This window comes from Pavona decussata, unplaced genomic scaffold (genome assembly GCF_977016875.1).
Source record: "Pavona decussata unplaced genomic scaffold, jaPavDecu1.1 SCAFFOLD_21, whole genome shotgun sequence".
Classification (NCBI taxonomy): domain Eukaryota; kingdom Metazoa; phylum Cnidaria; class Anthozoa; order Scleractinia; family Agariciidae; genus Pavona; species Pavona decussata.
The window spans coordinates 6,275,261-6,329,078 of NW_028145444.1; the positions used below are offsets into that span (position 1 = coordinate 6,275,261).

The window sequence follows — 53,818 nt, forward strand, 5'->3', positions numbered from 1 at the left end:
ATAATCACTTCGTCTATATTGAGGATCAAATAAAACTTAGGCGAAGATGTTACTGTCTTGGTGTGCCCATGTCAAATTCTTCTCATTTGACTTCGTTTGTCGCCTTTTCTTCGCGAATGTTTTTGTAGTACGTAATTTGGACGCCATCTTGAAACAGGCATACGAAAAAACAAATGCCACCAAATTGAAATCAGTCTCCCTCATAGCAAAACTAAGTCAAAAACCATCTGTGTTAGACGAGTTATCCGTCTGTCAGCACGACTTCAAGACGCATCACCTAAAAGGACTCTGCAGAGGATCAGAAGATATCTTTCTCAAGAATAACCAGAAAAAGAAAAAGAAAAACTCAACTTCGATGGCTTTAGCGAATCCTAGAATTGTAATTTTGTCAGTCCTTGAAAAGAAGACGAAGAGTTGGGGAAAAAGTCCTCCAATGATCGGACTGATCACTGTGAAAAGTTGACGTACGCATTTGTCAGTCTTTTAGAAACAACATTGCCAAAAATTCTAAGAATGTAGAGCTTGAGGGCAAGTGACGTCCTTAGACATTGCGGTTCAGTTATCTCGTGGTAACCATTTTGAACTTTGTAGCTCGCGAGATTTCGTTTCGCTCTTCTTGTCGCCGTTGTGTATCGTGTGGTAATTACTAGAGACGGATAATCCGTCCCCATATTTATACCAGAGACGAATTATCCGTCTGGGGCGAATTATTCGTCTAAGACGGATAATTCGTCTCAGATATAAATTCGCTGTTTAGACGGACTATGGTGCAAAATTCGTCTTTCACTGATTCGTCTGCCAGCACGTCTTCAAGACGAGCTAACAGATGAATCAGCCACAGACGAATTTTGCCCCATAATTCGTCCAAACACCGATTGGAATTTACATCGAGATGAACTGTCCACGGAAATTCGTCTCAGACGGATAATTCGTCTCTAGTATATTGGGCCATTGAGTTTTGTGATTCTGTTTTTAGTACTACGGTTTGTGCTGCGCGTTGTGTGTTTCTGTTTCCAGTTTCGTGTTTGTTGTGGGTTTTGTGATCTTTTTTGTTATTACAGGATTTTGATCAAGGATTTGGAATTATGTCACTATGATTCAGCTGCAGCTGGTGTAATAATTCTTCATGCTAAATACACTGATTTAAACTGTAGGTGAACGGTGTCCTATCGCAGAGGCAACAACCAGAAGTGAAATTAGACCAACAAAAAACGAAGTACAACAAATGCGTTTTAGAAATGTAGAACAGAAGTCACAGAAGATCCTGTATTGTCTGTATTTGCATGGAGTTAATTGAAGATCGATTTCTAACATTTTTGGTTGTAAACCAAATCGCTGTTATCGAGTTTTTATTGAGTTCTAATTGGTATCATATACTGTGCTCGATGGCATCTTGAAAACATAGTTTGTATAGCTAAATGCTATTCATTTCATGCCCCGAGGATCGATAAATTAAACTATACCAGTCTCAAAAAAGTGAAAGTAGAATTAGTCCTCCAAATCCAAATGAACCAGATACCTAAGCCGCCCCAGCCTGACGTCATAAAAAGACTACACCGTTTTGATATGAATTTAGGGAAGAGAATAGAAAGTCTACGTTTTTGTTAAGAATAGTCTCAGTACTGAGATTCATCGCTCCACCAATGTACCCTGCAGTTAAATGTTGAACTCGGCGATTGTGCACTTACGGCAAAGCTTCAACTGGTTGATATCGATATTACACTGGCTGGCAAATTTTCGGCTGCATGCGGTGGGTCAACTTTGTTGTTACGCGATCTTCCCCGCATGTTCGCGAGCCTTCTACCCAGTCTGAAAAAATGAACCAACATTTCCATATCCGAATTCAATTTAAACGAAAATAGGACGTGCATGAAAACTAGATGTGGGCAATTTAATTACCTGACAAAGTCATATTTTTTTTTCGTCTGAAAGAAAGCAAAGGTTTATGGCTTTTTGCCCATCATATACCGAATTCTGGAACTTCAAAGAATCTTCCATGACCAGTTTGCTTTATGTACATCTTGAGCGCCATACAATCTTAAATTCAAATTTACGAACATAAATACCTCAGGATGCACGATGCTTGAATTACTTTCTCCTTCGCAGCACTAGGTATTTCCAAATTCAGTATCCAGATCGTCCACCATTACGGGTATTATGAATACATCACGGCGCCAAGTGACTCAAGTTTACTGTCAGCACACTTCCAAGTCGTCCAAGTTGAGCGACCTGAAGCTGTTGTCTGCATGCCATGCCCAATATGTTTGCGTAGGCTGCTTGGATTCTTTTGATCTATAATCATACGGCCGTAAATAGCACTGTAGATGACTAGATGATCGCTTTTATTGTTTCTGAGAAATCTTATCTAAGGTCAGTTGAAAGTAACAGTGTTGAACGTGATATCGGATTAGTTCTCTGTGGGATATATTACTAATGTAATTTACTGATTCAGCTCCTGGATTCAGCTGTCTTGGAAGAATGCAGTTTAATTTTTCCTTATGTCCCACACACAGTCCCCAAAAGGCTTAAGCTGCGCGACAAATAGGTTAGATGAACCGTTAGTAATAAAAACCAACAACAACATATCTAGCCCAAAAGGACAAACAGGGGCGAGACATTACCACAGTGAAAGTGTTTCCGGCTTGAATGCCGGCATAAAAAAGAATAATTAACAGAAGGTACGTAAAGTATTATTCTCGCTGAAAGGCCATGAATTCACTCTTTCGTTGCTACGAGGACGTACTCACTACGTCCTGTATGAGATCACGCATATGCTACGACTGATGACGTACCACACCCGTGAAATCAATTACTGAACGCATATATTTAAAATTTGGTTGAATCCAAAGAGACTGGTACAGAGTTAATTGGTGACTACTACATAACCACAGAACTAAATTTACGCTACACGTGACAGACGGTATTTTGAATTTGTCGATGTCAGAGCTTTGACACTCCAAATATGTAATGATATTTGTATTTGTTTTCGTTTGAAACTGGTGAAACATGAGAACTGGACTGATTCTAGCGACGAAAAACAACTTTCCGACTCAGAATTCAAGACAGCTACTCATTGGCAAGAGTGTGAAGAAGAAGAAGAAGAAGAAGAAGAAGAAGAAGAAGAAGAAGAAGAAGAAGAAGAAGAAGAAGAAGAAGAAGAAGAAGAAGAAGAAGAAGAAGAAGAAGAAGAAGAAGAAGAAGAAGAAGAAGAGGAGGAAGAAGAAGAAGAAAGAGGAGGAGGAGGAGGAGGAGGAGGAGGAGGAGAAGAAGAAGAAGTAGTAGTAGGCGGAGGATGAGGAGGTAATGGTTTCACAGCAAAGTTTGGTTATAATGTTCTCCCTCATTTTTACCAACAGGAATCTTCTTTCTCACTACATTTTGCATTATTTGAGGAAGCTACATGTATAACACGCACTAGACCTAAAGCGAGCCCAAGACAAACACGATCTAGAGCTAAGCAGACAAAAAACACATGCTTGAAACGATTTAGGTGATTCTTTGACGCTTGCCTTCAGTTTGAAAGTCCCGCAGGTAAATTACATCCACCCCTAGCGTACCAAAAATCTATTTGGACTGTGATTTAAAATTGGCTACAGCAAAAGCATTCTTCAGTAGCAATAAAATAATATATTTGTATAGTGTTCCATTTCCTGTACAAAAAGTGTTTCAAGTGTTACAAATGGTAATCAAACAACCTTAAATCGTCAAAGGGTCTCAGACAATATAGCTATAAAGTCCCATAAGCGATAAAGGAAGGCATGTCACGTTCAGAAATTAACGGCCCTTCTTTTAGTGCCTGGAGATTTATGCATTTCACGAATTGTTCGAATTTAGGGTTTGCTTTAAGCTGCGTGCTACAGAGCGGAACATTCCACTAGAGAAACCCTGCACAATTACATGGAGAAGGTTACATGTTGTTTCCGGTTCATTGAGAAGAACATATCTTCCTCTTGAGATGCTCTTCAATCTCTGTTTCTTTGTTCAAGTGAGCAAGGTCAGCTGCAACCCGTCCATCTGTTGTGGCTCGGCTGATGTCAGCTCTAAGATCCAAAAGCTTTCTCACAGCATACATGTTACCATGGATCGCTGCTATGTGTAGAGGAGTATAACCTTCTGAATCACGGCTGTTGACATCCGACGAGCCGTTCTTAACCAACAGTTCAATTATCTCACAGTCGTTATTTCTGCTTGCGACATGAAGCAGGGTCTCGCTTGATATTTCTGTAAACAAAGCATCTGCTTTTTTGTTTACTTTCTCCAAGGTGTTCTCTGGAGGATTCTTTCCCCATCCTGATTCAAGGAGGATTCCAAAGTCTGCTACGTTAAAGCCACCCCTAAATGACCGCTTCAGGAAGAGGCCAACCAAATACTTCTCTACCACGACATAATGCCAGGCTGATCTTCCTTTCTCTTTCGCTTGAACAAGATAAACTCTATCTTGTTTGCATTCCATATTTACATCAGCATTACATTCAAGCAAAAGTTGAACAAGTTTTTCATCATGTTTTTTGACTGCAAGAAAGAGAGGAGTTCTGCCTTGTTTGTTTCGCAAGTTGATGTTACATCCTGCCTCAATCAGAAGCTGCGAAATCTTGAAAAATCCCTCTTGAATTGAAGAGTGTAGTGGTGTATCTCCTCTAATATCTTGAATATTTGGATCAGCGCCATGTTCCAACAGCATGCGAGTAGCCATGTAGTTGTTCCAATCGGCCGCTAACTTCAAAGGTGCTACATTGCCATCGGTGCTTTGGGCATTCATGTCCGCGCCAAGATCAATGAGGGTCTGGATCAACAAACTTGAGGATGATATGCTTGCCAACAACAAAGGCGTACGATTGAATGATGCTGGAATATTAACATCCACGCCATCATTAACAACAAGTTCTACAGCCTCTTCCGCATCATTGGTGCAGGAGCACCAGTGCAGCTTTGTGAATGAATCGACTTTCGCGCAAATTGCCTGGTATAGTTTTTCACTATCAGCATGACCACGGCTCTTGTTAGCGAAACTAAAGAAAACATCTACTGCAGACTTTCGGAAGAAAACATTAGCGTCGTGTCCTGTTGTTTCAGAATTCATCTCCTTTACCAAGTTACCGAGAAAGGGAAGGACTTTGAGAACAATTCTAAAGTCCTTATCCGCCTGCAAGAGATTCAAACCTGACCGTCTATCCACTCTCAAGAGAGCGTCCCGTGAAAGTGCCTTGAGACTGAGCTGTAACGAAAAAGGAAAGAGCCATTGAGTAGAATTTACCAGTAATGGTAAATCAATGGTGAAAGTTCTGATGTAAAGAAACTGAAAAAAAAAAAAAGAAAAAAAAATTTAAAGTAAAGTGCGTGACAATTTGCAAAGGATATAGACTTGATTATGAACAACAATGACTAGACTTGTTTGAAGATTGGGAGCCAACAAAGTCGCCTTTTGTTTTATCCTGAATGGTCTGGAAGGACAGAGGGGAAAAGGATGCTATATTTTACCGGTTGCTGATAACTTGGACTTGCATTATTCTTCAGCAGCAACTGTACTATGGAGCCATGATTCTGACGTTCAGCTTTCTGCAGAGGTGTACGTTCAAACTAAAAGCACAAGAAGAATGTCAACCAAAATACTTTTTAATAAGTAAGGATTTGGTAAAACATTTGACAATAAAAATCTGCGATAAAATATTGCAAAACATAGCACGACGTTTCGACGTTTCCAGAACGTCATTATCAAGTGAAGGTAAAATAATGAAATCCAGTATATATAGGGAAAAGATGAATAAGTTGAAAGTTAAACAAAGAGTTTTGCTCTAATGGAGTCGCTCTGGGTGTTTAAATTGGGTCTTATTGTTCTTATGTACAACATTTCATAAACAGGACAATCCCATTTCGTGATACACTTTTTGAGCACTCTAAATTGGCTCTCATTGAGTACTGAGCCAATGTTCCCATGGGCATCCCTCAGGTGGCCCGGACCAATGGCAGAGTATCGATGATTAGCAATGCGTTGAAACAAATGGCGCGTCGTATATCCGACGTAATTTGAATCACACAAATCACATTTAAAACAGTAAACAACGCTATGCTGATTTACGATGCGTGGCTTGATCTCTTTAAGCTTTAGGTCTTGCTCAATTTTTACTGGTGTAGATTGGTTGTACATCAATGCCGATTTTTGAACAAGTAAACAAGTATAAATGCACTTATAAAAGTGCCAGTTGGTGTTGTCAATTGACAATGATATGGAGTTTTTTTTTGGGGGGGGGGGGGGGGCACTATCAACTTGACAAGGGAAAAACACTTTCAAGACGTATTCTTAATGAATACGAAGCATTGTTTATTGAACATTATCGCTAGGAAATGACCGGTATACGAACTAAGTTGTTAATGCATTAAGTGTGTCTAACAAACTTACCCTGTCTACGGCATTGACGTTCGCATTATGCTCTAACAGCAGTCTGACAACAGATTCTTGTCCATACCAACAAGCAAGGTGAAGGGGCGTCAAAGAAAACTGAAAAGCAAAGAGAAAGCAAAGCAATAAAATGACGCTTTAACCATGGACAACCAACAGCGTGCTTTTCTGGACGTAAGAAAAATCATTCTCTAAGGAAAAATAGTCTGCCGGTCAGTATCTTAACACGGTATAGGTAAAGCAGTTTGAGTCTATCCTTCAAAAACTTTGGCCTATTAGACATTGTATAAAATAACACGATTTACCCATTTTTACATTAAACGAAAGAGGGTCTTATCCGGTAGAAAAACAACAGGAAAAATAGTAACAGCTGTTTAGGAAAATGGAAGAAAAATAACCTGATCCCTTTGGTCCACATCTTCGCCATCGCCAAGGAGGATTTTGAGAGTTTCATGTTCACCTCTGATCGAAGCTTCATGAAGATGACTTCTCGATGCCTGTTAGAAAATTTGTGCATTAATGTTATATACTTAAAAAAAATTGAAATCCCCTTACCAAATTCTGCGTTCCTACAGTTATACCATACTCCACTTTCTTAAAGAAAAACGCGTCATTAATCGGTTGTCAGACCCCAAGCAAGAAGTCAAAGACGAACAACGTGTCTTAGTGTGAAACAAACAAACAAACAAAAACAAAAGCAATCGACCAAGAACAGAAAATAGTCTTACCTTCCGGATTTGCAAACGTGTGCCTGTCCGTCCTACACCTGCTCCTTGAGCTGGTTTAGCGCGTTGAATTGGTGAGGTGGTACTTCTTTCTACCAATATGTCAGTGCATCTTGCACCTGCTGCCTGATGTGGCTCACGTGCTTGAGATGTACAGCTCGTGCTAAATGGTGCAATTGTATAGGCACATCTTGCCCTTGCTCCTCCTTGAACTAGCTCGCTTTGTTGAGGTGGACAGTCTATGTCCCCTGACGTAACAAACAAATTAATAATAAAAAAGTCAACAAATTGGTAAGAACAGAGGAGACGATCGGTCGGTCGGTCGGTCGGTCAGTCAGTCAGCCAGTCAGTCCGTCAGACAGTTAATCAGTCAATGATTCAGTGAGTCAGTCAGTCAGCCAGTGTCATATGAATCTACCATACAGAAGGGTACGCTAACTGGGGACACCAAGTCAAAACAGTTCTGTTACAGACGATTCCAAGATTGATGGAACGATTTAAAATGATTTTCCTTCAGATACTTTCAACTTCAAACTGAAAGAAATAATTCATTTGTTTGAGTCCTGCTAGTTTAAATAGATGATTAAATCGATGGCACTAACTCTGTAATCAGTGGCATTGATTAACAAAGGCGGCCAAGGCTGCCAATACTGATGACGCGACAACCCCAGTCAAAAGACTCCCAAAGTAAGAGATAATTATTTAGAGAAAGTAAATACACAAATTTCTCATTAACTTAGTTAGATTAAAACTGTCAAATGTTTAGTCTGTATACCGGGAATCTTATTCATTGAATGTTTGTCTGGCATCAGTATCCTTTTTCAAATGATAGCACTTTACAGCTTCAGTTTTTCCTTAAAATCTCTTTTCCATGTTCACTGGCTGACACGAAATGCAATGCTAACATTGATTGTTTGATCGAAGAAAGCTGATCCATTAATAGACAAAGAATACTCTCTAGTAGTCACAAGTTGTTTGTATGAAGTTTTTAAGACGTGGCATTTATTTTCCAGTTCCATTGATTTTATTACTCCCCGGGATGTTCTTGGGTGAGGGATGAGGGACTGGCTGAGTTTCTGTACGCAAGGTTCTCACTTTTAGCTTTTTGTTAAGATTCATTTCTCTTTCCTAATGGTCAACTCCCAGTCCCAGTTACTCGAACAACTGAACGCCACACTTTCAACTGGTGCAAAACCAGCAAACTTATCCAGCCAGTTCCAAACCCTTCAGAGCTCTCTTTTTACAATAAAATTCCACCTGAAACCGGAGCTGACAATACAAGCCAAACAAGCAAACAAATAAAAAACTTAAACTTACCATGAAGGATTCTCCACATCTTTTCAACGAGGACTTCACATTGATTCTTCCAACTGTACTTCTTTTCATAGGAAGATTTCAGCAATTTGATCTCTTCAAGCCGCAATCCATGTCTGGCACGGACACCTTCAATTTCTTCAGCCCACTTTGCAGGATCATCCGAATCAACTACACATGAATTGCCAAAGAGCACATTCTCAAGAGCTTTGGCAAATCCTGACTTACTTCCCACGAGGATGGGTAAGCCAGCAGATAAGGCTTCCAGGGAAATCAGACCAAATCCCTCGGATTTGGATGGCATGATAGCCAGATTAACTTCACAGAACAGGTCTTTCATCCTTTCCCTACTCTGTATAAAGCTTCTAATAGTGAGCTGATCGTCACCAATACCATATTGGAGAAACTTTGTTCTCACTTCTTCCTGTTTTCCATCAGCAGCACCCACAAAGATAAGATGATAAGGTTTTCTTTTTAGTCGGTGATCAGTGAATGCTTTAGCAGCGATATCGTATCCCTTTAGCCCAAAGTCTTCATCATCACCACGACCACAGAGCAACACTTTGAATTCACCATTCTCGTTGGGGGCTTGTTCTAAATCCCCAAATTCCCTAAGAAACAGTCCTGGAACGATCGAAAAAATATCCTGATCTGTCTTTTGCCGTCGTAAATATGACGAATAAGCCTCTTTCAGTTTGGATCCAACAGGTACAACAAGATCAGCGAGTTTGCAGAGACCGACTTCATCCTGATGTTTTCTTTCACCTTTTGAAATGGGAGCAGCATACCTTTTGTGCTTGCTTAGGTCTTCTGGAGCGGTGTGCACCATTTGAACCCATTTACAATCGTGAAATCGGGTAGACTCTTTAATTATTTGAATTTGCCGGCCAAGCTTCACACCATGGCCAACAACAACATCCATTTTGTGATCTTTAGGTGGGACACTTAACCAATCCAGAGGATCATAGCCCAGGCGTTTCTCTGCATCAACAACAGTGATGCCATGACTCCGAGCCTCTGTTTTGTCTTCCTCTTCACAAGCACCCTTAGGAACTAAGAAAGCCACTTCCACTTTCGACTGTTGTGACAAGCGAATTGCAAGTTCTCTGTTTAGTGTGGACAAACCACCTTCTGATGAGCTCCATTCGCTTCCCAGAAGTGTAACTTTCAATGTTTCACTGGAGGAAAAGGTACCTGTTTTTTCCTTAGGCCTTTCTTGTGACATCCCTCCAAACTGATATCAGAACCCTAAAAAGAATACATAACATGAAGCCTAAGCAGGCAGCAGTTACCGCTTAATAAACCTACTGAGGAAATCAAATGTACTCAGAACTTGAACTGTTCGTTGCTGAACTAAGAAAACCTTGAAGAATGTGATTGTCATGACTGCATGCAGCCAAAAAAAGATCTGCAGGCTGCAGGCAACGTTTACTCAAAAAGGAGATAGTGTGAATTATATTAATTGAATGGTGGGTGACAGTGAATGTGATACATGATTGATAATGATTTAATAAGACAAAAAAAAAAAATAATAAAAAGGAGTGAGTACTTTTAAGTACTCATGCGATCATTCCTTCTTTTTTTATTTATTAAAATTTAAGCATGTTATTAAAAAGCTACCTCCAAAATGGGGGGGGGGGGAGCATCTTTATTTGAAACTTCTGATACTTTGATTACTTGGAAAAACATATCTAACTCAAAGGATTAATAATTATTGTGCAGTCCAATCCCAGGCGGGGGGGGGGGGGGGTACTCGGGTATAAACGTGAAGGCGGGTCCGACGGAGCCTAATATTTTGCACCCAAAAAAATACATGGACGTTATATTGTGCACCCAAAAAAATACAAGACTGGAAATTTTAGAAATTTTACATGCAGATTATTCGAATCATGCTTTTGGATCTTGCAGGAACTTTGGCTTGAATTGCGTAAGAACTATTAGCCTGGCGGAAATTCGAACCCAAAAAAATACGAGCAGATTTTTTAGACACAAAAAAAAAAATACATGGTTAAATTTTCAACCCCCCAAAAATACAGGAGTTGAAAATTCTTGACCCAAAAAAATACGCCCCCCCCCCCCGTCACTTTTATACCCGAGTATACCCCCTGGGAGTCCAATACCCTCCAGAATTTCCAATCCCCTTGGGGGGGGGGGAGGGGGTGTTTGGATATCAATATTTCATGGAACTAATATATTTACCTTTTCCATTTCCTTTTTAAGGCCGTTACTGACATAGCTCATTCTTAGGAATTTAAATTTAAGCACATCTAAAGTAATTTCGGCTGTGGTAAAGTGGGTTTTGATAAACAGCCAAGCATATTATAATCGCATTGATATTTGATAGTTCAGTCATAAATGGAACTCAATTGAAACTCATAAAATGAATAGCCGCTAACATTTAGATTTGCCATGAGTTATAGACATTAATCAATAACTGTAACAAAATTCTTGAACCTGATTGGCCATCGGCAGCCATGATTTGAGCATTAACAGGACACTGTACACCTCATGCCTGGTCTAATTGGATGGTACGCACCATTTGGGCGTGCTGTAATTAAATCAATCTTGAAACTGTTGTCCTCCATTTATTCACCAAAAAGTTAATAAAACTGTTAAGCTTTTTTTCTCAAAATTTGGTAGAGTTATGATTAACTGGTTACAGGACTTTGCGTCCTCCAATTTGGTCTGTAATCATACTCATGATTATAAACAAATTGGACTCCCGCTGTGTGGTTGTCTGATTTTGTTAATCACTCGTATGATTACAGACTGAATTGGACTCCACTCTTGCCAAGCTGATTTATTAATTATGCAAGGTAAAAAAACAACAGCTAACATAATTTCACCACCAGTGTAATTAATTGGTGATATTAGGTATTCCCCGGCCCCCTGGTTTCTTAATTTTCTTGGCTTGCAAATCTAATTTAATGTGACTAGAAAAACACTCCTGAATTTAGGCAAATGTTTGCAATAATTATTCTTATCTGAATGTGCAAATTAGCAGACACATGCAGCTAAAGTGACCAAAATACTGTCCAGGCAAATTATAGTTGGCCTCCATTAACCCTTTAACCCATAATATCAAAGAACAAATTCTCCTATCTTGTCCCAATACTTTTCTTATAAAAGTACTAGGAAGAAGTTATCAAAATATTAAGAAAATTCACCTTGGGTGATCATATCCTTAATTCTCATGATCTCAGGGGTTGAATATAAGCATTGACATTACAAGGAGAAATTTGATGCTGATCACTGTTAGAGCTTAAAGGGTTAAGAATCAAAATATGTGTCACAAAGGTTAAGATGTGAATGTGTTTCAAATGCTCCAATTAATAAGCCTTAAATTGAAAATAAAAAAAAAACTGTTTGAGAAAGTAACTTAATTAAGGGTGCCCTAATTATATCAATGACATACACTGTTTATATGCAAACAGAATATTGTGCAGTTCCAGAAAATATCCATACTCCCCCCATGGAAGGACTTTTTGTTTTGCACCCCCATCCCACCAGCAAATTCCAGTTTAGCTTCATACTTTGCTTCTAAAGACTTTTAAGACCCCCCCCCCCCCCCTAAGAATTTCTGATGACCTCTGCTTCCATGGGGTGGGTATGGATTTTTTCTGGAACTGCACAATATTTGGATGATTTCAGTTTAACTTTTATTGGGATCGAAACAGTTGAACAGGACACAAGGTCTCATGCGAGGTGCCCACCCAGAAAAACAATTAAAATAAAATACACAACAATTTAGTAAGTTAAGGTGCTAATATGTAATGTGCACCCAATGGAAGTGACTTTCCCTGTTAAAGGTTTTGGCCCTTATGAACCCCACCCCCCTTGTGGCAGCGGTGTGGGTATACATGGACGTTTACTGTAGCAATTACATTTTATCCAACTTTGTGTATATGGGCTAGTGTCTTCTCAACCTACAATCAATTTTAACTCCTCAAATAGAGACTATATATAAAATTGTCACTACATTTTAATATATCTTAGCATGGAACAGTCTAATTATACATTTGCACACATTTTACAGTTTATAAGGGACCATTCATTATTTATCCACGGGATGTGGAGGATGGGTGAGAAAATGGGGGGTCTTGAAATGTGCGGTCCCAGAAAATATCCATACTCCCCCCATGGAAGGTTTTTTTGTTTTGCACCCCCTCCCCTCCCCCCAGGAAATTCCAGTTTAGCTTCATACGTTGCTTCTAAAATTTTGACTTATAAGAACCCCTCCCCCTAGGAAACTCCGATGACTTTCCATGGAGTGGGTATGGATTTTGTCTGGAACTGTACAATTTTTGCCAATGCTAAAAGGGGGTCCTGGAGTACTTACAGAGTTGTGGAGTGGAACCTTGGAATTTTCAAAGGTGGAATCATGTCTCAAACAAAGATACATACATGCAATTAAGTGTATATAACTCCAGTTTTTGGATGAAATCAAGAAGTGTTATTTGTAATTACAATGTATTTATTTAATAAAGTTTGTCATTTCTTGAATAGAGGATTATTTAAAATAGACATTTAGATCCTAAAATAATTGCACTACAGCAATATGCATAATATTGGTAACTGGTCGAGCAATGTTGGAACTCTAAGTTAGAATGCAAATACAAAATACAGTGTGTTGGCAGCAACTGGATCTTAGACTTAATTGCTTGACAGGTCACTGTCAACTAATCACCACCAACCAGTTAGCTGACAGTTCAAAGAGCACTGGACTACTGTACAGGAGGTCAAAGGTTCAAACCCTCAGGCCTGCAGACCAACACTCAGGGTCTTTAAATAACTGAGGAGAACTTGTGCTGCCTTTGTAATGACATTCATTGTCTTTCACATTCATGAAAGATAATGCCAGTGGTATCTAATTTACATGCTGACATCTGAGCAGGAAATAGCAGAGGAGTCATGACAGACCTGCACGACTTCTAACAATGGAAACATTTTTGAAATGTAACCTGGATAGGAAGAAACCATATGGAGCAAAGTTTCTTGTGAAAGAAAATAATACCATGGCAGGGACCAGACCTCAACCCGCCAACCTTCAGATTTGAAGTCCAATGCGCTTATAACCACTACACCACTGAGCCCCCTAAAAACAGTGTGCGTCCATACTAGAATAGTTCATAGAAATATGATAGTGCTGGGGTGGGGCATTGAAATAATCCCCTACTAAAATTGGGAGGTCTTAACAAAAATCAATTCTATTAAGGGGGATATAGGGGGGGGGGGGGGGGTGAAAAAAATAAGCAAGTGTTAGAAATTTCAAACCCATCCCCCATCCCATAAATATAAATGAACAGTCCCTAACGGGCTATGATCAGGATTAGCAGGTCTGCAAATGACCAGCTGAAGCACTTAAAGAAGAGTTTCCATCAAGAAAGCCATAGGATTAACTTACCACTTTTCATGATGATGTGGCAAAATTTCAATATGTATTTAATAACGTACTGTGCAAAGCGAGAAATGTGGCAATTCTCAGCCTTGGCCAAAGTGGGTTTAAGACCGGTAGAGCAATAATCCTCTGAAGACGGAACGGAGCTTGAGTTGGTGGTTTATACCTTTCCTGTATGGTGGTGAAGTGGAAAAAATGCGTGATGGAAATGCTGGTTTTTTTGCTTTAAATTCTTTCTCATACTTAAATGAAAATACTGCATCATCAGTAATTAAACCCGGAAGTGAATCGTATGTAGTGAAATGAAAAGTTAATTCACTATTCAAGTTATTTTCTCTCTGAAATGAAAAACAGCCTTTCAGGACAAAATCCTCGTCGAGAACAACATCATCAGTTGTTTAATACCAGTCGAGAGTTCTGACAGTTGTCCTCATAAACAAATTTATATAAACTTTATAGCTTCAGTCGTGTCAATCCTGAGGATGAAGTTATGACGCATTGACCAGCGTTGTCATCGACAACTTTGTCACCTTCCTGTTTCGATCAATTTTCTTAAAACAACAAGCTTCAGTACGGCCTCACTTTTCTCCCGTTTGACTTAAGCTTACCTTATGTATTCTCCTGCTCGGCCGCTCTTTATATCATGCTGGATCCAGCGAACACCACGTGATCTTAATCCGAACTATTTTGCCGGAAGCCGCGTGACGTAACGCTACGCTTCTGCTGCGGATGGCCAGTCTTCGTGTAAGATTATGTATATTGTCCCGAGCTACTGGCTCATCGATCATCTCGGTTCAATCGATCGGAAAAAAAAAACAAAACAACGTATTCTTCATAAGATTTTTAATTTTGACCCCTTTGACCATACTTTCGTTATAGTGTAATCTTTCTTCGTCACCGTGTGATTTTCTATGAGAGACACGCAAGTTTTAAACTTGCGATTTTTTTCCTTATATGTACCACGGTATGCATGCAGTGTAAAAGTTGAATTTAACATTAGAATGTGAATGGGCATTGTCAACTTGAAACTTTTTTTGGCTTTCACTTTCGGCTTTCCAACTAACTAGCTTTCTTTTGTACTCACACGGTCAACTCATCATTTTTTTCTCATTACAAACCCGCAGCTATTAACTTCTTTGCTTAATCTTTCTTCATCCTTTTGTGATTCTCTTTAAGAGACACGCAAGTTTTTAACTTGCGAATTTTTTTCGTTATGTACCTCGGTATTCATGTGTGAATAGCCTCTGCGTGAAGTTTTTGCGACTGACTGGGTTCGAGGATGTTTGTCGTTTTGGATTTTGGATAGTTTGTATAACTAGCTTTCAGCTAGTGTAGCGAATCGATTTGTCGGGAAACGATCGGGCACCCACGTCATGTAAGCCAACGGCAAGTGAGAAATCAAAGAACTCAAACACAAGGATCAGATTCACGAAGCCCTCCTAATTTAAAATGTATCCTAAGTATTGCTTCTTGACAAAAGTCTATTACTGATATTGTTCAACTAACAATTGCCTATTGCAGTAAGAAAAAAATAGTGAATGACCATCGTACTTATGTATGCAAGTTAAGTAGTTGCGAAAAGAGAGCGGCGGAAAAAAAAATCAGGCTTGACTGGATTCCGAACCCATGACCTCTGCGATTCCGGTGCAGTGCTCTACCAACTGAGCTATCAGGCCAACTGGGAGCGGGTCATACTGTGAGTTCATAATGTACCCGTAGAGGTGAAGTTTAATTTTTGTTTTTACTCTTTCCGATTTAAAACTTCAGCTAAAGAATCCGCGAACAGATCAAACTGTGTTGACGTAAACAAATCACTTTACAGCGATCCGCCTTTGGAAACAGAAAACGAGATTGTTAGGTGCCCACAATATTTTAACATTTCTTTCATTCCCAGTTGTTCCACTCCCATATCTACAGCCAAGTGATTGCACCAAAAGACTTTCACTGAACAATTTACCGTGTTTATATCTAAAAATCTATTACACGAAATACATTAACACTGACATGCATTTGCTACTAAACTAGCTTTGTGCATAAATATCAATTTACAATCTTTGACCTCTGCACTTAGAAACAAAATAAGTCATTGCTTTTTTTGCAACGATACAGTTTTGCCAACAAACATCTTAAAAATTAGACCGTTGAATCAATTTCATAATCCTTGTAAAATTTCATTAATCCTCTTCTCCTTCCGGAATGCAAGCCATGAGACGCAACCAACGAACGAAACGAGACGACTTGCTGACCTGTGGAAAGGCAAGCAAAGAATCCGTGTAAATGTTAAGCGGGAAGATGTAGATAAATTATCAAGTTATCTCAATCGCACTCTCACTGAACCTTTTTCTTAAATAAATCCTTTAGCGCACCCTTTGCGAAGGCGAGTAGTCTACAGCTGTTTCAACAAAGGTTGTCCAAAAAAAAAGCGTAAAAGCGTACGCGACAATGTTGAAAGGTAGTCTGGGAAATACCCAATAAATTTCAATGAAAGCTCAGAATCCATAATGCCTCGACCGTACAACGAAGACTTGGGATGGCGGGCAATATGGATTCTGAGCTTTTATTAAAATTTATTGGGTATTTCCGCTGCTCACTTAGGTCCGGTTTCTCTTCACTGGACCGCGGGCTCATTTTCCGAAAAGCGGCTGGTCATCGAGCCTAGCCTGAATCATGTGAATGAAAGCTAAGGAGCAGCACTCCCCAATGGTGCTGTTTGTTATACTAGTTGTACTCAGGCTGGTTTGTAATCGTGAACGTTGCACCCATAGTTTCACCGTTATGCAAAACGATCATTTTATATTCTCATTGTATGCGATTTTCATTTTATACAAAAAAGAACAAAAAGTGGTGAATAGGCTTCGTTTGAGTACCACACACGCACTAAGGTAATCATAGATAACTGGACATCATCACAGCATATTTGAAATAAATATTACTGTAGCCATAAATCTATAATTGAAGTATGAGAGCCATGCCTTAACATGCTTGAAAAAGAAGCCGTATCCAGGTACAGCAGTCATCGAACATGAAGCCCCTGCATATAACCCTGGACATTAGTGACATAGGTAATTTGTAAATTTACGTACCTTCTTCGGTTGCTTCTTCTGCCGGCTGGCGTTTCTTCTAAATGGCACATTTGCGATTAGCTTGCCAAACTTTCCTTTAGGTTTCACCTTTGTCGTGCTCACTGCTGATTGGCAGGTGTCATTTTCCGGAGTTTTTGCTGTTGGTGGGCAGCACTCCTCCTTAGAGGTTTTCTCTGCTTTGTCAACGTTTCCTTGGACGTCCGGTGTGGACTGAAAAAAAAAACTATAGCTGTTTTACGATTGTAAGTCAAACCTTACTTGTTTCAGGTATTTTACTGTTTGCAACTTCAGGAAGGTTCCCGTTCGAAATGGTTAATCAAAGACCCAGAACTGAGACATATCATGATAGAGAATTTTCATTACTTTTCACGAAAAAGCGTGCATGAAACTTGACAGCTTCTAGGGAGCTTAAAAAACAGCAACGCCGATCGGCGACGGCAATAAAAACGTCTTAACAGCAATAGCCTCAATAACCGAATCAATAACTCTGCACGTGCATTACACATTACACTTTGTGTACATTTCTTTGCCGTCACTGCACGACTAGGACGTGTTATGATGATTTTTTTTCTTTTTCTTTTCAAACTTGGATGCAATCTCTAATAATTCAATTCCAGGAAATTTCACCTACATTTGTCTTTTAAAGCAGTTGGAATAATCACGACGAAGTTTAAGAAAACGCGAATTCATTTTAATACTGACGTATTCGCTGCCGTCGCCGTCGTCGTTGCTAAAGCTCCCTAATTATTAGGCATTGTGTGAAACGGAAACGTTCGGAAAGAGTTATCAAAAACATAGTCAGAAAAGCTATCAAAACTGATAACTTTAGCAAGAGCTTTCTAAAGTGTCAAAGGCTAGGTACGGCGAATATCAGGGAAAAACCAAGAATTTCAAGAATTGCTAGTTCTGGGCTCATTGATGCACCCTCCACCACAGATAACATGGCAGGTTGCAAACACCCTTATTTGTATGTGCGCATGTATAGAGCGTTTTCATTCACGTGAGTACCGGCCATATTGGTTTACTGAGACAAGAGGAAGTATTTGCATAAAAATAGAGTTCAATTCCCAGAGGTTTAGTTTGGGACACCAACATGGCCGCCATTTCTTTGTTTTGGGACACCAACATGGCCGTTGTGACGTCACGTGAAAACATTCTATAAAGGAATAGCAAAAATTGGGCGGATTATATGTACTGTAAATGTTGCATCCATTCGAACACGTGTACACAACGAGAAATGGATCTTATGTTTTAAGCCTGGCGAATAAATGATATGATAGATGAATTTTTCAGTCAGTTCCCACGAGTCACCTGTAGCTCAGTGGTAGATCATCCGAACTTGTAATCGAAGTTATAGGTTCGACTCCTGATAGAAGCACTCGGATTTTCTTTTTCTGAGTATGCCTGTGTCACTGACTAAAAAAATACATCTATTAAGAAATGGATGACTGTTAATTTGACCTCTAAGAACACAACTAACATATCAACAGAAAACTCCCAACTATAGACTAACCTCTTCTTTATTCTCACAATTAACTGCTTCTTCATATAATTTAAAGAAGTCATGATCCTCATAATCGTATCCATCTCCTTCATATTCTTTTGGCTCGGGTGGTCCTGGTTCATCAAATTTCGTTGGATCTTCTCCGTTAAGAGCTCTTTCTATGTCCTCTTCGAGTTTCCAGAAAGGAAAAATCACCATCTTTTCTAACTCCTTCTTAAACGTATAATCTATCCAGTAAATGTTTAAATCGATTTCCTCGACATCTTCTCGAAGCTCTTGAAGCTCTTCATCCATGTTGTCTTTCTCTTCTCTCAGAGTGTTGACCATTTCAGCGTCGTGTTTAATCTCCGAGATATCTCGCCTTTTCTTTGCAATAACTTTTGTTAGCTGCCGGGTTTCTTGATCAAGCTTGAGCTCCACCTCTCTATGTTTCTTCTCCATGGACTGGAATTCGTCTTGCAGGTTTGCAGCTTGTGATTTCATTTTGCTGAGTTGTTCCTTGGCATCTGCAATCCGCTTTACAATGGAGGCGTTTCGACTTTCCTGTTCCTCTATTTCTTCATCCAACGCAAAGCTCGTCGATTCCAAACTCTGTATTTTATTAAGAACTGTACTCTTGCTCTGCAAAGAAGGGAAAATATTTTTTCAGCTGATTTTGGCCAAGCTTAGGTGGCTAACGACAGTATGTTTGTGAGAACGCACTTTTCAAAAAAGTGTGCGAGTTCAAAATAAAGGCCAGGCTGTACTTTTATAATCGTACTGCACCATTTTCCAATACTTATTAAACCTATATATTGTTTTGCGGCGTTGCCGTCGCCGTTGTTGCCCTAGTGTTAGCCCTGACCTGACCCCTCAAGGTCTGGTCTAGTCTGGTCTGATTTGGTCTTTGTGTGTATATTCTCATGGTTAGATAGGAAAATGCTCAGAGATATTAGCTGCATTAAGCTACTCAAAAATCCGAGGGTAAATAAAGATATGATTATGATGATAAATTTATCAATCGTGTTTCAATAAAGAATGATTGATTGATTGATTGATTGATTGATTGATTGATTGATTGATTGATTGCATTGATCCATCCTCAGTTATCTTCTGTACCTCTTTAATAATTGTTGCAACAGTAGGGGGGGGGGGGGTGGAGGTATTGCAATGGATATATCGGACATATCTGTACCTCTTAATTATTAGCGCCAATTATTTACGCACTGATATATCCATTGCAATATCCCCCCCCCCCCCCCCCCTATACTATTGCACCAATTATTTACACATTTGCCCAGGGCTTCTCCATACCTTAACATTATGTGAGTGGTTCTCAGCTGTTACTTTTTCCCATTCTTCAGATAAATCTATATGGGATGGCTGCGCAAACCAATCACCTTCTGCAAAGTCACAGCTGGGAGATTCCTGTGTGTTTGAGCAGAACACATCAGGCCAAGGCTCTGATTGAAATTGAGGCGCATTGAAGTCTGTTGTTTGTTGCCAGAATTGATCCGGAAAATCATCAAAGTCATCTTGTGACATCTTTTCGCTGAGGGTCCCAAACAACTGGTAGGAACCTGTTTCGTTGTCTTGCCATAGGTTAGATGGTTCACCGTTGTCAAATGAGTCGTACCACATGACTAGAAAGATAAATGAAGAGAATTTGTTAGCAGATTATCCCGTCTTATTGAGAGATTAATCGGAAGGAAAATGTTGCGCAACCGGAACGTTTTTCTAACGTACAATTTGGAACAAACTTCAGATCGAAGAAGCCTTGGATCCGTTCAGTCAACTCCCGAAGAGTTTCCGTGCTCGAAGGGTATTAGGTAGGTGGTAGATATAGAATATATAGAGGATTCGTCATTTCAATACTGCTGTCACACGTAATATATATACATATTGTGCTTTTGTAATTATTGTAATGCGCGATTGATCATCTTGTCATGGAAAAGGCGCAATATAAGCGAATAAATTATTATTATTATTATTATTATTATTATTATTATTATCATTATCATTATTATTATTATTATTATTATTATTATTATTATTATTATTAGTTTTTCGCGCAAGATCTCCCAATGTGTTTCTTAATTTCGTTAAGGTTTAAAACTAAAGGGGTTTAAAATTAGTTTTCAAAATAATTCAAAACCGAATTTCTGGTAATGAACATTGTGAGCATAAATAGCATATTGAGGTTCGAAGTTTTTTTCGAAAGTTTTAAAAACGAACGCGAACAGGTTGCAAAATGTTGCACGCGCGCACAAAATACGTAGGCGACAACGGCAAAAAAAATTGGTTTGAAAATTTAAACTTAAGCTTATAACCTTATTCGCTAATTTTTAATTTAGATGAATTTGAAAATGCATCACTTAAGCTATTTGCTAAAGTTTTTTTAATGTTTGTAATTTCTTTTTTCAACCATGTTCAAATAACTTTAAATTTACTCCGTCACGGAGTTTTTAAAAAAAAAGTTAAGGGATAAATACCACGCTAAAGTAAATATGCAAAGAGAAGAACGACAAAGAAACCATGAACAACAACAACAACAACAACAACAAATAACAACAACCAACAGAAAATGTTGTCACTGACCTGGCTTGAACCTTACGACGGCGAAAAAGTGTTTTTTTTTGCCCTTAGTCGATCTTTTTTCAACCACTGAAATCAAAATTTACAACTTCTTTCTCACTTGTAATATATGCGAGGGTAAATCTTCATAAAGGTTTAATCCTCACGTGAATTTTCTCTTCGCTTTCGGAGTAAAATCTTTCTGTGCGGAAAGCTTCACCGAATGGTTTGTTTATCTGTTGTTCTCTTCGTTTCCATGGTTGTGTAGTTTGTGGTGTCACAGCGCGCGCTCAGTCCAATGCGCGCGCTCGCCTAAACGATCCGTAAACAATAAACTTGAAACTTTGAAACCTACAGTATCGGTATTTGTGAGCTCTGCTGTGTGAGGTACTGAGGTACTTAACAACTTTAGATCAAAATTTCAACGAATGAAACTCTACTGGATTTCTTGTTAACTGTAAAAAGCAACTATAATCAAGTTTAGGGCCTAACCGTGCATGGCCGTTAAAATTTTCAAATAGCGCTAGTTTAAATTTTGGGGGAGGGAAGGACATAAGGTTCTCAAGACACAAAAGTTTGGAATAAATAACATGAGACAAATAAAAACAGGTAAAGCTTTACGCCAATGTCTCGTCCATTTTTTGTCTGATCCATTTTTTAAGTCAAGCATGTGAACACAAGAATCTTGTACGTCACATATAAATTGATATGTGGAAGGATAGAGTGCAAAATCCCCTTCTCTGTTTTCCTCCCCGCCATTTACTCATTTTTTATAGTAAACGCGTTTCTAGTTTCAACAACTTAGGTATAAAACAAGATATCACCACGGGAGAGAAAAGAATCCAACGTACGGGAAAAAGATGGCGGCTAAACATTTTCCTACAAAACTTTGGGAATGTAACAAGCCTATGGCATATGGAAAACCGAATTGCATTTTTTTTTCGGTACGGTGGATTCCCACACATTCCCCAATTGCAATGTAATTGCCCCCCCGCCCCCTCCTCCCCAGTTAATTTAGAACATACCAGTCCTCCCTAGTTGATGGGGCCACACAATGTGCGCATGCTTGAATGTTTTCGTGGATAATCGGTTGGATGATCGTCGACTGACTTGTAATATTCACGTCACGTGATTGACTATTGTCCTATTAACTCTCTTGGGATTCCCGAAAATGGATGGTGATCAATAAAATAATTTGAGACAGATTTCCAAACGATTAGGGCGTGATTACCAGGAGGTAGAATAACGCTAGATAGCTAGGGTTACTCTGGTAGGAGGGTACTCTGCCGCTTTCACGTTCATCCTTTTCTTTATTCCGTCGTGGTTACAAGGCAGCTAAGGTTACTCTTGATAAAGGATTTAACACCTTCGGAGACGAAATCAAACTTGCACTTTTTGTTTCGGATTCACCCATTTGCGTTTTGAAGCCAAACCGAATCCGAAATCAAAATGTTCTGGATTCACATCACGAATCTAGAAAAATCTCCTCTAGCGTAAACGCCTGTTGCCGAGGCAACGCTTTACTCGTTCCATAAAGTCAAACTATGAACTTACGTCCAGCAAAAGTTTGTATGGATGAGAAATCTAGAAAATACAACAACTACGAATGAAAGAATGAATAAATGAATAAACGAGAGACCATCGCAATTGTGTACGCAACTAAACAGTTCAAATATATGTATTTCATGTTTTACTTCTATCATCCGACTCCTACAGGTATATAACAAATTCGGAAAAACGACCAGTCCCAAGTACGCTTGATAGCTCAATTTGGTAGAGCACTGCACCGGTATCGCAGTCCTGGGCTTGAAAAGGCCATTTCCTAGTTGCTTTGAACATCGTTATGAAAGCGAGGCTAAGTTCAAGGTTCTTATTATGAAAATTAGTTTTCATTCATATGCAAACAAAACTAATTTTCATATGAAAAGCTTTGCACTTAGTCTCGGTTTCATAATGAGGTTCACAGCAACTCGGAAATGTCCCATTCCATTGAAACCTCGATTTTTTTTCACGCTTTCTTCCCTGTACAAAACTGCAATCTCTCTCATTTATTGGTTAGCTATTTCTGTAAATGAAACTGCTTCTGCGGAAATATATTTCCTCTGAATTACAGGCGACCTTATTTCAGTAAAATGTTTGTTTTAATGTTCACTGCCGGAAGAACGTACAGAGAACAGATGTTTCCTAATTGAGCCACTTAAAGCTTTTGAAACTTGTTAAAAAGTCTGCGCACAAACGGTACGTCGTTTGTTAATTAAACCCAAAAAGTACTGTTGGTCAATAAAATTTGAATTTTTTTGAAAAAAAAAAATTATTTTTGGCACTAACACAAATTTATATTTGGAGTTTTATTTAGCGGGTTAACTACAGTCGCGCCGTCTACGAGGGTAGACTTACCTGAAAACTTGTTTGCAAACCCAGAAGAACTTGGACTGGGCTGCTAGTGAAACCCTAGTACTAAGGTTACACCACCCCATTGTAAATAGGCACTAAGGAAAAGTATGGCGGATCTAGCCTTTAATAACTCTAGATCTCTTCCCGTGATGTTCTATGGATTCAGTTGTGTACACGTATCCACCTCAATACTTGAAATACACGATAAGGCAGCTCTATGGGATACACATATGATATACGTACGTAGAAGCTGGCGAAGACATCGCCGATACGACGTACGGTATAAACGGAAGCACGAAACATTGTCAAGCTAACGTAACTTGTTAGTTTGTCTCCTCGGCGACCGCAAACTTGGATTTAAAATTTTGGTGCCAAAATTCACTGCGCCTGCAGTGCTTGTGCTTATCGCGCGTGTAAACCAGCTTCATTAGCTTATACCTATGCGCATGCTTGTGGCAGTTAGTGAAAACCAACGTATATAGTTACATGTAACGATTTTTCCGACCGCTCTTTTCTGAAAGCATTAGAATTATAAATCAGCCCCCACCCCTCACCATACCCCCCATGAAAAAACAATTATATATATACGGCTATGGTTTGTCGTAAAAAATAACTTTTCTACGATGTTTTAAAAGGGAGGTGGGGGAGAGATAAACTAATGTCTCCCCCACCTCCCTTGAAATGGTCGTTTCAACGTAATAAAAATTTTGCACTTTGGGCGTAACTTTAGCCTCTTTAAAGCGAGGCTTGGTGTAAAGCTTCTGATATGAAAATTTAATAACAGCAAAAGCTTGCCAGTGACAAGAAGTAAATGAGTACTTTTGTGTAGTCGCAAACGTAACGATTACAGTCATTTAATAGATATGTGGAATTCCCGCGAAAATGAGCCAACATTTTTTCCTCTTGTTTTGGATTTTTTGTTTCAGTTTTCTCTTCTCCACGATAGCCAACTCGTTCAAATGACATGCATGAAAACGATTGACGATGACCAGTCTTTTTTTTTTTAACTCGCGAAGAAAATTTAGCGGCTTATGATGTTACTTATGCGAGGGTAGAACCTTATGCGAGGTTCTGTTATTATCATCTTTTCTCTTTCACTTCATCCTCACAACTTTTTTTTGAAAAGCAGAAACAGCAGCTACTAATGATCGCCAGCCTAAACGTTCTTAAAATATCTTTCAAAGTATCCTGGTATTCCGTATGCTTAAACGCATAAATAAACGGATCGCACGCGCTGTGCAGATAAATTGCCCAGAAAGACAGCTGCCCTAGAAAATCGGAAAAATGTCCCAAATCATAGGTTGTGAGTACTAAAAATACGAAAAATGGAGTCCGGCAAACTAAAAATGTCAAAAACACAACTGACATAGTCATAAACAGCTTTGTTTCCAAGGTAACGGGGGCGCCCTCCACGGGCGCTGGTGATATTGATGACGTAACTGCACTGCAGGAGTGGTGTTTGTGTAGTGCGCGCAAAATACTGACATAACTGAAGAGCATGAAAAAACAGGGAAATAAATATCCACAGAACATTAAAGTAATGTTGTATGAGATTTCCGCGTGTTTTGTCGTGTGATAATATTCACAGTTGAAAATGGTTGAGGTGAATTCGTAGCGACCCCAATACACTATGGGACCCGTCGCAAGGAATACGGAAATTGCCCATGCGCAAAGCACCATTACGAGGCAACGGAAGTTTGTAAGGGATTTGTTCATTGGGAGCACTACGGAGACGTACTGATACACACAGAGGGAACAGATGATAAGGACGCTGGCCATGGAGAAGAGGATGTTGATGAAGCCATTGAAATAGCAGAATGGTTTGCCAATAGTCTGAAATAGAGGTGAAAAATACTTGTCAATAAGTGATATCTTTTTGAGGAGCAGATGTCAATCATTGCTCACATCCTCCACCGCCCACTCGATTATCATGCAACAGAGTGACCACTACCTCGTTCCCTTAACCTGCAACCAAAATCAAGTTTTGAACACAGGAGCCCTTAGATAGGACGACTAGCACTAAAATGTACACTAACGCGATGCCGCATTTGTCATTAAGAAAGAAAAGCTACTGAATTGCAAAGGAAGGTGAGGTTTTAAGGCGAGGGGCTAAACTTGTTACTTGCTGCCAGGTGCACTTTGTCTCTTATCAGTACAGTCAACTTCTCAAAAGTTATCGAATAAACTATTAGCCAAACGCCGATTTATCGACGATTTTGGTCATTCTCCCATAAATTCGATTAGTTCGAAACGGAGTATCGTTTATAACGAACTCCCCGATACAACGAACACGTTTTCCCAGGCCTTTTGCACTTTGTTATATCGGGATTCCACTGCATTATTTTATGCAATACGGACCCTAAACATCGCCTTCACGGACAAATTTGATAACCAACTGTTACAGCCGTGAAAAACTTAAAGTTTGCCAAACACAAGGATGGCAATATCTGGCCTAAAGGGCCCTTAACCAGAGACGACGACGACGCCAACGAAAACGAAACTTTACATTCGCGTTTTCGGAAAAAAATTCGTGACGATTTTGACTCTTTAGTTTGTTAATGTGGTCGAAATTTCCAGCAAGAAAGAGAAAGGAAAATTAGTCATCACACATTCACGTTCACCATAAAACCTTGAATGTGGTGATTTCCCACACCCACGTTGTTTGGTAGACGGGACGGGAAAGAAATGTACCAAAGTGTATAACGCACGTGAAGGGCCAGTGTTCTGCTAATTAAAACCATTGTTTTCTGACGGTCTCGTTGCCGTCGTCGTTGTAAGGGGTCCCTAATATCCGTGATATACCAGCGTTAATATCATGGGTGACCATATACTTCTTAATTTTGGCGCGAAATATCATTTTACATGCGAAATTACAAAATTGCTATGGCAACGTTTCAAAAACACGATTGTGAGCGTAATTTGTCAACCATAATATTAAAAGGTAATCAAATGGTATACTTGTGAAATTGGGAAATAATTTCATTTGGGTTTTGTCAAATTAAAAGTCTATTAATTTCCCCAAGCCTGACAAAACGTACGTGAAATTATTCCTAATCTCACTTGTGACCATTTGATTACTCATCCAAACACAACAGAGGATCAGTAAGAAAGCATTACCTGTTCATGAAAGAGAACCGTCGCCACTGCAAACGGCATACAGGACGCAGACATACCGACATCAGCAATGGCTAAGTTCACTAGCAACAGGTGCAGCTGACTCCTCATGGAACGATTCCAAAATACTACGAGACAAACGGCGATGTTACCAAGGATACCGACCAGTGTGGTGATACCCAGTAATATACCTATGATAAGAACGATGCCGGATATGGCCATTTTGGCTCATGAAGTTAAATTCAGCTTCGTGTGTCCTCTGGGTCAAATCGATGTCTTGGATCTTTAGAATTGTTCCAGTTTAAACGGTGACTTCCGCTCAGGAAAACGAATATCGAGGTGAAATCGTGATAAAACTGCTGGTCATCGGAGTGCAAGAACACTTTCAAGTTTCTCTTTTTAAGACAAGCCACGACTTTTCTGAAGTGCTTCAAACTGTTGATTTAGTTTGTTTATGAAATCCTGAAACTTTATCTTTCAAATGAAATGGTTCAAAGCCGCAAGTTTTGATGAGTGTACGTTTATCGATTTCTCCGTGCGGTCCAAGTATGGCGCATATGACGCACGAATAGATGATTTTCAGTTACAATTTAGCAACTAAAGGCAGATTTAATTTTCACAGCCTCTTGTTGCTCAGTGAGAAGTTCTTAGCTGTAGAAATTCTCCTCCCCTTTAGTCAATAACAAAGCCGGTTTATCATCTCAGCGATGTCAAAGTCAAATTAGAGGCACACTGTTTGCCGTTCAAATTCCAGCCGATGTTTCGTTGTCAAACGTTCTGCAGTTAAATCCAACTTTAGGCGGATAATAAATCACTTGAAATTGATCGCGAATAATTGAACTCCGTGTCCTGTAAAATTAACGCGCGACAGTGTTGAAGTTGGTGCTGTGAAGCGATCAAGAAACGTTTATGATCTTGTCAAGTTACACGCCACAACGACGCTTTTCAGGCCTTTATCTTTGCTTACTCTTGCATCTCCGTGGAATCCAAGTAGAATTGTACAAGCGCCAACATTATTTAACTTGTTGTGCATTTTCTCTTGGCTTGATTGTATTCGTTTTGCTCGAACAGTGTCTTGAACTAGGTTACCGATGGTGGAATTGTTTTTAACTGAGGTGGGGACCTACCTGTGCCACCTGCCATCACTAATTGTCATTTAAACTGGTCGTTGGCCTTTATCAACAAAAGACCAAATAAAAAACTGTTGTTTTTCTTTGTCAGTCAAACCTGCGCAGTCAAACGGCAAATCCAAGTTAGGCTGTGTAAACTTAATTAAAGGGCTCCACAGACGAAGCAAATTGTTATCGACATCTATTAGTGTTCGGAAATTCATTTTCACACACGAACAGTGTTAATTGGTTGTCGATAACCTTTGTTTTGAGGGAGCCTGGAAATTTCATTGTAATACGCATGTGTACATTCATATAGTCCGTGCTGGTTTTTGGACATAAAATTCAATGAGTATTCAGGGAGTATTAAAGCACTAAACATTGATTTTTATTAAGGAGTATTCAAAGCAAGTTTACTATTGTCTTGCACTAGGTTTCGAAATGGTTTCATTGGTCAATAGCAATTTTAAAAAAGGTTCTCCCGGATATAATCTGTTTCTGATTTTGAAATCTGCGCTCAATCCCTAAATTAGTTTGATACAATCCTACATTATTTCCCATCCAAACAATAATTCAAGGAGTTTTCATTATTTTCAAGCACTTTCAGCAAAAATTCTTCTTTTCCAGGGCTTTTCAAGCGCCCTTGAAATCTAAAATTAAATTCCAGGGCTTTTTAAGGACTTTAAGGAGTAGCACGAACCCTGACATTGCACAGAAAATGGCTAAAGAGAGTTTAGTAACCGATGGGAGAGTTACAGACGGGAGAAAGTGAGATGCCGATAACAAAACTGCTGTGTTTGTTATCGACAACTACAGCAGTTTTCCTTTTGATAGGAAAACTACCTTCGCCATCTCGAGAACCGGAGGTCTGTTACACAGGCGCTACTTTACTTGGGGGATCTTTCGGGGGCGCAAGGATTCACTTGGGAGCCTTGTGATCACTGTGTCTTCTGTTTTCCTGCCAAAACTGAAGCCGAAAGCGCCTGAGAAAGAGATGCACCGGAAGTGGACACCATTGAGTACAGTACCCTAATAAAACTGCCGCATAAATACCTCCGGGGTCTCCAGTTAATTGGGAAGTGCGAACGGAATCCAAAACAACAACAACAAAAAAAAACAAAAAAAAAAAAACAAAAAAAAAAAACTCGACACGGGAAGCCATAGTATTTGTAAACGTCTCATTTACTGTTCACTTTATCAATGCCTATCTACAATGGAAGAATTATTTCATTCGCCATCCCAGTAACCATTTAACAGTGTTAGAGCAGGTTCAAAGTAAAGAGTGGTTGTAATAAGACAAGCTGCATTGGTATATCCTAAACTGCCGCTTATAAGCCCTGGGCTTATACAACTTCGTAAGGGGTTTTAGATGGGCTTATAAATCTGAGCTGATTTTCCAAAAGGTGGCTTCAAGTTATAACCTGATACACCAGCACACTGGCCAGGGACTGGCTTTTATGACCGATGACGTTAGCGGGGTCAGGAGTCTAAAATGGGAGAGGGGTGGGGATAAAATGGCTATTATGTTGTCCCGACCGTATTTTTTCACCCTTTCTCCAATCAAAGAGACTGCTGCCAGATATGGGTCCTTTCACTTTGGGGCCACCTTTTTTGAAAACCAGCTCAGAAATAGAGGGGCTTATATCCGAGGGGGTTAAAACCGGAATAAAAAAAACCGTTTCGAAACGAGCTATAGCAGTGTTGATCGAAATACGTTTTTCGTTTACTGGTTTTTAATTACAAGCTTTAAAACGTCAATATTTGCAACAAAATTAAAACTTACAACACGAACGAAACTAGAGGGGGCTTATAATCGGATGTATCTTTTGGTTTATAAGCGGGGGGGGGGGGGGGGGAGGGCTTATAAGCGGCAGTTTACGGTATGCTAAGTCAGTACATAGTGGTTTCCGAGCTCTCTGATCGGCTACTCAACTCGCCAAATTCATCTTTCGGAATTGACCAAGATTTCGAGCTCGAGTAAGGAATCAGCAGAAAACTCATGGCATTTACAACAATTTACAGAAATATTTACAAAAGAAATTTCTGTTCTCAACGTCGCGTCGCGTGCAATCGCTGACTATCCCGAATAGCCAAGAATGACTGAGCCAATCAGATCCGCGTATTTGAAATAGCTCACAAAAACGCGAGTTTTGTAAAACCACTTGATCAGTAACACATCCAAGAAAAGCCTACAACACCAACATGTACTTACAATATTTACAAAGCTACAGGAAACACTCGAAATAATTACTTTGAAACGTCGAATGAAGCAGAAAACACAAAGTACGGCATCACTTGTTTGGGACAAGTGGCATAAAACTTAATGCCGCGTGGAACTGCTGACATCAAATGTTGGATCCAATCAGAATCACCATTTGAGTACGATATTTATAGTAGTTACCTCAGACATTAAGTGTTATGCAACACGCTTCTCGGGTCTTGGACCGTTATTTTTCATTTTGTCTATGGTTTGCATTTGCAAATATCAACTCTAACTTATTCAGCCACTACGTCACCGAGGTACAAGCTAATAAAAGAACATTGCTCCAAATATTGTATATCGTAACAAAATCATAAAGATTTTAGCTCTGGCGTGACCAACACCCTCGTTCGTTCACGGGATGCTACACCTGCGCCTCCTTCATTGGTTTGCAGCTTAATCACAGGTTTATTGGCCCGAAGTGCTGCAGAAAGGAAACAAAACGACAACATTGATTGATTAACTCATTATTTACACTCCTTCTAATTTTTATCACCCCTCCCCCCCGAACTCCCGTTCAAATCAGTCAAAGTGTGGTAAATGTATGAAGATTTGAACTGTGAATGAAAACTTTAAAGAGATGGAAGGCCACTGATGTTGTATATTGATGTTCATTACAAACTGAAAGTATCCCTCAAAAACTGCGGCTTACGTTTTTAGGGCAGTTTCTCACTATACAGAAACACGAAAAATGTTTTAATGATAATAATAATAATAATGACGATGATGATGATGATGATGATGATGATGATCCTGGATTTATTTTCAGACGTTTACTATAAACTCACCATTGAATCCCCCTCAATAAACACTTGTGCTAGCGGGTTTCTCGGCCTTTGCCTACAATCTACTGGCGTGACTACACGTTTGTGACCAGCCAACATGTAGGTGGCCACTTCCATGTCGAGAAGCGCTTCCTGGGCTAAAGTCGTCGGTACTCCTCGGGAAGCGGACGAGGACGATCGAAATACACTCGTTGATTCGTCGGCAATGTTCGGCCCCCAACAAAAGCGTGAACTCGCCCCAGCATTGAGTGTCATTTTTCTCTGGATAAGACTGGCTGTGTTTGGAGACGATACTGCTGACCTGAGAGAAAGGCTGTTTGCAGATACATTTCTTGCACTAACTGAACCTTTTTCTTCACGCAATGAAGAGCAGTTGTGCAGCGCACTGGTAACTCTGGTCACGGCTCTAGACCCTCTAACTGGAGTAGGATTGGTAAGTCGCACCAATGGAGAAAAGCTCGAATTTTTTACGGGACACGACGAAGTAACATTACATGACGAACTCGGCTGTTCAAAGGCGGTCACTTCTGGCTCATTGGGACTACAGGTAGGTACCGGTCGCGAGCTTGGTTTCCTGCGTTGTGTTATAGTTCTTTGAAAATCAGAATCACACTGATCAATTGAAGCATTGGCCATTACCGAAGGCTGTGAGCTGTTGTCGACGTTACCATGACTCGTACATGAAGTAGCAGTAGTCTCTTCGACTGACAGTTCGCTTATATGAAGTAGACCCAGGTCTTCCAATGCTTGGCGCTCAAGTCGCGCATTGTCCTCTTTTTCCTGGGAAAAAGAAAAATCGATCCATTACTGGGGTGAATTTATGTCGCTTCACTTCACTCTCTATATGACCTAAATGAAAGGCGGGAATTTAAATCCAACAAAACCTAATGCACCTACAGCCATTAAGTTTACGATAATTCTTGTTAGTAATTGCCTAGGTTAACATGGGTTTTACAGACGAAAGACACCACCTTCCTCTTCCAAGAAAATTTAACCTTACTTCGAAAGTAATTAAAAGGACTGAGTATTCGGACTGAGCATAACTTTGAAACTGTACTAGTCGTTACTATCTGTTGAATTTTTCACCTTTCTCTACAGGCCTTCCGTTAGCATTGAACAATTACCTAATCATAACCGGTGTTACTGCGGATTTCTTCAGCGGCTTTCAAGTGCTTTTGTTTATTTTTAAATGACCTGGCGTTGTTTGCGTGTTTCACTTTTTGGCAAATTTCTTTTCAATAATCTAAGAAAAATTCCCGCCAAAATTGAAACCCTTAAGAGTTCACCATATGAACACCATATTTTGGCCAGGAGCCAACTCCATAAAACCCTTTATGAAAAATTGCGCAAATAAGCCAAAATAACCAAGTTGCAAACTAAATATCTCGGGAAAATTTCACGCAAAACCATTATTCACCGTGGTTGCTGGGGGAATACGTGCTTAAGAATTGCATTACAAATACCTTTCCTGTAGTGGATGAGCACTCTTCGCTGTGGACCTGAGCTGTTTGCTGGGGCAGCCTGGCCTCGGCCAATGACCCAGAAACTTCCATTTCGGCAGAGGGCTGAAAACTAGTGATTTGAACAGTGGAACATTGTAGTCTGGAACCGCAGTCTTGGATTGCATCACCAGACTTCGGAGTGAAGCTTAATGCAGAGACTGGAGGCTGTTGCTTGGTACAAGAAGTCTGGGAAACGGACACACTCTGGTGTACAGGAGTCATTATAGAATCATTAGGCATCGCTTGGATGGATGGACAGTAGCTTGTGTCTAGGTATTGTAATAAGGGGCCTTGCTGGGGAGTAAAAATATGCGACCAAGGCTGCCGTTGAACGGAGTTAACCGACTGAGAAACAAGGGGACCTCGTCGCGCTGGTGTGCACAGAGTGTCAGTAGAGGACTGGTGACTAGTCTGCTGATGAGAATAGTTTGACGATAACTCTCTAAGAGGCTGGGAACTAACCTGAGGCCGCCATGTTTGTGTAGCTGGAGGAGCATGTAGGGACTGGACTGAGTGAGTAGCTGAAGACTGGCTGGTACTGCATAACGGACCATGTGGAGTCGAAGTACATGTTCTATGCGGCTGCTGATTCGAATCCATTAAAGGCTGCTGTACAGAAGCCGTTGAAGAACTTGCGAAAGTTGAATTTAGGGATACTTCCGAAATTTGAATTCCTTTTAGCACCCTCTGAGGTGTAAACATATCCGTTTCATTGAAAGGCTGCTTTAGAGAAGACGTCTGCAACAGGTTGAGAGAAGACTGAGAACGACTTGCTTGCACTGCAGATTCCTGGAAATTAGTGATTCGCTGCGGTGTAAAAATATCTGCCCAACTTGGCTGATCTCTGGCACAGGAAGGCTTGGAGCTTGACACAAGTTTTCGTGCGGGCGTCAGCAGAGGATTGCTATTGAGTGATTGGGTGTCTGGCACGACTGTTCTTTTAGGGAACTGACTGGTAGCTAAGCAGGCGATTGGATCGTTCTCATCTGAAGAAAACAGAAACAAAAACGATGAATATGATTAGTTATACATAAGTATGTGACCATATTTGTTTCTTGAATCTGAATCTGAATGAAGTTGGCAAAAGTGATGATCAAGCCACTGCTAACTAATAGTTTAGATACCATACAGACGTTCGCGCTAATTGTTTATGAGCATCCTTACTGCGCACATAATTCATGCCGTAATGTCAAGTTCATTCTCGACTTTATGAGCAAAAAGGAAGAGCTCTGGGATCGAGAATGTGTCAAGCTACGTCACGTACAAGCGCGCGCGCATACTTAGAAATCTAACCACATGTAGGACTGGTTGCCGTTGCGTCAACTTTGCGGTTTTCTCTCTCAAATGGTCGGTGACCCCTTCTTTTTTGAATAGATAACCTTCTTTTACAATTCTCCAGAGATTGTCAAAAAATGAACAAACGTTTTATAAAAAAAAAAAAAAAAAAAAAATTCGCGCGAACGTCTATAAGCCCAAAGGTGTGCAATAAAGTAGATGCTTGCCCTTTTAATGCTGAATTTCCTTTTAAAGTCCTATCCAGCATTCCGGAAAACCTAGTTTAGAAAGCTCCAGATTTCGTCCGGCCGATTGGCTGTTTTTTTTTTTCTTTATTATTATTTTTCATTAGAACTCTCGTCGAAAAATAAGGCAGACGCATAAATGCTCCATCACGTGAAGTTCGAAACTTAGGAACCTGGTTTGACTCGAAAATGAATATGCTGTCATATTAACAGAACTTCCTCATCCGCTTTCTATTATCTTTATAATATACGTAGAATTGGGAAACATTTAAGTCGTCCAGTCACTGAATCATTAGTTCATGCCTTAATAGATTACTGTAACAGCCTGGTATATGGCCTCCCAAATTTACATATCATGAAACTTCAACGGATACGGATACGGTTTCTGTCTGGACATATGTTTGTTGACACAAGATTACGCCGAGTTGTCACGTTTCATCAATGGAAATAGAAAAACAGACAAACAGCTTTCCTAAACAAAAAAATTATTCAGATAGGTCTTTTTACAGGCCTAAGAAGCAAAAGCGACTTGCAAGCGATTTGGAGTCAATTTTGAAGCGATATTATCGGAGCACGTTTTTCAAACATTTTGCAAGAACTGTTCGGAAAACGAAAAATCGGTCTGTTGGAATAGTATTTTCAGTACAAATTCCAATCAAACTTCTAATTATTTGTGTGTTATATTCCTAGAAGCACTCAAACTTTATAAAGAAAGTCCGCGGATTAAAAGTTGATTTGAGATCCGCCCGCTCACCGGGTTGATGAAACCACAAATCGAAGAACAATTTCTTCGCCGTTAATGCTTGATTTCCGCTGTTGAAACTGTCGAGCATTCCTTAGAAGTTCCTCTTTCGATTTACCGTTTGAGGGAAACACGAAATTGGAGAATTTACCACATTTACCGCAAAAGACTGAACTAAAATGGCACCGATAGGCTTTACGCCCTTCACATCTCATGAAATTTGCTCGCTTGTTTGCTTTTGATTACATGTATTTTTGTTTTGGATTTCAACCGATTCTGTTTCTTGCATCTACGTATATTTGTAGCGGGTGCACTGTCTTGGAGGAGTGACCTAATAACGATGTTTGAACAAATCCTCAAAACTGGTCTCCTTTTCAAAATGTAATAAAGTCATTTCACCTATCTTCCACTTCTCTGTGAACAAAACCTTTAAGCTGTCATGGTTAAACTTGGATTTGAGCTAATCATGCTTCGATAACCCGGCCCAGATTTTTCAAAATGCGCCGTCTGGAAGTTTAAAACGCCTCCACGTAATTATTAATCTATGTCCATGAGAGTCGATACAAATCTTACCTTGCTCCAGATTACCTTGTCTTCCAACCACTGTTGATAAAGGATTGTAAGTGGTCATATTTTTCTCAGTGCTAACAACCGAGCCCTCAGTGTTGGGCCTGGTACTGAACGTGGATGTCCGTCCAATTCTAGGAGCCCTGGGACTTGGCCGCGTGCGCCTGGGACCCGTATAATAAATGGAAGTCCTTTTGGTTGGCTCCTGGCGTTAACAGAATTGAAATGACGTTATGAAATGACATGATTGTGGGGAACTAAATCCTAATAAATTGCAGTTCAGAAAAAAGCGAACACTGCAAAAGCAAAACTCACGCACTTTTTTGCGTATAAACGCGTTGCAAAATACGTGTTGACACGCGCATTCGCTTTACTTTATACTCAGTCAAAGAGCTTTGCTTCGTGTGAGTGTTTTATAAACAAGACAGGTCATACTCCCAAAACGCTACTTACCGTAAAGGTGGATTTCCACTCGAAAATTTTACGTGCGTACAGACGTGAATTTAGCTGGCTTTACGTACGTAAATATAATAAGAGGCGATGTATGAGCCGCGTGCGTAAACGTAAAAAGTTGAGTGCTGTTCAACTTTTTACGTTTACGCACGCGACTCATACATCGCTTCTTATTATATTTACGTACGTAAAGCCAGCTAAATTCACGTCTGTACGCACGTAAAATTTACGCGACAGTGGAAATCCACCTTAAATGACCGAGTTAGAGCCGCGGCGCTTATTTCAAACCTGTGCTTGGGGGTGCGGCGGTAATTTGGGCAGGGCGCTTAATTCTAGACTGCTAAAAAAAAAAAAAAAAATACAGAGAAAAATCACGTTGCGAATGTATTAAGTATTGATTATTCCTCACTTTATTACACAAAAAATAAAAACGACAAGATAAAAGCAACTTGAAAGTTGATTTACAAATGCTCTGCAGCTTCATTCATTTATCAATGTTTTAATGTTCATGATGCAGTAAAAAAAAGTACAAACAACAAAATAAACTCAACTTAAAAGTCAATTCATAAAATTTAATGTTCTGTTCTATTGTCAAACGTTTCCATGCAATTGTACCTCTTTATACTACAGTACTGAAACCAGGATATGATGTTTTTATATGTACTCGAATTCCCGCCGCGGCGCTTATTAAATTTTTCAGGGTGTAAATGCGGCGCTTAATCAGGCAGCGGCGCTAACTCGGTCATTTACGGTAATCTATATTCCGGTGTTGTTGTTGATCTCCGTTATATTCCGGTCATTAAAGAAAATAACTGAATCACGCTTTCCAAAATCGGAACATTGTAGTTCAATTCTTGATATGAACACCGTAAGTGAAATATAAGTTTGACCTGAAAATATGGCTTTGTTTTGTTCTTGGCAATAAAATCGGCCGAGAAATATCGAATTGAGCGGGGTATAGGTGGTTTGCATCGCCGCCATGTTGGTGGACAAAACAAAAGAAAATTTCTTCACAAAGTTTCCATAAAAATGGCAGGTAACTCCCTTATTGTTCTTATTGTTCCTATCCACCAACATGTCCGCCATGACGTCACATGCACACCACCTATAGAATAGAATAATTGGATATTGATTTCTACCATGTGATGTATTTTAGTTCCTACTTAGGCCGCTAGAGGCGTTGGCGCCGTAAGGCAGCGCAAAAATGAATCGAAAATCCCTTCAAAACGACAGCGTGTCAACCTTTTATTAGGTAATAGTAAACTGCGTGCTATTAAGTCTAGCCTGCGCAGCAAGCGTTTCCTTTTCTGCGTGTTTCGTTATTTGACCGCGCGGAGTATGGAAATCGGCTTTTTGGTGCAGAAAACTCTTCCTTTGCAGGCTAGATCAAGTCAGAACTATCCACGCGTAGGATCAACTTAAAGTTTCAAAACGATTTAACAAACCTCCCTGAACGCCTGGCGACCTCTGCGGTAAGGTGTCAGCCTCCCGCCCGCTAGAGTTACTCTGCTGGTGTTTGGAATACGCATCTGGTTATCAGCTATCCCAGTGTTGCTCAAAATGCTCTGTAATGCATTAAAGTCCGGCTGGAAGTCGAATCCATCGCTTTCAGGAGCTGAAACCAAAGTTAAACACAATACAGTCGAACTTCCCGTAAGCGGACACCCTTGACCTTGAATTGGTACCAGGAAAACTGTCCGCTTATGCGAGGTTAAAAATGCAGTGTTTGTATGTAGCTGAAAATTTGACCAAGTGTCCGCTTACGAGAGGTGTCCGTTAGCGGAGGTTTGACTGTACTGTTGGATTGCAGTCACTGTTACAGAAAGAGTACCACTGTAATCGCAGGAGGACAAAAAGGACATGTAAAGAAAAACAATCTTTATGCATCTTTCAGGCAGGTGAGAGAAACAGTGATTTCAGTGTGCTTGGCTGAGAAAAATCTAAACGTGAGATCTACTGGAAAGACAAGTGTTTCTTTCTCAGCTGGCTCACAGAAGGAAGAACGCTTCTGTTCAGTTTCCAAGCATTTTCGACTTGGCACGGAAGACTTTTGACTATTACTCAGATTCCAAAGATCGCTCGAAGATCAATTGATCTGAACCTTTCCCATTACTTTTCAAATATTGTGAAAGGATAAATACCTCTTACTAACCTCAAAGCGCGAAACGCGCGGCCCATAAATCAACGGAGGAAAAAACGAGGATCCGTAGTTATCTTACAGTACGGACTCGGAAAACGAGGTTAGTAAAATATTTATCACATCACTGAGGTTAATCGGACACGCAGGAAAGGAACAACTTTCAAATTTAGCGGGCCATACAGTGAAATACGGCCCGCAAAATTGACCAATCACACCGCGCGTACTAACTGAGAGATAATTAAAGTAAATATCTAACTAAAGACTACATAGCTGGCTGAGAAAATATCATTGTGAGACAATGGTGACAAAAAAAAAAAACAGCTAGTAAATTTGACTGCCAACCTCACAAGGAATTTAGAACAGAATAATAACTTTTCTTTAACCAAAATGGGCGTGTTGATTGATTTGGATAGATCTTTCCCTCCTTCAGCTTCCAGTGACTGAACTTCAAATGCAACGAACGAACAAACCAACTATACCTTTAACTAACGAACAAACCTACTAACCATACTTACTAAAATTAGCGAAAAATCTGCCTGTTTTTTTTTTAACGATGCTAAGTATCAAATAACGAAAACTTTGGTGAGGAAAACAGCAAAGAGCCAAGGTTAGCACTTATTGACAGCAACGAGTTACCTTAACAACACTATGGTTTGACAAACTAGTACCTTGGTCTGCCCAGGCTACCTGTTTCCTCTCACAAGAGCGAGCCTGGGGCCCGCTTGTGTCAACATTACGTGGTTTCAATGGAGACACAGTGAGCTGAGAAGAGTTGGTAAAGGAGTGTGGTTGTCCTGTGGCAGCTGGCTGGGTCTTGGGTTTGCTGTAGTAAATTGAGGTCCGTTTTAGGATCCCTGTGGTTGGCTGACTATACAAGTCTGACTTGCTGTGAGAAAAAACAATACAAGACATATACATGTACTACATGATTTACTGTCATATGATACCTATTATTTTGTATGAGTTTTAATTAATTTTTTTTTCTCATGCACAGCAAAATGTTTGCAAGACTTCAACCAAGAGAAATCGATTCACACAAGAAAAATAAAATGATGCATGTATTTCTTGTGCTCTGAGAAGAAACTTGCTTGCCACATAATCAGATATTGATAATATTACAGTACTGCAAAGGTTGGGATGTGATGTACCCCAAAGTGAATGGTTGGTAAAGATTTGTGCTACTTCCTTTATATGTACATGTAACTATATTACTAAAAATACTTTTATTATATAAACACTAGTGTTTTATTAGGATTTCTGGCACTAAGAAAATCCACATATTTTCACGTGTAAAAATACGATATTTTTACATGTAAAAATATCAGCCAATCAGAAATCAGGAAATCTTTTTTTGTTGCCATAGCAACTTGCACTTTCGTTTACGTTTTCATTTTCGTTTATTTTTACTGTACTTTGTAGAGCTCTGAGTTTTCACTGGAGTATTTTAAAAAATGAAATACATTTATCAGGTTCTCGACTCCAGGGCATGCTTTTGGTTTATGGAATGGCTGATTCTTGTTTATATAATAAACAGAATAATACATGGACGCTTGGAGATATGGAATTTATCATCTCGTGTTCACATTCGATATCTCACTCGTTCCCTGCACTCACTCGTTCAATATCGATGTGAACACTCGAAGATAAATTCCATATCTCCGCGCGCCCATGTATTATTCTCTATATATCGCACATTATCAATAATACGTTCTAACATGCTCTACAGTGTAAATGCGCGATCACTATTTCGTACACTGGATTAAAGAGAAGTCCTGGCACCTTTGTGCTATACTCAGTTTTAGCATGTGCCAAATCAAATGTTTCATCTGGAATTACTTTACCCACAGAACTGTAACTGCAATTATTGACAGTTCCTTCTTATACAGAGTCTGAGGTATTTTTGCAAAGTGCATGGCTACGGTATATGTGGAAAAAGCAGATCTTAGCTGGAGCTCCTGAGATCAAAATTGGGGGTAATCATTAAGAAACAATTATTCTAAGAGCTTTAAAATATAATTACAACAATGTACGACATTTTTTCCAATGCTTAATATTACATGTACATGGACATTAATAGCCCTTGCCAAGTTTTTCTTTCACTGTATAGTGCCATAAACCAACTTAAATCATCTTTGTTTTTTAATAGTAGGCACCGTTCTTATGAAACCCGAGTTTATCTGACTGCTATCTGAAGTGCAGATCCTTTTAACCTACATGTACATGTACCCTCCATTCAAATCTCCTGGGAGTGCAGCTCAGTGTTAAGAGCATCAATGGGTGTGGAGTAAGTCAAATTGTTGCACCTATATCTTAACTCCCATTAGAGAAGTTCAGTGAAAGTAAAAAACAACAATAGCGAGTACACAAAATGATGCAGTACAAATAAGTAACTTTGAGTTTGAGACTACATGTACACTGTACATGAACCAACATGTAACATGACATTGTGCCTGAGTTACATGACAGTTAATTGGCCTAACCTTGAAGACATTGCAGCAATTGTTGCTCGACCAGTAATTCTCAGTTCTTCATCCTTAAAAAAAAAAGCCATTTATAAAATAAATATAAATTTATAATATAAATATAAACTACCAAATTAACAGAACTGATGGTTGTGAAATAATATTTTAGAAAACCAGCAGTGCAAGAATTTTAAAATAAACAGTCTACAGGCTGAAATAAATAAAACAAGACAAGAAGATCTCTAGAGAGGAGAATTAAAGAATCCTTATCAATAAAAACAATCACGTTTTTTTTACATCCACTGATTTCAATGTGGTTACTGATAAAAGAATAGACAATATAAATTCATTTGCAAAAATGCAACATGTGACATTCCCACCACCTTAATTCCTGTGTTGGTCAGAATTCCTTTTAAGGCTGTGCTGTCTATCTCAAAATCGTCTTCTCCATCAGAAACAGCATCTTCCTCATCTTCACTGTTGTAAGTGTATGTTCTCTTAAACTTGTGTCTTTGTTGGCTGTTTTCAGTGAGATTAAAAGCTTCAACCTAAACAAGAGTGCACATACAGTGTAGTTACAGAAAAAATATGCATACTGTTCCCATCTCATGGAAGGGATTATTTCTCAAGATGGATGACTAAACTCGGAAAAAGAAATTCTGAGTGCTCGTATCAGGGGTGGAGCCGAAGACCTTTCGATAACTAGTTCGGATGCTCTACCATCGAGCTACAGGAGACTCGTGGGAGCTAAAACCAATTTAAACTTAAGGTTCATGGGACAAACATCCTGCATACTGCTAAAATTGGAAATGTCAATGAGTGGCATATGCGCAATCCTTCAAATTTTTGGGCCTTTCAGTCACCCCACCCCACCCCTCCAAAAAAAAAAAAACCTGTTTGTAACTGGTTGCAGAATGATGTACATATTTAATTTAATGTTCAAATTGATTCTGATTCATTGATAAAGTGTTGATAAATATTAAATACATGTAAAGTTAATGATAAATAATTTAGACATAATTTTGCGACTCACCATTGTGTTTTTCTTCTTGGAAACTGCTTTTCCCTGCAAAAAAAAAAAAAAATGGTAGGAAATTAAAAATACTTTTGTAGAATTGAAATTAGGCAATGCACACTGTACTGCTCATTTTAAAGTAAGTTACCACCCCCAAGTGAGATGCAATTTGTGTGACGTAAGTTCTTGTGCAATGTTAATATTGTCCTGCATTGTGTAATGCAATTCAAAACCCTTGCTACATGTAGCACCAGATTCCAACAATGATTTGTTCTAGAAAATACCGATGCCCCTCCCAAAAGAGGTTCTTTTGTTTTGGACTCCTCAAACCTTCTAAAATTTCAAACGCTTTAATTTACTCACATTTTTAAACTTATCTTTCTTTAAGAGATAACTTTGACTTTGCAGAAGATGATGTTTAAATTGACTGTCCATCACCAATAAGACGTAAGCCCAGGACGTTTTCTAGAACCACACAATACTCTAAAAATCTGATCTCATCCTACATGTACTGTAGAACATACTACGTCACTGTAAGATAAACATGTTATTAATTTTCCAGTGAATGATCCCCTCAGGATAAAAGCGAATTGGCGTCTTATTTGTATAATAGGCTAGTATTTTAACTCAAGTGTTCCATAAATTTAAGAAATATCGTGTCAATTGGCTACATTTGCATACCTGTTTTACCCAATCTCACAAACTTTGACGGAAACCAAAGAAAATACACTTTGTCACCGTTGCAATATAAACGACTTTCTGATTGGATAAACTTTCAACCAATTAAAGAGCAAGACAAAAAAGAGCTCTTGTGTTGTGCGAAATTTGTGTCAAGTTGGGGGAGGGGGGTAAGTGCATCAATTTTCTTTAGGGGGAAGAATTGGGTAATAAAGGGGGGGGGGGGGGTGCTTAGAGGTAAAAATCTCCAGATTTTGGATCTTCAGAAGTTGGCATCTCTGTCAGTACTCTAAGAGCTTCCTACATGTACCTTATGTATATAATGTACATCCATGTGACTGTAAGTACGCTGTACTGTCTAATTTTTCAATACACCAACCTTGGCCAACTGGCCTTCCCATTTTCTGTGAAGCTTTGAGAAGTCAGGAGCTTTTTTAACCTTGGAGGGCTCCTTGTTAATTTTTCCAGACGAAGGTACATTCTGGACAAAAAAGAAATAACCAATTCTTAGTGTTCAACCATGTAACATAACGTGGATGATCTTAATGTAATCATGCTCAGTTGACCACAGGCTTGCCTAGACAAAAAAGCCTACATGTTGAGGCACAGACAATAATATTATTGCAAATGATGACTGGGTTTGTGTAATACACACTATTAAATTTGTATTGTAGTTTAAAGTGTTCATGCAGATAGAATCATTATGGAACCCCAAGCAGTGGAACAAAGTGGATTATAATTATATCAAATGAAACTGGTTTTAAATTTTTAAATTTAAATCATAACATATGGGTACAGTGTATAATAATATTTATCCCATGCCATAGAGAATGTCAGCCAATCAGAAAGTCAGAAACCCTGTTGTATATTGCCGTATACAACGGGTAGTATTCCACAAAAAATCCCGGCCTTTGTCACGGCCTACAAAGGCTTTTATACAGTCATTAAATTAGCAGTACCTATTTATATCTTTTTAATTTTTTATCAAAATTATGCATCTTCAAGAAATGTTGCCAATCTGTTGAATATTTTCACTGATTGTATTTGCTGTTAAAGCCTTAAAGAGTGATGTTTTGTGTTTACTCTTACTTCAATGAGTGGCATGGGATAAATTTGCTATGCAAAGCTTCCTTGAGGTATACCGTGAATATTTCACTCATCACTTGATTTTTCTTTGTAATTCTATACACTCGCCTAAAGGCTCGTGTGTATACTAAGAAAAATAAAGTCACTAAGAAAAATCAAGTCACTCATGGGATATTTCACTGTATACCACTCGAAAGTATTGCATAACTAGTATACACAATGGTATACACGTACATGTACAATGTAGAAGTCAATGATGCTATAATTATTGACTCTCAATACATAGCATTAGACTAAATGAGGGATAAGAAAAAAAGGAACTGTCTAAAAAATACAAACAAAAACTTCAAACAAACAACAACAACGCAAAAACTGTGTCATGATAGCACACTTGTACAAGGTAGCTTACTGGGTCTGCATTTTCTTTATATTTTACTCCTTTCTTCACAGGTACTGGAATAGAACTGAGAGTGAAACTTTAATCAACAAATATAATAATAAATGAAATTAACAATAAATTTATTAACAACAATATATTGTACAATTTTCATGGAGAGTTGATCAGATCAAAGTTTTGTGTATTACATCATAATTACAAGATCTAACTAAAGATCTTTAGAATAATTATAATATATTATTGTCTTGTAAATACGTTAACAATAAGAAAAATATAGGAATGCACAAATGTTCAGTATCTTTGCACTGTACTACATCACTATATATACATAACAGGGCTGTCAACTCTCCCGGATAATCTGGGAGTCTCCAGATTTTGAACCGTATCTCCCGGTCTCCAGATTTATGTCACTCTGTAATCTCCAGATTTTGAGGCGTATCTTCTGGTCTCCAGATTGATGTAGACCTGTAATCTCCTGGATAATTGACAAAGTCTGCTATTTGTCGTCGGCTCGACTCTCTGACAAAAAAATCTGAAATGGTTATCATTGTTTCTGGTACTGTTTAATGTACCCCCCCCCCCCCCCCTGACCTTGATGCGACGCCTCTGTAAGGTGCTTTGCCGGGGATTTAGTCACGTTCTCCATATTTTAACACGTGTGAGGTTGACAGCCCTGACATAAGATTGTAAGTTCTTTTTAAATACTATTGTATGGTTCCAGAACATTATCAAAAATGCTTACTCTGCCCATGCACTCCCACCCATCTGGAAATCCTAAATTTGCTTCATACATTTCTTAAAATTTTTTAACCTTTGTGATTACTTCTGGCTTATGTGAACTCCAACTTTTTTTTTCATATTCCTTGACTTTTAATGCAATCTGAATGTAATATGTACCTACCTTTTCCCTGAACCAGGATTCTGTGTCCTTTGCCTCTTGGCTACAAACCAAACAGGAAAACATAGATGAAAATATGATTCTTGGACAACTCATCTGACAAAATTTTAAACTGGCAACTCAGATAAAAGTAACTTCAAAGTATAACTATGAAGTTCAAAGAACTTGAAAAAGGGTCCAAGGTAATATTCAGTTCCCAAGGAAAAACAATTTTTGCGTTCCCGATAGAGTCGGAGTGTACAATAATATTGTGGCAGTTAGAGCACTAAAACTCTGAATATATAGTACATGTTAGCCTCAGTCTAAATAAGGTGTATCTAAGCCCTCCACCCACCCCCCTCCCCACCCATCTGGCATCCCCACCACATACAGAATTGCATGTACGTATCATCCTCCAAAACCTCAGATGTATAATGGATTGTTATCATTAAAATCCTCTTAATACCCTTCTGTGGACTGTAAATTGGCTAGCTGTTGTAATTACATGTACGCTGTAGGAAAAGCTTATTATAATTAACAGCATGTCAAGTTGTTTTTATTGTCAAACCCAAAATGCAAAATAATATCTGACTCCACTAATAATTAATAGCTCATCCTGACATTTACCCCCCTCCCCTAGTGCCCAAAAGAAATATCCTATACAGTAAATTAGTCAGTTAACTGAATGAACACTCTGATAGTCAATATTTCTTTTCACCGAGACTGACTAATTCCCAGTTGGTTTAAAACATGAATTATAGAGGGACTCCTTACATACCATCTGGAATTTTGTTGGAAACTCCCTTTCCTTTGAGAGAAACTCTACACGTGAAAAACATGTATTAATATTACTTCCAGAATAATTAACATGCAGTAAAATGTAGAAGGAAGGCCTCTCAATAATCAGATGGTGTGTCACTGTCATACCAAAAATTAAAGGGAAAGTATCACGAAAATTTGCTGTCATTTCAAAACCCAAAAATGTTTGACTGTTAGCAGAAACAACAAAATAATTGTCAAGTTTGTTAAAAATTATCACCCCAACACAATAAAACTGTCGATTAGTGCCTCTGGTCAGAGACAGGGTAGGCCGGTTTCGATTGAAACTTGAAAAATATTAGGCTAATGTTTTTCAAGTTCTCGCATTTTTGTTTCCAAAATGCGCTAGAACAGATCACAAGTTGTTTCTTTCAAGAATAGAGTTGATTTCGTTCCTCTTCTAGTTCTAGAATTATTTGGCAGGTGATTGAAGGTCTTACTTCATCATTTTTAACAAAAGATATCAAAAACCCCATGATACTTCCCCTTTAATACACAATGGCCACAAATGTTTGTGTCACCTATTTTCAGCTTCACTATGAATAGCCAAAAAATGTATTTTGTTCAAACAGAATTGTTAAAATAATGGTCACGTTTTGTTAACAATAACCCTACCAGTGTGGCACACAGAAATAGTATTTATTTATTAACTATAATTAGCTACGGATGGATAGGATTGAGGTGGATTGTAACTTGAAAAACTTGGCAAAAATTTTAAAGTTCTTTCTGAGTGTGTATTTTAGGGAAGTCACTTACATGTAAAACTATCATTGTAGCTAGTTCTTCCTACAGTCGAACCTGTATTAAGCGGTCACCCTCTATTAAGCGGTCAGTTGTCAAAGTCCTGAAAATTGCTTCCCTTATTTACTGTAATTCTGACCTGTATTAAACGGTCACCTCTATTAAGCGGTCGCGGTCACCCTATACCAAGTCCCAGCGAGCTGTTTCTATTGTCTTGGTCTGTTTTAAACGGTCACCTTGTAAAAGGAAACCACTTAAATATGGTAACAAATAGCGTGCCAGGCAATTGAGCTTCTAATGAGCTGCACAATCGTGGCGTTAATGTTTTACTAGTCTGTTTCAATACCATGCTCTCCTTTGTCATACCATTTTACCGCCGAACTTCCTTAACCAAGTAAGTGATGTATTCTGTGCAACCTGTATTAAGCGGTCACTTAGCCATTCCCCGAGGGTGACTGCTTAATACAGATTTGACTGTATGAGAAAAACCTACAATATTATTTTCTTCCCGGTGTTGTAACAGCAATTTCACATTACCGAACAAGTTCTTTGTCAAATATTTGAGCAGTTTTGATTAAAAAACAGCAAGATAGCTCCGACAGTGCCTCTTCAATGCGACTTTGGTATGAGTCATCTCAAACCAAGGTTTGCTAATACTGATGCCTGCAATCCAAATCTGTCTCCAAAATAAAGTCAACCTGGATGGCTTGACATAGAGCAGCATCGTATTTGAAACAGACAGGCAATTTGACATGAAGCACCATTAAAAAATTACTGATGTCACCATATTATCAATATTATTTAATAATTACTATCACACAGACAGCCACAACAATAGACAGCTTTAAATATACAATGCTTGAGTACAACATGCGTAGCTCAGACATTAAATAAAAGAAAGATCCTCGCAGTTAGTACACAACTTAAGCTGTTGCGAAAAGAAAGCCTGAAAAAAAAATCAGGCTTGATCAGGATTCAAACCCATGACCTCTCAATGCTGGTAAAGCACTGCCCTGGCGTAGAGGTAATGGGTTTGAATCCCATTCAAGGCTCAATTTTTTTCAGGCTTCCTTTTCACAACTACTAAAGCTGCATAGTAATGCGCCGATCAACTCGAAACTTCAACATCCCCCCCCCCCCCCCCCCGGGCATTTGAACTTTTGAAGATTAGATCGTTCAAATTCCCGCCCCCTTGGGCCAAAATGGTGTTCAAATGCCCCTCCTAAAGAACAATCGTTGTCGGCTCCTGTCATGAGTTACTACAAAAACCACAACTTTGACATTGAAACTAATGATTTGAAATTGAATTTATTAAGTCGGACAATGTCAATCAGCAAGTGTAAGCTGTTCTAACTCCGAAACACGGCGAAGGTTGTTTAACGAGAAATACATAATAACATATTTAAAATGAGTTAGCCGGCTACGTAGACTGTTCGAGTGGCAGAGTATTCTGCAGTTTACTAGCCAAAGCGGCGGTTTTTCCTTCAACCATGTTTTTTTTTCTTTAACTGTTCACTGCTGTTTTATGGCTATTCTAAAAACCTCTGCAGACACAAATGCGGGAGAAAGGCGCAGCTTGACTCATTGCATAAAAAACTACATCGTTTGAACTAGAAATACATATTAAAGTGCCCATATCGGAAAATTTTTTATTTTCTTATCTGAATCTAAACATCACCCTAAGAACTTCAGTGAAAAAATTGTTCGATTTGCATACAACGCGAATTTTTTATGAATTTTATAAGACGTTCAAATTTGTCGCCATTTTGGCCCAGGATTCGCATTAGTCTCCTCTCGGTTTAGCAAGAGCTGTGACGTACATTCAGGAACACGTGACTTCAGCCTTTCTCTGGATCTCACTGAAAACAAGTCGCGGTATTTCTACACGTTTCTCGAAAATGCCGGAAAGATGTGTTGCAGCGAGATGTGGAAACATCAAAGACGAAGCAAATGGAATAAGCATGCACAGGATTCCTTTCTTTGGCACTACATGCCCGCAAAGACTGAGGAGGCGAAAGAAATGGATCGATTTTATGCTGGAGCGGAGGAAGATGTGGACGCGCGCCTGGAAAGACCTCGTCCTTGTGCTCGATGCACTTCAATGACGAGGATTTCACAAGGCTGATGAAGTCAGGTTTAAACTTAAAACGTGAACTGAAGTAGGATGACATCGCGTTTGTGTTTATCCTTTAAAACAGCTAAGCGAAAGGAAGACGAAGACCGAGAGACAACTTCGAAGAGGAGCAAGGAAAAGCGAATGGTAAGCTTTCGATGCTGAATATTCACACCCGCTTGTGACATTCTAAGCGTTGTAACCTTCTGAGGTTTATAGTTTGACCTCACTGTTAACTCAGTCGCAAGTTTTATAAAATATAGCGTAATTGTTTTCGTATATATTCTCATAGATCGTGAGATCCGCGAAGTTTTGTTGAGACCAAGCTCTCAAAAAATACTAGCACAAATGCTACCACTGATGTAAATAGATCGATGCGAGAACGGTCGCACTCGGCGGACACAGAAAACATTGTAAACCACGATGTAGATAAGGTAGATAAACTGCAGCAAGAATTCAACGAGCTCAAACAAATATTGTACACACATGTGTTGCAGAATTCTGCAAACAATAAAAATGTTGAAAAGTATAACAGCTTTATCTCTGAAAACCTAACCACCACAACGGGGGTTCAAAATAAAAAAGGGCACAAAACAAATAACAAGCCCAAAGAGCGCAGAAAAAAATTGGCAAAAAAATGGATTGAGATACAAAGAGAAAAACACGAGAAATTCATGAAGAATTTTTCAAACAAACAACTTAGCGACAGCCTGTTAGCGTTATTTCTAAAGGGCTCAAATTTGTCCCGACACCGGTGACAGACACGAATTACATTAGACGCCAACTCGAACATTTCGCAAGACGTATGCGCCTAAAAGATACAATGGATTTTGTAAACTGTGGGACAGTGACAAAAAGGAAATAACCTGTTCATTGGACAAGCTAACAACTTCCATCCTACAATTAAATTTACGGCCGAAATTTCAGAGAACGAGACAAGCTATTATTATCACAGTTCAACACGTGTCCTTCCAGTAGTTCCGCGACAACAATGTCGCTAGTCAGCGCTTCCCAATTGCCTTCGAGTTCCTTGCAGCAGTAGCACTCGCTGATATTTGCTAGCAGATCACGGCTACAGTTACCACAAGTACATCTACATGGAAAATAATTCGTTCGAATGTTTGTGAGTACTTGGCTATAGTTTTGACAGATGATAATGAAGAGCGCGTATGCAAAATGCAAGGTGAGAACTTTACCATCCACTAACACGCACTCTATTCTCCAAGCGTTTCGTTAAATCTTCCTCGAGTCGTCGCTTCTCCTCTTGTTCCTTGCGATATCTTTTTAGCCATTCTTCGTCTGCTATCGGCTCGTCCGCGTACGGTTCGAGTGTATCATCATCTTCACACGTATTACTTGTCTCGACGCTTTCAAATTCGTCCTAGCTGCTTTCTTCAGCGGTTTGCTCACTTTCCGTGTCAGATAAGTTTTCTGCCATGGAATATACTTATTTGGAGCTAAGTTTTTCCTTCCTACCGGTGAATCTGACGATTTTCTTTCTGCCGCGAATGTACTTTACTGAAGGTCAAGTGAGTGCATAGACTCGAGAGTTCCTGAATGTACGTCACAGACCATGTCACGTGGCCCTATTGTGAGCCTGTCGGCATTCTCATCAGCGGGGCGGGTGGACCGCAATAAAATAGGATTTTAAAGATTTGTAAAATTCATAAAAAATTTGCGTTTCATGCAAATCGAAAAATTTTTTCGCGGACGTTCTTCGCGTAATGTAAAGATTCAGATGAGAAAATAAAAAAAATTCCGTTATGGGCACTTTAATTAGTTAGCCGGCTACGTAGAATGTTGTTCGAGTGGCAGGATATTCTGCAATTTAAGCCAAAGCGGTTTTTCATTCGACAGTGTTTATTTCTTTCACTATTCACTGCGAGACAAAGCCGCAGCTTGACTCATTGTATAAAAAATCTACATCGTTTATATACAAATATCTATAAAAATAATTAATATTTAAGCACTCTCACTTTTGAAGACCTTTTTTTGTAAGCTTTTTTTGTAATGCTGTATCTCTTCCTTTAAACTCTTCCATCTCGTCCAAACACGTGTTTATAGCTGTTAGCGACTTCGGCGTCCCCCCCCCCCCCCCAAAAAAAGCGATTTGAAACCTGACACTTCCGGTTCAATTTTCCCCACCCCACCCGGGCAAGGTCAAATTCCCCACCCCCGGGCACAGAAAATAGTCAAATGCCCGGGGTTTGCCCGGGGGGGGGGGGGGGGGGATGTTGAAGTTTCGATTTGATCGGCGCATAACTGTGAGGATCTTTCTTCTATTTAACCTTCCATTCGCAGTTCAGAACACAGGTAGCATATCTCAGATAGCAAGAATGTACAAAAAATTAATGGCCTCCTTTTCAAAATCCATGTAATATTATGTACCTAAGCTAAACACACCCCTCATGGCGACTTCACACTACATGTACGCACAAAAAAATTGATTCTAATAATTCTAATATTAAAGCTTTCTAACGAAATTACCAGTCCTCAACGAAATCTTTGCAAAACTCTATCATGAGCCATTATTTCAACCACAACAATGCAAATTATCGTACCGGTAATTAAGTCAAATTGTTGCAATTGCAGTGGCTGTGCATGTGTGATAAGCCAGACATGAGCGCAAAAATAAAGTTCCCTTTAGTGTTTCAAGGATTATCTAGTTCGCTTCGAGTAGTAGGGGAGTCACGGCTAAATCGAGGTTTGTATATATTATAGTAACTGAGTAAGTTTATGGCTAATTTTTTTTATATATGTAAACTCCGATTAGCTTTGCCAAGTTTCAAAGTGGTCGATCATCACTCAACGTACATGTACAGTAGTCTAATAATCATGAAACGAAACAAACCAACTTTCCGCGGCTAGACATTTTTCTTAATACGTTAATCTACTGAATTAAAACCCGATCAGTTGGCTTCAGCTTAACATACAACGTCTATCGCGGACATAGCTTTCGATTTCAAGGCGCATGTACGTCAAAAAATATGAACAGCTCTTACCCATCTTTCGATGTTTTCCTGACCGATTTTGCCTTCAGTCTTGCTTCGCCAGCAGTTGGCATGGCTCTCTGCAACTCACATGCCCTCTTTTAAGGCAATGAAACAGCAGATCCGACGATAAAAATAACGAAAATACTAGAAATTCGAGCAGACGTATTTCATGTATACATCGAAAGAACGCTGGCCTTTTTAAAGTTTTGGCTTGCTCAGCGTGTCAAATTTCCCGTTCGTTTATTCGTAGCCAATCAGATCGCAAAGAAAATTCAAAATTACACTGTCCCGGATGTACCAGCGTCCCTCAGCATGGAACGCCTGGCAAATGTTTGTCTCTCCCCAGACCCTTTTTAGTCTGAACGCAGGCGTTTGAAACTTTCGCTTGTCCGTATGTTCCCCATGCAAGGTAATTTTATTTATACTATGGAATAACACAGAGTGGTTATCAATGGCTAGGCTACGAGAAAAGTTAACCCTTCCTTTAGACGCGATGCGCGTTGCGATCGTTATTCGATTTTAATTGTTTTAGAGGGGCACAGTTTCGGAGAATTTACTGTAAGTTGGTCAAAACTGCTCTTGAAGAAATATGATAAAGAACCTCAGTTCTCTATAAACAGGAAAGTGTTCTTAGAGCACTAGGAGGAAAATATGAAATGAATTCTCCGAGGAAAAATAAACTGTAATAATTTTTTTTGTGTGATCACTCCAAAATACACAGGAAGAACTTGAAAAAATAATTATTGTTGCAATCAGTTTCCATCCTGGCCATCCGCATGCCGCCAAAGATGATTGATACCAACTTCATATGCACTGGTAGGGTTATTTTTGACAAAACTGGACCGTACGTTTAATGCTTCCATCGATACAATATGTTGTTTGGCTAGTGACACTAAAAATAGGTGATGCTGGTTTTAAAACCTATGAAACTTATCAAACTGATTTTGAATGATTTCAATTACTATAAATAATTTTAACTGTGAATTGTTATATACTTTTCTGCGGTGCTTTAGTTTTAACACTACCAAAATTTCTTTTATTGTCATAATTTATAAATAAATAGATAAACCCGTTTCAGCTTGCTGGTATATCAGAATGCCTTTTATAGCGGAAAGACTGTCCTCAAAAATTCACAGTTACACTCAGTTCTTGAAAAACTGTTAGTTTTCTTGTACCTTGGACATTGTTCCCCAGCTGACAGAGTTAACACTAGCTGTATGAAGGGGTTTATGTACCAAATGGCCAAGAATGAAGGGATCTTGTGTCTTATAGGGGGCCTCGATCGATAGTAACGGTCGATATGTCGGTCGACTCACGATCGACTGACGGTCGAGATCTCGGTCGAGCCACGGTCGCTACTCGGTCGATAATTGGGGATGACTCGGTCGATGTTGTGCCGGTATGGCGGTCGTCGTATCGACCGAGGTGGCTGTCGGCCCATATAGATAGCAATACACCGACACTTCACCGACACATCATCGATACTTCATCGATATTTCACCGCTTACCGGCCGATATATCAGTCAATATTCTATCGATATGTTTTATTGACACTTATCTCGATCGACATTCGTGTACCTACCCCACTGATCTATCGGTTGTCATATCAGTTGATGGCCAATAGAGTAACTACCGAAAGTGAGAAGTGATCATCGCAGTGAATTTTCCAATTATGCAATTGGAAATTGGAAGCCTGAAAAAAAATTCAGGCTTCAACGGGATTCGAACCCGTGACCTCCGCGTTACCGGTGCGATGCTCTACCAACTGAGCTATGAAGCCACACATTGGGAGCAAGGTCAATTGTAGGTTCCCATTTTCCCGTGAGAGGAGTGAACGATGTAAAGTATATGAAATAATTCATATATGAACTGCGGATATAGATGAAAGTGAGAAGTGATCATCGCATTTTTTTCAGGCTTCCAATTTCCAATTGCATAAATTGGAAAATTCACTGCGATGATCACTTCTCACTTTCATCTATATCCGCAGTTCATATATGAATTATTTCATATACTTTACATAGAGTAACTACCGATAGTCGGTCGATAGTCTGTCGTTATCTCATTTTATTCTTCCACTATTGCATCATTTTACCATATTACCGTGTAGCATGAAAATTGTGCGTGTTCGGATTTTGCGAATTTACCTCGATCCGCAAAAATTAGCACTGGGGTGAAATACATTATACTTAAACAAGAACAGTGACATGATTGACCATGGGGACAAGCAGCCAGAGCTTAGATACATATGGTATTCTGTATCCAGACAGACAGTTTACAAAGACCAGAAAAGCTCTGTTTTCAAAACATAAGCAGCTTTGCCGTGTCAGCAAACGAAATTCAAGAGAATTTCACCATCATTGCGGATACTGAAAATCAACTGCACAAATATGCCGATATATCGACCGATACTTCACCGACGGCTCACCGATCTATTGCCGACACACTGCCGATGCTACCGCGACCGACTGTCGGTCGATCTCTCGACCGAAGGTGATCCAATGAACGGTCGATCCGTCGCCTATATAGCGGCCGATGCTCGACCGACACTAGCCCGCTACTCGACCGACAATCGACCGATACTCGGTGGATGCATCGATCGAGATCTCGACCGTCAGTCGATCGTGAGTCGACTGACATATCGACCGTTACTATCGATCGAGGCCCCCTATAAGACACAAGATCCGAATGAAGTACCTTGGCACTATAAGACTGAACTATGCAAATAAATTAATGCAATTTGTCAAATTTGCATTTACAATAACTCCTCAGATGTAACATGTGTGGTTTCTCAATGGAAAATAAAGCCAATCCACTGTACCGAAAAAGATGGCCACTGGCACCTTTACCCATAATAATATTCTTAGTGTACACAGGAAAGTTCTGAAAGCTTCAAACCTAGCATACACAATTTCTACCATAACATGCCTTAGAAATGTGGGGATTATGAGAGTGTGTCTTTAGTCAGAGTTGCTATAAACCTTCTGGCTTTCATTTTCCTAAATTTCCACTAAAATGTTACAGATTACTTTACAGTTTTAAAACCATTAATATTCAGCAGACTCGTGTTAAGATGT

At 39.3% G+C, this 53,818-nt stretch overlaps 4 protein-coding genes across 7 annotated transcripts; all 4 read right to left on the reverse strand.

The window, feature by feature from the left end:
- Positions 1 to 3,320: 3,320 nt before the first annotated feature.
- On the reverse strand, positions 3,321 to 14,541 carry LOC146486478 (uncharacterized). Of its 3 annotated transcripts, XM_085100781.1 has the most exons (8): positions 14,443 to 14,541; positions 13,841 to 14,005; positions 8,440 to 9,684; positions 7,126 to 7,370; positions 6,796 to 6,894; positions 6,398 to 6,496; positions 5,479 to 5,577; positions 3,321 to 5,215 (listed from the first exon to the last, which is right to left on the reverse strand). In XM_085100781.1, exons 3-8 carry the CDS (start codon positions 9,659 to 9,661, stop codon positions 3,926 to 3,928), a joined length of 3,054 nt encoding a protein of 1,017 aa, XP_084956907.1. In that variant the 5' UTR covers positions 9,662 to 9,684; positions 13,841 to 14,005; positions 14,443 to 14,541; the 3' UTR covers positions 3,321 to 3,925. The 3 variants fall into 3 exon arrangements, with proteins under 3 accessions (XP_084956907.1, XP_084956923.1, XP_084956915.1); XM_085100797.1 differs by lacking the exon at positions 6,796 to 6,894; XM_085100789.1 differs by lacking the exon at positions 14,443 to 14,541 and having other exon boundaries at positions 13,841 to 14,424.
- A 1,249-nt stretch (positions 14,542 to 15,790) lies between these two features.
- On the reverse strand, positions 15,791 to 21,327 carry LOC146486479 (uncharacterized). The gene is made up of 5 exons (XM_085100936.1): positions 20,999 to 21,327; positions 19,715 to 20,043; positions 18,431 to 19,042; positions 16,918 to 17,127; positions 15,791 to 16,080 (listed from the first exon to the last, which is right to left on the reverse strand). The coding sequence occupies exons 2-5, from the start codon at positions 20,039 to 20,041 to the stop codon at positions 16,009 to 16,011; spliced, it is 1,221 nt and encodes a 406-aa protein (XP_084957062.1). The 5' UTR covers positions 20,042 to 20,043; positions 20,999 to 21,327; the 3' UTR covers positions 15,791 to 16,008.
- A 3,046-nt stretch (positions 21,328 to 24,373) lies between these two features.
- On the reverse strand, positions 24,374 to 27,610 carry LOC146486480 (high-affinity lysophosphatidic acid receptor-like). Its single transcript, XM_085096363.1, has 2 exons — positions 26,486 to 27,610; positions 24,374 to 25,201 (listed from the first exon to the last, which is right to left on the reverse strand). The coding sequence occupies exons 1-2, from the start codon at positions 26,702 to 26,704 to the stop codon at positions 24,449 to 24,451; spliced, it is 972 nt and encodes a 323-aa protein (XP_084952489.1). The 5' UTR covers positions 26,705 to 27,610; the 3' UTR covers positions 24,374 to 24,448.
- Positions 27,611 to 28,752: 1,142 nt separating this feature from the next.
- LOC146486481 (uncharacterized) lies at positions 28,753 to 51,092 on the reverse strand. Of its 2 annotated transcripts, none has more exons than XM_085101121.1 (14): positions 50,751 to 51,092; positions 44,854 to 44,897; positions 44,100 to 44,139; positions 43,211 to 43,265; positions 42,095 to 42,196; positions 41,056 to 41,088; positions 40,406 to 40,570; positions 40,041 to 40,093; positions 38,229 to 38,446; positions 36,866 to 37,035; positions 34,989 to 35,172; positions 32,100 to 33,124; positions 30,640 to 31,416; positions 28,753 to 30,275 (listed from the first exon to the last, which is right to left on the reverse strand). In XM_085101121.1, exons 1-14 carry the CDS (start codon positions 50,810 to 50,812, stop codon positions 30,252 to 30,254), a joined length of 2,952 nt encoding a protein of 983 aa, XP_084957247.1. In that variant the 5' UTR covers positions 50,813 to 51,092; the 3' UTR covers positions 28,753 to 30,251. The 2 variants fall into 2 exon arrangements, with proteins under 2 accessions (XP_084957247.1, XP_084957239.1); XM_085101113.1 differs by having other exon boundaries at positions 34,974 to 35,172; positions 50,751 to 51,088.
- Positions 51,093 to 53,818: the final 2,726 nt, after the last annotated feature.

Excerpts from the sequence above, each read along its gene's own strand:
- LOC146486478 (XM_085100781.1), bottom strand. The coding sequence starts at position 9,661 with ATGTCACAAGAAAGGCCTAAGGAAAAAACAGGTACCTTTTCCTCCAGT. Across the intron at positions 6,497-6,795 it reads ATGTGGACCAAAGGGATCAG|TTTTCTTTGACGCCCCTTCA; the intron begins GTTATTTTTCTT and ends TTTGCTTTTCAG. Across the intron at positions 5,578-6,397 it reads ACGTCAATGCCGTAGACAGG|TTTGAACGTACACCTCTGCA; the intron begins GTAAGTTTGTTA and ends TTGTGCTTTTAG.
- LOC146486479 (XM_085100936.1), bottom strand. The coding sequence starts at position 20,041 with ATGTGGTACGACTCATTTGACAACGGTGAACCATCTAACCTATGGCAA. Across the intron at positions 17,128-18,430 it reads ATTGTGAGAATAAAGAAGAG|TCCACACCGGACGTCCAAGG; the intron begins GTTAGTCTATAG and ends TTTTTTTTTCAG. Across the intron at positions 16,081-16,917 it reads AGAAGAAGCAACCGAAGAAG|GTCAGCAAGTCGTCTCGTTT; the intron begins GTACGTAAATTT and ends GCCTTTCCACAG.
- LOC146486480 (XM_085096363.1), bottom strand. The coding sequence starts at position 26,704 with ATGGCCATATCCGGCATCGTTCTTATCATAGGTATATTACTGGGTATC. Across the intron at positions 25,202-26,485 it reads CGGTTCTCTTTCATGAACAG|ACTATTGGCAAACCATTCTG; the intron begins GTAATGCTTTCT and ends CCTCTATTTCAG.
- LOC146486481 (XM_085101113.1), bottom strand. The coding sequence starts at position 50,812 with ATGCCAACTGCTGGCGAAGCAAGACTGAAGGCAAAATCGGTCAGGAAA. Across the intron at positions 38,447-40,040 it reads ATTGCTGCAATGTCTTCAAG|CAAGTCAGACTTGTATAGTC; the intron begins GTTAGGCCAATT and ends TTTTTCTCACAG. Across the intron at positions 33,125-34,973 it reads ACAAGGTAATCTGGAGCAAG|ATGAGAACGATCCAATCGCC; the intron begins GTAAGATTTGTA and ends TGTTTTCTTCAG.